The sequence below is a fragment of the Tenrec ecaudatus genome, chromosome 1 (genome assembly GCF_050624435.1).
Source record: "Tenrec ecaudatus isolate mTenEca1 chromosome 1, mTenEca1.hap1, whole genome shotgun sequence".
In the NCBI taxonomy this organism is placed as follows: Eukaryota; Metazoa; Chordata; class Mammalia; order Afrosoricida; family Tenrecidae; genus Tenrec; species Tenrec ecaudatus.
The window spans coordinates 184231814-184303492 of NC_134530.1; the positions used below are offsets into that span (position 1 = coordinate 184231814).

The 71679-nt window shown below is 43.6% G+C and overlaps 2 protein-coding genes and 1 non-coding gene across 4 annotated transcripts; 1 reads left to right on the forward strand and 2 right to left on the reverse strand.

Annotated features, from left to right (window-relative positions):
* Positions 1–12295: 12295 nt before the first annotated feature.
* VAMP4 (vesicle associated membrane protein 4) lies at positions 12296–36576 on the reverse strand. Of its 2 annotated transcripts, none has more exons than XM_075564984.1 (8): positions 36422–36576; positions 32908–33026; positions 26889–26935; positions 24862–24909; positions 18039–18139; positions 16949–17028; positions 14665–14716; positions 12296–13513 (listed from the first exon to the last, which is right to left on the reverse strand). In XM_075564984.1, exons 2-8 carry the CDS (start codon positions 32971–32973, stop codon positions 13485–13487), a joined length of 423 nt encoding a protein of 140 aa, XP_075421099.1. In that variant the 5' UTR covers positions 32974–33026; positions 36422–36576; the 3' UTR covers positions 12296–13484. The 2 variants fall into 2 exon arrangements, with proteins under 2 accessions (XP_075421099.1, XP_075421089.1); XM_075564974.1 differs by having other exon boundaries at positions 24862–24912.
* Positions 28820–28880, reverse strand: LOC142438314 (U7 small nuclear RNA). The gene has a single exon (XR_012782713.1). It is a non-coding gene; the product is annotated as a U7 small nuclear RNA (small nuclear RNA).
* A 17010-nt stretch (positions 36577–53586) lies between the features above and the next one.
* METTL13 (methyltransferase 13, eEF1A N-terminus and K55) lies at positions 53587–70260 on the forward strand. The gene is made up of 8 exons (XM_075564995.1): positions 53587–54011; positions 54710–55469; positions 57135–57334; positions 59189–59384; positions 61788–61955; positions 63324–63542; positions 68049–68180; positions 69893–70260. The coding sequence occupies exons 1-8, from the start codon at positions 53859–53861 to the stop codon at positions 70165–70167; spliced, it is 2103 nt and encodes a 700-aa protein (XP_075421110.1). The 5' UTR covers positions 53587–53858; the 3' UTR covers positions 70168–70260.
* Positions 70261–71679: the final 1419 nt, after the last annotated feature.

The window sequence follows — 71679 nt, forward strand, 5'->3', positions numbered from 1 at the left end:
GGGAAGACAGGATGGAGAAGCTCAATATCATCAACTAAAACCAGGCTAGGAGCCGACTGTGAAACAGACCATTAATTGCTCAAACATAAGTTCAGGTTGAAGCTGAAGAAATTAAAACAAGCCCATGAGGGTCAAAATACAACCTCTGAATCTATCCCACCTGAGTTTTGAGACAATCTCAAGAACAGGTTTGATGCATTAAACACTAATGACAGAAGACACGATGAGCTGTGGGATGACCTAAAAATATCATACACGAAGAAAGCAAATGGTCATTTAAAAGACAGGAAAGAAAGAAAAGATCAAAGTGGATGTCAGAAGAGACTCTGGAACTTGCTCTTAATGATAGAAGAGCTGAGCCAAATGGACGAAACGATGATGTTAAAGAGCCGAAGAGAAAATTTCAAAGGGCAGCTCAAGAAGACAAAGTAAATATTATAATGAAATATTCAACAATCTAGGGATAGAAAACCAAAAAGGAAGAACTTGTTCAGAATATCTTAAACTGAAAGAACTTAAGAATTTCATCTTGCTTGGATCCACAATCAATGCTCATCGAAGCAATAATCAAGAGATCAAATGAAGCGTGATTGGGTAAATCTGCAGTTTAAGACCTCTTTTAAAGTGTTGGGGAAAAAAAGAACTAAAAAAAGAAGTGTTGAAAAGCAAAGAGGTTATTTTGAGGACTAAGGTTTGCCTGACTTAAGCCATGGTATTTCAATTGCTTCACATGCGTGTGAAACATGGACACTCAATAAGGGAAACCGGAGAATCGATGCATTTGAATTGCAGTGCTGGTGAAGAAAATTGAAAGTACCATGGACTGCCAAAACCCCAAATCTGTCTCTGAAGAAGTCCAGCCAGAATGCTCCTTCAGAGGCAATGATGGTGAGGGCTGTGGTTTCACATACTTTGGACATGGTGTGAGGAGAGACCAGGCCCTGGAGAGGACATCATGTGTAGTAGAGGGGCAGCAAACCAGAGGAAAGCCTTCAACAAGATGGATTGATGCAGTGGCTGCTACAGTGGTCTGAGACATAAGAACAGCTGTGAGGAAGGCATGGGATTGCACAGGATGTGCGGGAGCCTGTTCAATGGCAGGTAACAACAAATCTTTACAGGAGTAGAAAGCCTATCTTTCTCCCACAGAGCAACCTAGTGGGTATGAACCACTGACCTTATGGTCAGCAGTCCAATGTGTAACTCACTGTGCCACGATGGTTCCTTTAGGACCTGTATTTTAAGGTAGCTGTTGAGAAGATGCAGATACTCGAAGGAGAACAGCTTCATCCTGGGTATGGAACAAGTGCAGTCCCCCATTCTCAGAAGGGCACCACACTTGGTTAAAGTGTGCTCTTACTGTCTTGAAATTCTTAATTGTATCTTTGAACTCGTGTTTTTCTAGTGAAGTTCAGTGGGACTTTGGAACATGCATCAGAGCAGAGTGCCGATGCCTTGCCATCCATTTGCAATATAACATCTCAAGCTTGCTACATGGCTTCCGTAATGTACCAACTTGTTCTTGCCTTGAAGCTCTCACAGTACCCTCACATTACGGGGTCTACCAGAATTCTGCTCACATTCCAGTTCAAGTCTACAATTGAGTCAGCAGGCTGACAGCCCCCCAAAGACGGCACTTTGAATTATAACCAGACTTTTGCTTTGAACACAGAAAATGAGAATAGCTTTCTAAGAAATAAGAACTAAGAATCCTATCAATCTTCTTATGCTAATTACTTTCCTCTATTGACCAGTTATAGATGCCAAATGATAACAGAGAAGGAAGAGTGAAAGAGGGTGACCCATAGGCTCTTTTCCTCCCCATCCTTCTTCACTCTAAGACAAAAGTAGAGAGTGTTGGAAAAATATACACCTATCAATAAGTCAAACAAAATTTGTGCCACATTTTGACTCTGCTGGTAACAATAAAATGCTTATCCATCTATGAGTTTCAAAGTGTGAATTGCATAATTTTGGTGAGTCCACATACAAATGAAAAGGTCTCAGATCCATTTAAACTGGCATTGCACTATATTCTGAGTTCATGGTGATTTTTGACACAGAGGCTGCGGCAATGGGCTTAGATCTAGGTACAATGGCAAAGATGGCGCAGGAAGGGCCATGCAGTGTTTCCTTCTGTTGTGCGTTGAGCCACTAGGGGTTGGAACCAACTCGGTGACACCTAACAACATGATGCTTCTTCAGGAGATACTGAACACCAGCTTCTCATCTCTACTGATCACAGAATCAGAGCCAACAGACTCCATATTATGTATTATTGTAAGTATTAGAGGCTAATTTATAAAGGGAAACTGCTTCAGCCCAAGGCAACAGCTTGGTGTGAAGGATCGGGTGATAACTTTTATAAAGCCCTGGAGTCTAGCTTTCACATATTGCCTGTGCAAACAGTAAATCTTTTGGAGGCTTGATTCCAGACTGCTCTGGGACTACAGGCAAGGCAGGGAGATGGGGGGTGGGGGTGGGGGTAGGGGCAGATGGACAAAGATCCCAAGATAGCAAGTATTGTCTTGCCAGACATTCATCTTATCTGAGGCTATACACAGGCAAATGGACATGAGGAGTAGAAGGGGGCTTTTGTCTTCCTACCAGAGGGAGTGGACCAGTTCTGCAGGCCCTGCGAGTTCAAGGGAGTTTGTAACCCAACCCTCCAGTTCCTACATATGCCTTCCCCACCAGGGCTTTGACTTTGGAAGAGGACAATTATTTAGGCTGAGAATGTATCCTTCTCTAGAGTTTCACAACTCTAGTTATGTTCTGGGTCTGGTCTTTAGGAAAGAAATCTCTTTAAATACTCACCCTTCTAGGGAGAGTTGAAATCTCATATTGTCCTTCATATTTGTGGTGGGAAGCTAACACTGAGGGAAATGTAATGAGGACTATATTCCCTAACTTATAACAGAGGGAAGCTGGAAAGCTAGAATTCCACGGTAGAAACGCCTCCACTTGGTAAGTTACAGGTAAAGCTCAAGTACGTTATCCAGTCTTAAATAGGATTCCCAGATTCCCCCTAACAGCGTTGCTGCCTTTAAGTGAGCACATGGCTGATTATATCTCCCTATAAAAGCAGAAATCCTAGCCCCCAATAAAATGGTAAAAAAAAATAGACATTCTTTTCTCTCTTCCTGCTGTGTCACCCAACCCCCCTCATTCCTTACTCCAATGCAGGTATTAGGTTTCCTCCATGTGAGCTCAGGGGCCTTAATGTATCTACCACCCACCTTGTGATGCATGTAACTACTCAATATACATGTCTTATGGCTACCTATAAACGCCTAAAGATAGAAAAAGTTCGCTCTCTGTCCCAGTTCCCCGTGGGACATCAAGAGGGGCTGGGGTGAGCATGCTACCAAAAAGTGTGTCTGGCTCCTTTATTTTATTCCCTCTCCTATCTTTCCTATCCTCCATGACTTTCCTGTAATCTTTATATATTATCGCGGTACAATCGCACCTACTGGCCCTTCGGTTGTTGGAGGCCGGTTTCCTCTAACAATTTGTGATCAATCACCTGGCACTCTCTTTTTTTTTCTCCCAAGCTGTGATGGCCGGTGTTCAGCGGAAGTCCACCTCATTCCCAAGTCCTTACTAAATCCTCTTCTCAAATGCCAGAGCTACTGCATGACCCCTTCCACATATATTCTGTCCCAATTCACTAGCAATTACACTGTTAGTGCATGTTATCAGCATGCCACTCACCACAGATGAGGTCTTCGTTATCCTAATTAGTGGGTGATCCAACTCTAGAATCCCATCCGTAGAGGCTTCTTAGGCCCACTCCCAGAGCCAACCGTCTGAGGTTGGAGTCTTTAGCAGCTGAGTCTGCTATGGGGGAGTTCAGGTGCATGGGATTCATTAAGGGTGTGCTCTTCAGGATAAAGTATCTAAGGGCCTAAGGGCACAGGACTAGGATGGGGGAAAGGCCAAGCAAGCATGTTGTCTCAGGTCAAGTCTATTTTTTGTCTGATCCGAAGGTACACACCCAGGTGTGTGTCCATCTGCTGAAGCATAAATCACTTCAGGGTTGACTACCTTGAGGCAAGGGGTCAGTCTTTTCTATCCTGGTTATCAATTAACCATGGAGTCTGGAGGTGCAGCATAATGTCTCACATAAATATTCCCACTGGATGAGGGCAATTCTCCAGAGAGATGCATGGTTGGGAACTGGGTACACCTGGACCGTTTTCAGAAGTGTGACTTGAATGGACTGTATCACTGGGCTCTCTTGCCCTCTGACTTCTAGTTGAGTCCAGACAAAGGACAGCCCGAGAGCCAGACCCGATGAAGACAAACAAGATGAGATAATGATTCCCTTGGCAGCCTCCAGGATCACGTTCGGCTGCCTCTGTCCCTGGGTCACAAATCAAGATAGCCTTCTCCACGTGACGGATTCCTTCCAAGTCTTGATAACTGCTTCCCTCCATCCTGTAAGTTGTACTATGCCTTGTAGTTTCTTTACACACGACCCATACTTTTGTTCCTAACTCCTTCATGAAACTGCCTTGAGTTATTCTGAGGGTGTTGGGTCCCATCAAGCCTCTAACACAGACCATCACAAAGGTATAAATCATGTGTCTATGGCCATCCGACAGTAACCGATGGGATCAGGTAAGGTAACAATTTGGTTTTTATTGTATTTGCAATAGGAATCCATAGAAAGGTTAAGTAAAAGGGTGAAATGATCTGATTTCTGAATTTTTTATTTCTTTTAGCTACCTTCACTGTATGTTTTCTAGTGTACTCTGTTGCTCCCCGACCCCCACCCAAAGTAAGGATGTTATGAAGGGGCTTAAAACTGTTTGTGGAAAATGGAATGAAAAGATAATGGAATTTTTTCCAGTAACTTTTTGAAGCGCTCTCAAGTTCTGAGCTCGCGTCTTTCTAAGAATAATGTGTGCACAGGTGAGTGGTTTTCACATGGAAGTGATAACAAGCTGGGTATAAAATTTTTGTGTCACTGTCTGAACTTCAAAAACTACAAGGATATTGTTCTAATGTTCTAGAACTTCGTGTCCCAGAAAAGACTGAAATAAGCCTCACTTTTTTTTAAGGGAAAATCCATTTTATATTAGAACGCAAAAGGCTAATCTGACCTTTTCTAGGCTTCGAGAGAGGCCTTTTTTTTTTTTTTGCAAGCCTCAATTTTGTTTCCTTGGTATATAACTCACTTTCCTGCCTCACTGCTTACAGGATTTTTCCATATGACTTTAATATGCCTGCCTGTACCTGCTAACTTTTTTTTTCAGAGGACTTTGTAAAGGTCTGTTGTAATAATTTTCTTTCTTTTTTTGATTACTACATGCTTCACTTTTTTTCTTTATTTCCAAGATTACTACATAATTTTTTTTTTATCCTTTGTCTTCTAGATCCACCATCACAGTCTGCATCTGTAGTCTGGTCTTTCCCTGTGTTCTGTTGCAGCTTTCTGAGTCCTTCCAGGTCACTAGTCTTCTGCAGTCAATTCTACTATTTCTGCTCCAGTGAAGAGAGTGCGTCTTAAATACTGTTGCAGCTTGTTTCCTGGAAAACCTTTTATCGGCTTGTTCTTCTTTTAGCTCATTTAATGATTCTGTTCTCTCGACAGCTTTTTAAATTCCAAAGCCGTACCTTGCATCTGGACTGCAGAATGCTGTGGTATTTTAAAAATCCATTTGGTTCCTATAGTACTTCAATTTCAAAGTTATAGGCTTCCTTTGTGTCTGCAGGGTCACATTCATGTATCCAATTACTGACTGAGCAGTCACAGTGATCTCCATGGTTGTTGTGAGGGCTTGGCACGTTATCAGAGAACAGGAGACACGAATCCCTTGTTTCATAAAGCTTACATTTTGGAATGGGGAGAAAGACAATAAATGGAAAGAAATCATGCAAGTAAGCAAATTAGAAATTGTAGCATGTTAGAAGGGTTGTGTTCTGGAAAAATAGAGGGGAGAAGGGAGTTGGATGTCATACTCAGGGGAGGCGTCACTGAGAAGGTGAATGAAATTTGTCTGTAGACTTGAGGAATGTGCCTGGATAGGCCATGCAACTACGGGGGGGGGGGGGGGGGGCTTCCCAGAGGTGGGGGTAGGGGGGGTGCACAGCAAGTGCAAAGGCCTTTGTGGAGACAGGAATGATGTGACTCAGCACCTGTGTGAGGGACAGCAGAGAGGCCACTGTATTTGCAGCACAAATACAGTGAGCGAGGGGGAATGCAGGCAAATGGCAGAAAGGCATCGGGGCTATAACAGGAGAGCTCTTGTAGGTCACTGAAAGGATTTTGGCTTCTACTTTAAGGAATGGGGAACCATTGGGGATTGGAAAGTTCTGACGAAGGCATGACATGATGTGATACCATTTTGAAAAAATCATTACAGAGAACAGACTGGGACAAGGAGGCAACTTGAATAGACCAACTAGACACAGAGTTAGAAAATATTCTAAGTGTTCTAGGCAGGGGTCCTCAAACTCTGGCCCACAGGCCACATGCGGCTCACTGAGGACATTTATCCGGCCCGCCGGGTGTTTTTCCCTTTTTTCACTTCAAAATAAGATATGTGCAGTGTGCATAGGAATTTGTTCATAGTTTTTGTTTAAAACTATAGTCCGGCCCACTAATGGGTCTGAGGGACAATGAACTGGCCTCCTGTTTAAAAAGTTTGAGGACCCCTGGTCCTAAGTGAGAAATGATGATAGCTAATGACTCTGTGGTTCCAGTTCCAGTGGAGGTAAAGAGAACTGGTCAGAGTCTAGCTACAGGGGGGAGGGAGGGGGGTGAGGCTGAAAAAAGTTCATATAAATGGAAAGAAAATGGGATATTTCTAGAAACCTTTTGAAGGCCCTTCATATTTTAAATGTAAAACCTGGAGGATTCTTTAATGAATTGGATGTGGGTTGTGAAGTAAATTAAAGTCAGTGATAATTCCAAGGCTTTAGGCCTAAGCAATTAGGATTTCAGCTGCTAGCAACTGAGATGGAATATGTGACATCGGCTTAGAAAAGGTGGTCAGAGTTCTGTGAAATTAATAATGAATATACCAGAGAGTATTGGCTGAGTCAGTACTCAAGTCATGTGAAAGATAGAAAGTTGGAGTTTGCCAGCATTTCAAGGTATAAGATTACCAAGGGAGTGTACAAAAGGCCACAGGCAGGCAGTAGATCAATAACCGGACCCTGGAGCATTTCCATGTTAAGAGCAGGGGAAAAGTAGAGAAGAAACCTGTAAGGTAAGTAGGAAACAAGCCTGAGAGGGATGCATTGAGGAGAGGGTAACCAACCGCATCAAAGGCTGCTGATGTGTAAAGATGAAGGCTGAAATGTGTGCTCTGGATTTAGTAACGCAGAGGTCATAGGCGACCTTCCCAAGAGCAGGTTTGGCAGAGTGGACGAAAAGCTTGACTGACATGTTGACAAGAGACTGAGTGAAGCAGCACCGGACACACAGTGTGAGCATCTTTTAAGGACTGCTGCAGAAAGACAGTGTGAAAGCGGGAAGGGAAGTGGGAAAAAGCAAGTTACGACAGAACACATTAGCAGCATGCTTGCCTGATACTGGGAATGATCTAGAAGGCCAGTCTTTTTCTTTGTTCCTAGTTATTCATGGGCCCCATCTTGTCTCTTTTTTGCTACACCGAGATCATGGCCAATCCCTGAATAAATGAGTGCCTTGCCTTGGGCCCTTCTGAGTTATACATTAGAGTGAGTCCAACCCCTTGCGCATGCTATATGGTCTGATTGTATTAAATACTGTCATCTATTCTCAGGTATTTTTCTCACTTCACTGTGTGGCCAGTAGATATCTCAGGGTACAGTGTGTCCAAATATCATCCCCCTCCCACACCTTGTCTGGGTATTAAAAAGACAAAAACCTACTTTGTGACTTGGAGAAAGTAAGTACTCTAGCTTCTTCTAAAAGCAGCACCGAGCAGTTGAGGACTGGGTGCTGAGACTTTGGTTAAGCCATAAGCATCTCAAGGCATGAGCCAAGGTATTGACTTCCTGTTTCCAGTGGGCAGCATGGAATTTAGTAAAACAAGAGTATTCCTATGGTTTTTTTAGATTTAGGAATCCCTCCAGTCAATAAAATCTGTCTATAAGTTATGAAGTGTTTTTGGTTTAAAAATTTTGTTTTCCTTCTCCATGTACTTCACTGAAGGAGTCCTGTTGGGTAAGCATTCGAATGACAATGACAAGGTCAGTGGTTCAAAGTTATCAGCTGTCTGTTCCTGTAAAGATTTAGTTTCAGGAACTATCTGGGGACACTATGAGTCAGAATCAACTTGCTATCTAAGTAGGTGTGGGATTTGGGGATTTTTTGGTAGTTCATTGATTAACAGGAATGAATTAAATTAGAGGTAATTAGCTAGATTTCAGTAAGCTATAAAGCTATATTCTGATAAAGCACTAGAAGCACTTATTCATCTATGCAAGGAAATCTGGAAGGCAGCCACTGGCCAACTGACTGGAAGAGATCTCCATTTCTACCCGTTCCAAAGAAAATGCTCCAATTACAGAACAGTACCATTGTTATCATACAAGCAAAATTTTGCTGAAGATAATCTAATAACTATTTATAGTAGTACATTGGCGGGTTCAGGTTGGATTCAGAAGAGGATGTGTAGCAAGGAATATCATTGTCGATGTCAGATGGATCTTGTCTCAAAACAGAGAACCCCAGAAGGATGTTTACTTCTGTTCTATTGACTGCGCCAAGACATTCCACTGTGTGGATCCTAACACACTATAGATAATCTTGGGGAGAATGGGAATTCCAGAACACTTCTTGGATCAAAGGCAATTGTGTGAAAAGAATGAGAGAGAACATTGTATGGTTGAAAATTAGGAAAGGTGTGTCAGATTTGTGTTCTCTCACCATACCTATTCAATGTGTATGCTGAGAAAATCATTACAGAAGCTGGATTATATGACGATGCAGGTGGCATCAGGATTAGAAGAAGGCTTATTAACAACCCATGATATGCAGAAGGCATAATGCTGCTTGCTGAAAGTGAGGACCCGAAGCACTTGCTGATGAGGATCAGACTGCAGCCTTCGGTATGGGTTACAACTCAATGTCAAGGAAAACAGACTCCTCGCAACTGGACCAATAGAAGTCATCGCGATAAACAGAAAAGATGGAAGTTGTCAAGGATGTCTTGCTGGGATCCATGATCACTGCTCATAAAAGCAGCAGTCAAAAGATCAAAAGATGAGTTGCCTTGGGCAAATCTGCATAAGATGCTTTTAGAGTATGGAAAGCAAAGATGTTACTTTGAGGACTGAGATGCGCCTGACCTATGCCATGGTGTTTTCAGTTGCCTCATCTGCATGTGAAAGCTGGACATTGAATAAGGAAGACCAAAGAAGAATTGATGCTTTTGAATTATGATGTTAAGAATATTCAAAGTACCATGAACTGCTGAAAAAACAGCAAATCTGTCTGGGAAGTACTGCCCAGAGTGCCCTTTGGAGGCAAGGATGGTGAGATTTCGTCTTACATAGCGTGGACATATTGTTAAGAGGGAGCAGTCCCCGAGAAGGACATCATGCGTGGTAAAGGAGGGGCAGTGAAAAAGAGGAAGGGCCTCAACAAGATGGACTGACATCGTGGCTGCAACAAGGGGCTCAAGCACAGGAACAATTGTGAGCACGGCGCAGACTGGGCAGTGCTTTGTTCTGTTGTGGGATGGCTCCTACCAGTGGAACTGACTGGATAGCAGCTAATGCATATATGCTTTGAAATTAAGGGAATAGGAAAATAAGCTGAAGTGTTTAATTTTTTTAAATGAAACAGTTTATTTTTCCATTCACTTCAGAGAGGCTACAAATAATATAATACGAAAACAAGGGGTGGAACTTGCAAATACTGGTAGAAATAGTCGAGAAGACTTGAGATGCTAGAGGGCACATGACCTTTATGTTAGTTCATCTTCCATCACACACATCCTCAAACATCAAAGGCACTTATCAAAATGCCTTAAACATTTTGAAAGTTAGACAAAGTATGTGGCATTATTTTAAATGACCAAAGGCAAAAAATTTTTAAGTGCTTGAATTTTCTTCTAATTTGACTTTTGACATTTTACTGACCCAAATCACTGCTCATTGATGCAATTATATTTTGTCTTAAAATATTTAATGGTTAAGTTTTTTACACATACTATGACTTCCTAGGCACAGTTTAAAAAAAATTTTAATAAAATTTTTATTGGGGGCTCTTACAGCTCTTATAACTATCTATACATTAATTGTATCAAGCACATTTTTACATTTGTTGCCATCATTTCCAAAACATTTTCTACTTGAATCTTAGCTTTTTTCCCCTCCTTCCTTCGTGACCTCTTGATAGTTTATAGTTATTTTTATTTTCATATTTTACATCATCCACCATCTCCCTTCACCCCCGTTTCTGGTGTTCATCCCACTAGGAGGGTGTTGGTGTTATACATCAATCACTGTGATTGGTTCCCCCTTCCTACCCCCACCATCCTTGCTACTCTCATTAGTCTTCAGGGCTGTATCTGTCCTGGATTCTGTGTGTTGAGAGCTCTTATCTGTACCAGTGTGCCTGTTCTGGTCTATCCGGATTTGTAAGGTAGAATTGGGGTCATGATTGTCGGGGGGGGGGGGGGCGGGGGGGAAGCATGAAAGAACCAGAGGAATGTTGTGTGTTTCTTTGGTGCTATCCTGTACCGTCTGGCTCATTCTTTCCTTGTGATTCTTCTGTGAGGGCATGTCCAATTGTCTACAGATGGGCTTTGGGTCTCCATTCCAACCACCCCTCCTCGTTTGCATCAAAATGGTTGTTTGTTTTGGGTCTTCTGTGCCTGATCCATTGACACTGTGTGATCACAAGTATTGCTGTGCTTCTTCCATGTGGGCTTTGTTGCTTCTCAGCTAGATGGCCGCTTGTTGACCTTCAAGCCTTAAGACCCCCAAATGCTACATCTTTTGGTAGCAGGGCACCATCAACTTTCTTCACATTTAATTATGCACTCATTTGTCTTAAGCAATTGTGTCGGGAAGGTGAGTATCACAGAATACCAGGTTATTAGAACAGTGTTCTTGCATTAAGGGAGGACTTGAGTACTAGTCCAATGTCTATCTGCTACCTTAAAACTTAACCTATAAATGTATGTATGTAAACCTATATCCCTATCATTATCTATTAATATATTTACATATATACACATGCCGATGTTTATACTTCTATGTCTTTTGCCGCCTAGTTCTTTCCTCTATTTCCTTTTACTTTCCTCATATCCCACTATCATGTTCGACCTTCATTCAGCTCTCTGTACTTCCTCTCAGCTACAATGCACTTGATTGAACCCACCAGGCATTCTATGCCCTCCTCACCATCGATTTTTTTCTTGTTCCTTTGTCCCTGGATTTGTTGGCTCCTCCCTCCCTTTCCCCGTCATCCTCTGCCCTGTCCCCCTGGAACCATAAGTCTCATTTGTTTTCTCTTCAGTAGTTTCACCTATCTTATATAGACATGAAAAAAAAAGGAAGAAAAAAAAATCAATTTCACCCCCCCACCCCCCGCAAATAGCCTGTTGTGAAAAGTTCGAGGTCTTTCTGCTGACCCTTATGAATGTATTCCATTTGGATCTGATGTAGTGCCAAGCCCTGGCCCCTGAGTCCAAAATCTATTTTCAGAATTCCTTGGGGACTTTGTTACTTTGCTCCCCTTGCTGCTGTGTTGCTCTCCCTTTGCGTTACACCCTGGTGTGCAGGGGTCATAATTCCTGCACTGCATCTTCAGTGCGGCCCCCATAGCACTGTGGGTCAGTAAGGGGGCATTGAGTCTCATGGTGAGGCTGACCCTCTGGTCCTTTATTCTTGCCTCTTCAATCTGCACATACAGAAAATTAACCACCATGATTCCAGTTCCTGCCCCCAGGAAAGGACACATATATGTACATGCACTAGAACTGCTTCTGCCCAAACCATTAAAACCTCCCTAACGTAAATGAAAGGGTCAGCTATAACTCAAACTGTTCATTTTCTTGGGTCTCCTCCTTTGTCTAAGGCTTTGGGAAGGCCCCGATGCTGTCACAGTAACTGACGGCTACACATTCCATCATAGGTAAGACCTCTGTCTCTTTTTTAATGCTTTCAACAAATATGTAGTTCTTCATAACTTGCAAGCGTCTTGAGTGATCTCTTAATCTGTCTTCCAATTTTCTTTGCATCCTAAACAGAACATTTTTCCTTCTTAGTATTAATCCTGCTGAGTTGAAAATACAATTAAACAACCGGACAGAGTCTAGGTTTCATACATGTTCAAGTACACACGTTTCTGAAGAATATTTAATTTTATTATAAAGCTTCCACTCCACATACATTAGTGGACTATATATTTTCACATCAACTTGCTTAAACAACATGAGGAGGTTGGCACATTTTAAAGTTAAATTAATAGCACATCTAATCATTATAAAAACAGGTTCAAGCATCCATCTGATTAGTGACTGATTACCCTGTACATAGATTACTTAGGCTCCTGGCTTTTTGTATCTCATCACTGTTGGCTGATTTGACACTTTACTGTACAGCATGCATCACCAAGAAATTGATCAAGGGAATGCAAGGGTATCAATTCAAAGCAGACAGTTTTGCTACTTTTAGCACTTCTGGTAAAAGGAGTTAAAGAGAAAAGCTATTAATGAAAATATGGAATAAATTACTTGTGGATTTCATTTCCTCACATTATCACTGGTGTCTCCTTATTAGAAGAAACTAACCGAAAACAGACTGGACCATGATTTGCAGTTATTTTCAGACAGCCCCAGTAACATTGCCCAGTCACTTTGTCCTCTCCAGTGCAATGGTGACAAACACTTTGTTCTCCACACTATTCATCTTTCCCGTCTCCAAAATCCAAATGCCAAAAACAAAATTAGACAATCCTTTATACAGTAAAAATCAGGTTTCCTGGAATGTTTTCAGTTATACCTGAAGGCAGCAACATTTACAACGTTTAGCTTTTGTTATGTCACAAATATGTGGAGATTGCTTGCAAAGCAATTGTAGTGTGAGAAGCGTGATTTTCTTGCAAATATTGACAGAACGATTAAGCATCTCTTTCAGCAAAATGATTTGGTACTCTACATAGGCTCCCTGACCCCGGCCTTGAGGCAATAAACTCAAGTCCTTATGCCTTTAAAATAACAATATGAAATAGCATCGGTTTAACTATACACACAAATAATGAGCTGGCAAGTATCCAGTTTCAAATTAGAACCTTGGAATATGGAAAAGTATAGGCTAGCTATTTATGCCTTAGAATTAATTAAAAGCACATTTTATTAGAAGAAAAGATAATTAGACATTCTCAATGCTCCAATTTGAAGTGATACTCGCCTCTTAGTTTCTTGAAAAAGAAGTTTTGAAAGTATATACATAGGTTTCCTTTAAATTATGCAGCAATCTTTTATTATTGTTGTCATCCCAGATCTCGTTTGATGAATGTCTCTGTCATCAAATCAAGTGCGATACTTCATAACTATAAGAACTGTAAGGGAACGACAGGAAAAAAGGGCATGTCAAGACCAGATTCACATGCTATATTACGAGCAAGTCCTAAAAGCAGCTGGGTCCACTTTTGTAAGTGGGTAATGAGGGCTGAATTTCTGACACAGCAGTAGATAACTTAAATGAGAAAGGTGAAGCAAAATTTCATAAAATCAATTCATGACCAGCACTGGCATTTTGATCAAGTAAATTCTTTTAGATTAACATATCATGCAACTAATATTATGTAAGTATTTAACAAAAGAAATTTATATTTATTCAAAAGTATAAATGTCATTTTATATTTTAGAAAAACATGCTTATATAAGGGGAATTCAAAATGTTTGTGTAAGAATTCCATTTTCCCACAAAATTTTTCAGGCCCCACACAGATCCATAAGAAGAGACTAGAAGGTATGCAACTGTTATCATAATAGTGTGTATGCCATATTTTTAAAATAAAACATATTTTCTAAATATCTATTTCATTTTTTCTGTTAAAAAAAAGAAGAGTTCTTCAAATAATTCCTTTGAGATATTTTCCAAATCATTACTAAATCCCATAAATATAGGTAAATAGGTTTTGGAGAAAGGGAAATATTAAAAATCATCTGACCTTAAAAAAAAAGATAAGAAAGAATGGGGATAGGAGAGCTATTATTTTAACAACTAAAATTAAACTCAGCTACAACCCCCGCCCCCCCGCCCAAAACATAAATACCATCTGGAGGATTTATCTTGTCCTTCAAACATAATGTTATGAGATGCAACTTGCCATACTTGAAAATGTATAGCAAATAGAAAAGGCTCTGACGGTAACAGTAGCCGTTTGGGAGCTTGAATAAGTCACTTAGCCGCCCCCTTTTATTTGGGGGGGGAGGGTGGAGTAGGGAGCTAGAGGGGAATTCCCATTGAGAATCTGAGAAAAGACAAAAATTCACTCCTCATCAATATGTCCACCAGCACACTGTCAATGAGAGCCTTTCTAGAGATGCACAGGTCCCGTGGTAAGAGTCCCTCACTCCGGTCAGAGGTCAGTACTCCATCCCAACATCAGTAATAGTAGGCCAAGTGAACACAAATGCAGAAAGGAATTAAAATGAACCCCCCGAGGCTGTTCCCAACAAGAAATAATCCCCAGCAAATACTTACTGATAATCACTAGCAAAAGGACACCAGCAACCAAAGCCATAATGGCTTTTATCTGTAACACAGGCAAAAACACAACAGAGCATGAAAGATGTTAATGTTTGAGTCTTAAAGTCTAAACCACTTGTTCTGTTACATACCACAACATACAAACTCATTGATAAACAGGCACCTTCCTTGAAAAGCTTTCACATCTCTACTCATTTAAGCTGGCTACTTTTTTAATTTGAATTTTTTAATAAATCATTTAACTGGGGGCTCGTACAACCCTTATCACAATCCATACATACATCGTGTCAAGCACATTTGTACATTTGTTGCCATCATCAATCTTAAAACATTTTCTTTCTACTTGGGCCCTTGGGCTTGCTACTTTTTCACATCTCCATATTTGAGTTTTCCTTGGTTGGATTTTACTGTTAGAGGCTGTTTTCTATAGCAAAGAGTAACAACCAAAGCCTTCATGGGCCTGGACCCTTTTGTATATGATTTCTCTCTCAGGTGTATTTCTATTAAGAGACAAGGAAACAAATATGGCATGTTAGTAACTCGCTTCAAGTGTCAGGACAGGATGAATAATACAGGCATCCCACTGCCAAATGGTGCCATGTGATCTCACTTACAGCTTCAAAGCCCTTTTTCTTCAAAGCAGATGAAGGGTTTGGTCAGTTTTGCCTGCGCTTAAGCTTCTTATTGGTGTTTGTATCACCATTTGAGAAACTCTAATCTTAGTCCTTGACCAGTTACTCAGTTTTGAAAGTTTACCTTCTCTCTTTATATATAAAAACTGCCCCTCGTAATTCAATCCTAAAATGCATAAATTATAAACAGACTTGATTTTCCTGATGAAGTCGAAGGAAAGCCTTTTCATTACACAAGATAACTAACTAAAGATGGTCACTCAGAAAAAAAGACACCTAGTTATTATAAACGAGTATAAACATTCTGATGGTTATTCCAAATAGCAACCAGAGCTACTGAGCTGTCACTGAAATACATTACTATGACATCTTAGTGGCATTATATTCCTGACAATGACAAGCTAATCCAGAGAAGAGATGGAAGTTTTGCCATTTGAATACCAGTGTCTATGAAAATGATGAAAACTGTATAAATAGACTCAAAACATCTTAATGACTTAGAAGCCATTATTTTTTAAAAAAATGTTTTATTAGAGGCTCATACAACTCTTATCACAATCCACACATACATCAATTGTGTAAAGCACATTTGTACATTTATTGCCCTCATCATTCTCAGAACACTTGCTCTCCACCTAAGTCCCTGGCATCAGCTCCTCATTTTTTCCCCTCCCTCTCTGCTCCCCACTCCCTCATGAACTCTTGATAATTAATAAATTATTTTGTCATGTCTTGCCCTGATGTCTCCCTTCACCCACTTTTCTTTTGTCCGTCCCCCAGGGAGAAGGTCACATGTAGATCCTTGTAATCGGTTCACCCTTTCCAACCCACCCTCCTTCTACCCTCCCAGTATCGCCACTCACACCACTGGTCCTGAAGGGATCATCTGCCCTGGATTCCCTGCATTTCCAGTTCCTATCTGCACCAGTGTACCTCCTCTGGTCTAGCCAGACTTGCAAGGGAGAATTCGGATCATGACAGTGGGGGGTGGCGGGGGGGGGTTTGAGATATTTATGAACTAGAGGAAAGCTGTATTCTTTAGAAGCCATTCTTAAGAGGTTAATTGGCTTCTAGAAAATGTTTTGCTGCAATATATTACGATAGAGTCCTTCGGCCCTTTCCCTCCCTTGTTACAAATGTCTGTGCTTCTCATGGGACACAGTCTGGAATCAGGAAGAATAGGATTTTTTAAAAATCCCATTTCTACAACAAATTCTGATTCATAAACTGTCTTTATTTTTACCCCCTCAGTGGGAAATTATAATTTTCTCTAGCTTCCATTTTATTTTTTTCAGAATCTCTAGATTTAATGTTCTCTGCCTCTAAAAAGTATTAGTAATTAAGAATATACATTTTAAAATATTTTAAATGATAAAAATCTGTTAATAGTAGGTCTAGAGCCAGTTATTATCAAAATGTAGATTATTTTCCATGAAGAAATCCACGAGCGCGCCTTTTTTAAGGCATTGCTAGATTCCCTTAGTTATTCCTGTCCCTGCCTGCCTGTCCCAGGTCCAGAGGTCACGACATCAACAAGACAGCTGGAGTCCTGTCTTCTTATAACTCTGGAGGCCCTGGTTCACTCACGTCTTTGGAAACCACTTGAGATGCTACCCAATGTAACTAGAATCTACAGATTCACTTACTTTGCATCCACGCCACCACATCTGCCTTCGAAGTTGTTTGGATCGGTTGCTAAAAGCAGTTGCATTATCCGATAAGCTTTCTATATCACACAGAGGATGGAGAGAAGATTAAACGACATAACAGGATGCCTTTATCTAGTCACACAGAGACAAGAAAATGTTAACATCTACTTCCACCAAGTCTGCCCATGTTAGGCTTCTACGCATGAAAACAACAGCCGCCCTTTCTTCCACCCACAGATTCTGACATTCACCGTGTCAGAAGATACACTCTGTCGGTCAGTGTATGTCATCCTTTGACGCTAGGAGCAGGGGACTTCCAAGGACATCAGTGCTTTGAAATAAATGTATTAGTTCTTGTAAAGAAATATCCCTTAAACATTCAAATACTTGGCACATCTGTAGAAAAATATCTACATGTGAAGAAGGTTAGATTCTTGATATCAAAAGTAGATTGATTTAAAAAAAATAGATTGATATTGAAGCAAAACAGTATGTACAGGGAACTTTAAAAAGTTTATGGAAAAGTGGAATTAAAAGATAATGGAATTTTCCCACAAGCTTTTTGTATTTTAAATGTGGTCAACAAGTTTTGGGGATAAAAATGCTTATCAAGGATCAATCATCCAGGTGTTCAGCTATTATCATTCGAACAATATTCCAGAAATGTTACATGGTGGCGATACAAAGACGGCCGTATCAGTAAGGAAAAGCTACGATGTTACCAGAGAAAACATACACATCAGATAAGCTCGAAATAACATAGATAAAGGTAATTAAACCTCTTAATCCTTGAGATCACAAGGACTTCAAAGTATCAATAATGATAATAATAACCTGTGTTTCTTTTACTATTCCAATTCTTCTACAATAAAAATTTTGATTCTCCATTCTCAATGAAACATTTAAAAAATAACAGAACAATAGATGACTCAAAGCCAAGGAGCTAACATTAAATAACTGAAATCATAAATTTAAGAACCAAATGTCAGTTTCCTAAGACATGATTCCTTAGGAAAATCACGGGAAGAAAAATAAGTCACTGCAAAATAGCTTAATAATATCAAATATATATATAAAGAATCTGTACCTGATTTGTCCTGCAGTTCATCGAGTCTCTCCCCTCTTTCAATTACCTTTGTAATATTTTCTTGCATGACATCAATAACTTCATCCACCTGATTCTGAACGCTATTAGAAAAAAATATATAGCATTCATTTCTTTTTTGAGGATACTTATAATTTTTGAAATTTTTATTAGCTTTGTTAGAGAATGCCCTGTTGGTGCAATGGGTTAAGCACTAAGCTGCTAACCAGAAGACCAGCAGTTTGAATCCACCAGTCGCTCTGCAGGGGACAGACGAGGCAATCTGATTTCATAAGATCTACAGCCTGGAGGCCCTATACAACGGCTGCACTCTCTCCTGAAGGGCTGCTATAACTTGGAATGGACTTCATGGCACTGGGTTTGGTTTTCATGTGAAGGAACAGCAAGTTCTTAGAGAACTATTCAGTTATAAAACTTTTAAAGTCTAAGGCTTTGTAGTGATGTTCTATTTGTAAGCATAAGTACTGTATAGACTCGTGTATTAGCCGAGTTTTTCAGCACATTTTCATGCAGTTTTTGTAGTAAATTAGGTGCCTTTGCTGATATTCGGGTTGGCTTATACTGGACTATATACAATACTTCAATAGTGATAGACAACAAATTTAACTGATTTATTTTTAGCTCTGTTTCTGACTGGCAACCCAGCAGCAAATTACATGTGGTATCAGAATGCCTTGGAGCAGCAGAATGTGGTCAGGCAGCTTAATGCAAACTTCATTTTCTTTCCAATGAAAAGAAATCCACATATCATAAGGACTTTCTGCTCCATATCACATCTATGTCAATGTTGACACGTGCTGTCATGTTGATTCCCATGCATAGTGACCCTACAGGGCAGAGCAAAGTCGTCCCACAGAGTTTCCAAGGCTGCAATCTTTACAGGAGCCAATCAGCACTTGTTTTCTCCTGCAGAGTGGCAGATGGATTCAATTCACTGACTTTCAATTAGCAGACAAGCAGTTAACCATTGTACCCACCAGGACTCCTCATATTCCATACGCTAAGGGTAATGAAGTTTGCCTTGGGATGTTAGAAGTTATCATACAAGGTGTGCTCCAGGAGATGCTGTTTCCATAAACTTGGAGTAAGTGGGTCTCATACAGGAGGTGAAAGGAGAAAGCTAAGTGATCAATGGGATGTAAGTAGGGGCGTAAAGGAGAGCAAAGGGTAGGGGGCTCCTAATTTATAATTAGGAAAAATGAGTGGTAGTAGATGATGGCAATTAAATAAAATAGAAAATTAAGAGCTCAGAGGAAAAGCATGTTTGTAAAGAAGGAATGCAGATTTATATTATGGCCAATTAAAAAAGGGTCACGTGGCAGAAGAAGGACAGGGAGAACAACATACCCAGGAACAGATAAAGACAAGAAGAGAAAAAGATATTTTCGATGTTGTTTTAAATCCTTTCTACAATCTGCCAGGTGCCCTTGGTGGCATAGTGACTAAGAACTCAGCTGCTACCTGAAAGTTCCTTAGTTTAAACCCGCCAACCGTGGGAGAATACCTAGCAGTCTGCTTCCATAAGGATGTACAGCCTAGGCAATCCTGGGGCAGTTCTACTGTGCCCTGCACTGTCACTGTGTCAGAATCAGCCAACAGGTTCGACAGCGCCCGGCAGCACTGGTGTTCCTGAAATCTATCTATCCAAAGGGAAGCTGCTAGGGAGAGAGAGTGCAGAGTAAGACCTCTGCACCCAGACAGCCCTGGGCATGTCACCCAGCTTTACCACTTACTGCGTTTGCGACTTTTGTAAGTCACTTGGGAAGACTCTGAGGCTCATAGTTGCTCACCTTGTAAATGAAGAGAATAATCTTATCCATGTGTGAGCATTAGAGGTGATAACATTTTTCAAGCACTTAGCACATCATCTGACACTTATCACATGCTTGACAAACGCCAATGTTGCTCCACACAATACCACCATTTCCCCTATTTCATTACATATATATGAAAATGAGCGGAGGTTTGGACTTACTGATCCATTCATTTCCATACTTGACATGCTCATTTCATAGCCGTTTAAGGTACTGTTAACGTTATGACTCTGCAATGTTGCACCATCTATGTTGTTAGGAGTCACTGAGTCATTTCCCACTCTAGCGACCCTATCGACAGCACAATTTACACGGCACAATCCTGTGCCATCCTCACAACTGTTGTCTGATGTCATTGTTGCAGCCATTGTGTCTATCCATCTTGTTGAAGGTTGAGGCCCCTCCACTTTGCCAAGCATGATGTCCTTCTCCAGGGACTGGTCTCTCCTGACAACATGTCTGAAATATGTGAGATGAAGTCGCACCATCCTTGCTTCTAAGGAGCGTCTGGCTGTCCTTCTTCCAAGAGAAATCTTTTTGTTCTTTTTCAGTCGGTGTACATTAATATTCAACCCCTGAGTTTAATTACATTGATTTTTTTCTTGAGTCTTCTTTATTCCATGTCCAACTTTCACATGAATACGAGGCAACTGAAAACACCATGGCGAGGGTCAAGCGCACTATCTATACGCAAGTGTCAGTACTGCTGTTAAGTCATGGAACATTCCTAGACGGCCTTGTGAAGCTAAGCTGGACCCAAGTACAGTTAGGAAGCTCCCTATTCTGAGCAGAGAATGGCTACATTTTACCAGAGTGGCATTTATAATTCAGTCATTTAATTTACAAGCAAATAAAATACTTTAAGGAGAATCATATACTATATACAGGCATGTGAATATTTTAAATATTCTCCCTAAAAATCTCAGCCCCAAACTGGTACTGGCACATCTGCAGCATCCCATGTGGGTTAAGCCTCTGGTGAATCTCTGACCATTGCCCAGAGATGTGAATAGTTTTGGCCACAGAGCGTATGGGAAAATGGATTAATGCAGATGTAGTTAAGTTAAAATTTAACACCTCATCATGTGTGTTTTACCTAATAAAATTTAACCGAGTTTTTATTACTTTCTCCTTTTGTTTGGATTGAGCTTTATCTGTGTTTGATTTTTTTGGTTGTTATTACTATTATTTTTTGTATGAATTATATGAAGACCAGGATAGGTAAATCTATAGATAGTAACTAGATTTATAGTTTCTTAGGCTTGTGGCAGAGGAGGTTAGGAAAAAGGCGGAGCTAATGATAATGAGTGCCGGAATGAAGAAAATACTCTTTAATGGAGTAAATCCATTGAACTGTAAATTATATCTCAATTAAACTGTTAAAATTATTAAAAATAAAATATACTAAAGTTGTACTTCTTTTTGGTGAGATTAATCTGTAACCAAAATGTATTATTAGTGCACCAACTACATCAACCAGAATAGAAGCATTAAGAATGTTCACATACTGTGAAGAATGTAAGCAATGGGAACCTAAACTGCTGGTAAACCATCCCTGAAAACCCAATAAAGTACCATTTGAATAAATGCTAACTCATCAAATCTAAACAAAGCAATAATGCTGCTGTGTCATTTACACAGTCCAACAACAACGAACAATTTTTTCTTAGAGTCTCGAGTTTTATGTGTTTCTGGGGTTATTGGGGGCTTTGGTTTAGAAAATTGCATTGGATGGAGTGTCAGTTCTGCTTTTTTTTTCAGTTCTGCTTTTTTAGATATGGTGTTCTACTATCATTTCAGTTGTTAAGTTATACTAACTTATTATTTTAGTTTTAAATATGAGCAGAATTCAGACTCACAAATTACAGAATAAGACAAAAAAGGTAAGAACTGTCTAAAAAGAACTAGGCATGAAGGGACTTCCGTGGAAGCTGCAGATGGACCCAGGGTGGCTGGATGGTTGGGCACTGAGCTGCAGCCTTTGAAAGATTTAGACCTGGACACCCAAAGGCGGCAGTCCTTCGTCACACAGGGTCACTATGCTTCAGAACTGATTACAGGGCGGTGGGCTTTCTGTGTGGCGTGGAGACTGTGCAACATATACAGAGACTACAAGTTGGCTACTGCAGAGGCAGAACATATCCTGACAAGAGTGGAAAATAAAATAGAAAATTGAAAAGGCACACATATGGAAGGAGGGAGGGCAACTTAGTGTTGAAAATGTGAAGCTTCATAGCAATTTTTGTATGTTGAAGAGCTTTTCCTTCTTCTAGAAGAAAACAAGTTAGAACACATTTTAAACAATTTAGAACACATTTTAATATGCAAAAGTTAACGGAAAACTCATGTTAAATGTTTTAGGGATGAGGTTAACTCCAAGTTTCTTTATAAGAAAAACTCCTTTCATTGAAAAGTTTCTGGGTACAAGCGGAGAAATTATGCTACCTTGTAACAAACTGGAATACTTTAATTTTAATCAAGGAGTATGAACTCTGATAGACAGATTTTGGGGTTCAGAACAGTTGAATCTCTATTTACTGTACCAAATTCACTACTAGTCAGTGGATTATGACTCATACGAGCCTGTAAGACCGAGTGGAACTTCTGTGGGTTTCTGAGGCTGTCACTCTCTATGGAAGCAGGAAGTCTCATCTTTCTCTTGTGATGGGCAAACACGTAACCTACTATGCCATCAGCCTTACTTAACGTACAGGAACTTTTTATTTCTGGCTCCTTTTTAAGATAACAAATTGGGACTGCCTGCTATTCAGTTCTTAATAAAGGTGAGTAAATAAAATCAGCAAGCATGCACTGTCTCTCTCTCAGGCTAGTTAAGACTACATAAAAGTGACCTGATTGTTTGATGGGTGTGAAGGGGGTATGTGGCACATGTTCTGTAGCTCAAAAGCGAGAGCCAGTAGGGGAAAACGGGTGCCATGTTTTGAATCAACAGGTCAAATATACCCAGACACAAGTCTAACATTCGAGGCACCAAAATGTGTTGGCCAGTGTTATCTGTCCACGCAGGCAAGAAGTAGATGCACCGAAATGCTCTAACTGAAGAGACTCACCAGCGCTTACTCGTGCCAGAGACCTGTCTGTGGCTGAGTTGTGTGGTGTTCCACCATCGTGGGCACAATGGTAAGCTGTCCTTTGGTTTGGTGAGCACTCATGAAGCTCTTCCAACAAGGTTCAATTTGTGTATTCTGATGTTTGTTTGTTGTTGTTTTTTTCCCCACCAAATCTAGTACGTCTTCAGCTTAGAGTAAGAATCTTTCTTACTAGTCACCAAAGTCACTGTGGTAATATACACATACGGGTGTGTGTGTGTGTGTGTGTGTGTGTGTGTACAAGCTTAGTTATATAGTCTTCAATACCCACTCTGTACAACTGGCAACTAGAAAATTATACTCAGAAGACCCCAGAGAACACAGCCAGTACTAGACTTATTGTTGCTACGAGACAGGAAACAAAGCGCATGGACAAGACCACACAAGCATGTCATCAGTGGAGTCCTCTAGAGGCACCTTAGGCACTGGATGGTTGCAGAAGTCCCGTCATCATGGCTCATGCACAGAACAGCTGTCATGGCACGCTGACACTCTCCAGACCCACAAGGACAGTGCAATTAAATATATACAGATACATATATATACATACACACATATGTGAGTATGTATGTGTCTGTGTGCATATAGTTTTTAAGATGCTAAATTCATGTCATTCGTTATGCAGCAATTAAAAACCCAATACCATCACCTCTAATACTTTAATCTGTTGATACCTTGGCTCTGTTGGCTGGGACCTAGGAATACCTTAGTTAGGATGATGTTAAAAATGGCCATATTTCTTCTTACCAACATTATCTAACAGCCCACCTACCTAAAAACCCAAGTGTATGATCAATAACTGGTACCGACTACTTTCAGGATTAGACCAGTGCTTCTTATCCCTGTTAAGGTCTTGAAGTTGGATCTTTCTTTCAGTTTGCCTACCACATGTGCTCTTTATAGCTTGGTCAGCCTGATGCGTGATCCACTGCTTGTCCATTCTTTCTCCCTTCCTGACAGGACCTAGAGCCTTCAAACACTACATACATTCACTATATTAGCTATCATCTAACCTCAATAATGGCATAGTGAGTTACACATTGAGCTGCTAATCTCATGGTCAGCAGTTCAAACCCACCAGTTACTCCTCTGGAGAAAGATGAGGCTATCTGCTCCTATAAATATTTAAAGTCTGAGAGAGTCAATGTCAGTGGGATTTTGGTTTAGCATCAAGAATACAGTGAAGCCTGTGAGAGTCAGAATTTGCTAAGACTATCTTGTTTTTCTGGGTCTTGCCTTTGACAAGGAGCGGTCTGGCCAATATTCAATCTTATACGAATTCTGGCTTTCACAGGTTTTATCACATACACAACAAAAGCTTTGAATGGAAACTTCATCATAAAAATTAGTCATTAAAATCCATAAAAATCATGGATTAAAATAAATAATGGATATAAAACAGTCTGGAAATAGGTAAAAAATTATATACTTCAAAATATTATATACTTTTATTATAGCTCTAAAAATGTGAATCAAGTGGTAGATTTAAAACCAAAACAGATTATGAAATGTGTCTGACATAAGGTCATCAGCTTTTTAAAAGCAACAAAACTATCAACTAGAAATTGCATTTCCTTAGTAGCTTAGAACTGGGTCTCTGAAATCCAGCAATCATAGCACATGTCAACAAAGTTTTTCAGAAAGGACTAGATTGCAGATATTTTGAGTTCTATATTCATAAGGACCCTGCCACAACTATTCAATCCTGCCACTGTAGCTCTAAAGCAACCACAGGTAATATGTGAACACATGGGTGGGGCTGTGTTCCAATAAAACTTTATTTATAAAAGCAGGTGGCAGTCAGGCTTGGCTCATGGGCTAATAGTTGATTACACAGAAATATGATTATCATTGAAACAAATGGGTATCCCAGGAACTTACTGCTTAATTTTATCATTTCTAGGTCCAAATCTTGGTCCAGATGGTCCCCTTCTAAAACAAAATACCAAGTATTAGTACGATAATATTAAAAACAAAAGCAGAACACAAGCAAGCAAACTGAATTCTAAATATGATCAGTCGTTTCTTATAAGGAACCACATTTTATCAGTAAATGCTGGGATTGAATGCTGTGTAATGATCCTTGACTTCATCAGGATTTACTGTTGGCTGAGAGTAACCTAATTCTTCTGTATAACTTAATTTCGGGAGCTAGGTTTGCTGACCTACAGAACTACAGTTGAGTACTTTCAGGTTGAGGCTAATGGTGGAGTGGCGTGCCCTTTGAGCATCTCTGGCAGTTTTGTCACATTGCTTTTTAACAGGAACAGGGCAGGGGCCAATGAACTGCGTGGCTAAGGGGCCAAAGGATAGAGAAAGGCACGTATGTGGGCCTGGCTGAGAAGGGATGTCTTTTCTGAATAACGGTATCCTGAACACGTGTTAACTCGTTAACTTCCTTAATAAGCTCCCTAATTGTGTTGTCTGTGAGTCCTGGATGGCCGCTGCAATGCATTATCAAACCCAGCTGAAAAGGAAAGCTCTTTGGGGAGAAGCAGCTGGTGTCAGAATACGTAGGAAGGGCACATGGTGGGGCATGTCTGGCTCAGCCTCATAGAAACTGACCTGGGTGACACTGATGTGGAGGTTGATTTTCCTTCCCCCTTGGGCAGATGGAGGAGGTCCATGTTATACTCTTGCTTTTTTTTTTAAGTCAATTTCTTGGGGGCTCGTACAACTCTTATCACAATCCATCCATCCATCCATCCATTGTGTCAAGCACACATGTACATTTGGTGCCCTCATCATTCTCAAAACATTTGCCTTCCACTTGAGCCCTTGATATCAGCTGCTTGTTTCACCCCCCTCCCCACTGCCATCATTCATAAATCGTTACTGTTTTGTCATATATTACACTGTCTGACGTCTCCCCCTGCCCTCTTCTCTGCTGTCCATCCCCCAGGGAGGAGGCTATATGTATATTCTTGTAATCAGTTATACTCTTGCTTTTTAAAAATAAATCAGAAAAAATACTTATGTTCATAGGAAGAAAGAAAGAAAAAGACCAAAAGCTAATTATTTGAAAAGTAAGAAATGCTAAACTTATAGCCAGAATGATCGGGGGAAAAAAAAAGAGAAAACATAAATTACTAATAGGATTGCTACAGGAGAAATCACCACAATGGTAAAGGGCAAATGAAAAATCTTTGTCATCTATATGTCTTTTCCCTAAGTCTAAAATTTTAAGTTAAAGTTTAAGGATATTACAATATGACAAAGTAGGGGTTATCTTAAGAATGTGACATAGGTTTAAAATTTCATAATCAATCAACATGTCAGCACTTTAACAGATTAAAAGAAAAAACATGGTTCTCTAAATTATAAGAAACACTGACAAAATCCAACATCAATGAGGAATACAGAGAACTTCCAAGGGCAACTAAAAAAAAAAACCCTACAGTTAATATCAAACTTAATAGTGAAAGACTTTTGCAAGGGAGGGATGATTCCATCCAGCCTGCTTTCAGTATTTAAAAATTCATCATTGTCTTCGAATAATGAGATGGTTAATAAGTAAAGAGTAGGTGTTTATGGGACCCAAGTTTAGAGATCCTCAAAGACTAGATTTGACATGTTGAACATTAATGACTAAAGGCCAGAAGAGTGTGGGAGGGCATTATACAGAAAGTAAGCATCATTAAAAAGAAGAGAAAGAATGGAATCCTATCAACAATCAACAGTTGAGTGATACAGCAACAAACACAGTAAGAATGCAAACAAGTGCTTGCTTGGAGAATGGAAGACAGGTTACCAGGGGTTAGATAAAGTCTGGGGTGATCATTGTCTTGATGTTGGTGATAATTCCAAGGGTGTAGCCATCTGTCACACTTCATATTGTAGACCTTAAGTATATTCTATTGTATGTCAATTTCACATCAGTAAGGCTACATATACATTTTTAAACTTACAGAAAAAAATCCTCTTCTTCATCCGAATCATCTTCCAAAAGATTTCTCTGTTAAAAGAGAAAAAATACATAATTTTTCTGATTCAGAGGCTTTACAAACTGTCAGGGAAGAATAATGAACAAATTCTACTTGGTGAAATTTCTTAACTCCAAGCTTCCGTATCGATATGCTAATTTAAGTTTCCCTGGAAGGTAAAGGATGTGGAACTATCTGTACAGACTTCCCAAAGAAAATGGTTATGATTTCATAATCCTGTAACTGACTCAAAGGTAGTAAGGTCATGGAAGCTAGCCACAGGAGTAAGAAACGGCAGGGACTCAGGAAGAACCAGTCCATCTCCTCCCTCCTGTATTCCATTCTCTCTCCACTCACGGATTCCACTAGGGACAAGGAGAGGAGCCCATGGCCGAGCCCCACGCCACAACAGCGAGAACGATGCAGAAAAGCAGGCTAAGAGGTCAGAGACCGGAGTTTAGGAAATGCCACAGGCCAGCTTTTAACACTGCAGCCCACAAACAGTTCTCTATACACTATAATGTCAAACAAAGCAACTTCCATGAAATGGAACCACTCTTTAAAATGAAGGTATTTGACTCCTCAAAAGGGCTGGGGTGTGGGGATATAAAGTACCCAAAGGAGTCTAAATGAGTCTGTTTACTGTGCCAACCTGGCCGATAAACATATGTGGGGTGAATTGAAGGGCGGAGGGATAAATTGCTCGGTGAGTCTCGCCTTTCATAATGTTTTGGTTTTAAATCTACCACTTGATTCACATTTTTAGAGCTGTAATAAGAGTATTTAATGTTTTGAAATATATAATATCTCGGGTCTCTAGCTTTCTGATGGTTGGACCAGGGTGCAGCTGCCTTAGCCAGTTTCCTGCTTCAGCTGGCAAGGCTCACTTCCTGCGAGACATCCCTGAGGAGAAGCCACATGGACCTACCCCGATGCAGCCCTGGGTGCTGGAGCACCCATGTGGAGACCCCTGCCAGTGCTGAGATGCTTACACACTCACTGACTCGGCTTTCCTCCTGCGGTAGGCATCACTGCGTCTGTTTTGTGAGATGGAGGATTTGTGGATTGGTGTTGGATATATGGGTTAATGTTTGACTTGTGGGCTTGGGCAGCGCTGGGTTGGGATGTTTTCTTGATGCGCACGTAACCTTTACATAAAACTTTTTAAAAAATCATTTTATTGTGGGCTTGTACAATTCTTATCACAATCCATACATACATCCATTATGTCAAGCACATTTGTACATTTGTTGCCATCATCATTCTCAAAACATTTACTTTCTACTTGAGCCCTTGGTATCAGCTCATTTCCCCTTTCCTTCCCAATTACCCCCTCCCTCATGGACCCTTCCAAATTCATAAATTATTATTATTTTGTCAAAAACCTTTCTTATACATGAGTTTCAGTGAATTTGTTTCTCTAAAGTACCCAGGCTAGCACACTAAATAAGAGTGAAAAACCCGGATCATTTCAGAAACAACTCATATACCATTGTAGGCAGAAAAACAACCCCCAAGAGCTGTCTGCACCCTAACTCTGGAATCTGGGACTGTGTTAGCATGCAGGGAGAAAGGGATTATGCAGCTACCGTAAGAATCTCCATGTGGGAAGACCACTGTACAGGATCCAGGTGGGTCAAATATAATCACAAAGGCCCCTCTCTAGGAGGGGGACAGGAAGATACTGTACTGTACGTTTTGAAAATGGAGGAAAGAAAATGAACCCCAGAATACAGGCGGCCTCGAGCAGCTGGAATAGCCAGAGTAACAGGTTGTCCCCCAGAGTTCTAAAGACCCTAGCCCACTAAGACCCATTTTGGACTTTGTGATAGAATAATACATTTGTGTTACTTTAAATCACCAAGCTTCTGGCAATTTCTTTTCTTTTTTGTTAAATAGCTGTTTTACTGGTGTGTGGGGGTTTTCCAGGAAAACCAGAAAACCTGCAAGACAAATTCTAAAAGAGCTGTTACACTCCGGCAATTTCTTTTAGCAGCAATTGGAAATGAACACCCCATACATGTACCTTTTCTGAGAAAACCATTCAAGGCATTATATCAGTCAGAAAGAAAATCAAATCCAAGGGGAAAATAAAAAAAGGCAGATTCATACTATCAGTGAATCTAATAAAATGTGTGGTCAAATCTAAATGGGTGATGCTAATGAGATTGTGAACTGTAACTTAAAGCTGATGGAAGTAACGAGATCAAAGCATAAGAAAAAGCCAAAACAACAACAACAAATCCAGAACTCTGCTCACAAAGCCCAGGAGCTGGGGCTGGGGAGGGAAATGAGGAAATACCCACACCAACACACCTACCTTGGTGAGGAGGACAGAGGGAAGAGGAAGGGCTAAAATGAAGAAGCACAACAATGGAAGAAGCCTACTTTGAACATGCAATAGAGAGCAGAGATGTAAATGTTCCTGTCAACTATAAAGTTGCTAATGACAAGGAGAGAGTGAGTAAAATTTCTGAATCGCTCAGTGGTGAGTAAGCAGAGCACAGAGGAAAACTAATCCAGCAAACAAAAGGGAGAAGAAAAATGAAATACAATAAAGATCACTGTATCTCTGTGCAACAATCAGCACATGACACACAGTACGGGGAAAATAAAGGGAAGTACTTAATGTTTCTTTTAATATATTTTTGAGCATCGTTTATGTATTAGACAGTGGCCTAAGTACAAAGTACACACAGTTTTGGACAAAGAGATGAAGTCTCAGATCCAAGCATTTATATTTGTCAGATATAAATGTCATACAGAGAATTTAAAACAGCAATGTGGCAGAAGGGACAGAGTGGCGATGTGAGATTAAGCTGTCATGGAAAATGACTCTGCAGAGGTGAAACTTAAAGCCGAGATCCAAATGATAGTAAGGCATTCAATGACAGCAAAGAGACCAGGTGGTGCAGAAAAATTCCACATGCATTTGATTAGCACCTTAAATGTGAGTGATTTTAATGTTACTGTTTAAAAACAAATACTCTGATTACAGCATTTTAAAATCCAGCCATATCTATTTATAAGTTCACCTAATTTCCACTTCATTATGATCTAAGAATGTGGATTTAAAACAAATGTCAGGCAAAGGAACAAAGAAGAAGTGAATAAGATACATCATCAATTTTGAACAAAAAGTATGTTAAGTGTCAGCAACACAAACATAATCAAGAATTTTAAGGCAAAACCACCAATTGATATTTTTCAAGGATATAATGAACAATTAACCAGCTAGCAATGAACATTCTATACTTAACAATAAAATGCAAACTATATGAAGCCCAAAGTCCTCAAGTTACAAGGAGATATTAATTAGTTCATTATCACAGGGAAGATTTTAATGTATTTACCCACCATAGACGACTGAACCAAAAAGAGAAATTCATAAAATTTTATTTTCAAGTATCCCCAAAAATATGAAAAACCCATAAGCGAATTTTAATAAATTTTCCCCAAATAGAAATGACATAGGCCACATTCCCAGATCATAATACAGTAGAAATTAAAATAAATACCATAACCAAAAGAAAATTTAAACCACTCTTTCAATGAGCTCCTTGCTAAAATGTACATGGAAGTTGAATGGACTACTTAAAAACGAATAAGCTGGAATACTACAGTTCAAAATCTATAGGGTCTGGCCCCCACACACCTTTTCTCACTCATCAGCTATCGCATTGTAAGATACTTGGCATTACAACACTAGTAGAATATCTGACTATCCTGTGCCTAAGGGTGTACTTCTGACAGTAACCAATGCCAAGGGCAAGGCAAGAGAAATGCAGGCTACCATGGTGAAGATTACATGTCGACTGAAGTGGGCCTGGCTTCTTAAGATTGACATAATAATGGCGACATAATTTCATGAAAAGACTTAAAACCAATAATTGCACAGTTTAAGTGGGGGAATTGTATGGCTTGTGAATTATCTTTCAGTGGAGTTGTTAGAAAAGTATACTGGAAGAGAGGAACACCTTTTTGAGATTTAAAGCAATTTATAAATTAATAGAGGCAATTAGTTATCAAGCTTCATAATTTGATAAGTATCCAAAATGGAGATCATTGTCTAAATAATCATATTTTTTAGTGCTCCTACACAACATCCTAGTTCTACAAATAAATTCTGAAAGTTCAACTCAGAATGTAAATATAAAGTGTTATAGTTACAGTCATAGAAGTAGAACTGATTTATTGCTATACATGTTACATTTCAAAGTATATCCATAAAGTTTTATTTTTAAAGGCTTAGTAGGATTTAATCTATTAGTAGATTCTAACCACAATCTAAACCCTAAGATTATTGAAAGTTCTAGGAAAAGGGAAGACAGATATTTACCATATTGTAATCAAATATACTTCTGATCATAATGATTATGGACAGAATGGATACTACGAGGCTCTGAGGTTGTACAAAAGGAACATGTAAAATGGAGAGAAGTACACCATAAACTATCTAAGGGTAGATACTGTGCCTTCCAGTTCTTAGCGGATTTCCCAGCACATGGAAGCTGGACAATAAATATTTGTTAGACAAGTAAGAAAATGAATGAATGGTAAAAATAAATTAACTGAGGGAAAGTTTAGGCTCCTGGGTGTAAAGAATATCAATTCTTTCACTTGACAAATTATTTATTGACTCTTATTCTAAAAATAACCTATCTATAACATTCATACCAATGTCTTTTTTCAAAATGATACATGAATTATAGATTTATACATACTTTAAAAAAGTTTCTAGCATAAACTAGAAATTAAAATATTGTGCAAAGATACTCCGTACTCTGAGGAAATTACAGGCCCAGAATCCCTTATCTGAAATTTCAAAACCTAAAAAGTTCTAAAAACCCAAAAGGTTTGGTATATTTGGTACCAAAATTCTTTTGGAGTGAAACCTGTCCTGAATTGATGATAGATAATTTATGTATACACTTAAACTATAATTACACATACCACTGAGAAATGTTAATACATTTGATTTTAAGGTCTGACCCAAGTCCCAGAGCCTTGGTGGCTCAGTAATCAAAACTTTTTTTTCTCCAGTAATTAAAACTGTTGACTGCTAATCAAAAGGTCAGCAGTTCAAACCAACCAGCTGCTCCTCAGGAAAAAGAAGTGGCACTCTGCTTCGGTAAAGATTCTCAGCAGTGGAAATCCTGTGGAGCAGTTCTTCTCTGTCTTAGAGGGCTGCCATGTGAGCTCCAAGGTCAGTAGTCGAAACTATCAGCTGCTCCTCAGGAGACAGACAGGGTTGTCTGTTCCCACGAAGAGTCAGTCTCAGGGCTCACAGGGGCAGTTCTGTTCTGCCGTCCCATACCCTCACTGTGAGTTGCCATCAGCTCCATGGCAGTGAGTGAGATGACCAGGAACTGACTCTGCAGCATTGGGTTTGGGCTTTGGCTACCCAAGCCTTTAGAAGCTAATGATAAAATATACCTAACAATCTTTCTAAAATCTGAAAGATGCAGAATAACATAGTGTATTTGTATGAACTTTCTTTGAAAGACTGAAAGCAGTGGAGAGCATGATTTGGTAAAAGAACAGACGTAGAATTCAATGGGTCAGCCGACCTATCTGCCGAGGCCCCCAATTTTACCACAAAAACTGCATTAGAAATGTGCTGAAAAAAAAAAAAAAAGAAATGTGCTGAAAAACCTCGGCTTCAACTCAAGTATATATGGTACATACTTTGTAGTATGTTTACTACCTAGAAAACAAACATAATTTGCATAGAGCCATACATTTTAGATTTTCTTGAAATGAAGCATTTATAAAAGGAATGAAACATATTGAGTCTGTCTTTTTCGTTTTTCTACTGATGCCAATGTATTGTGTGTTGGCAGCAACAGGGCAACATTAAAGCAGAACTGTGCCCGCTCACAAGAGGGCAGTGAGTATGTAGCCATTCTCTGGGATATGGTGGGTACTTAATTATCACATTTTTGTAATTTGCTTATCTTCTTGTGCCGCTTAATTTTTTTTAAGTAGAAAATTCTGAACTTACCCTTTCACTCTTCACAGAACCGGTGACATCGTCATCGTTTAAGTGGCGTTTGAACTTGGGAGGCATTGTTTCTGAAACTATGGATTCCCTTTTTACTTCCCAGGATAAGAACTCACCACCTGAAAGAGAAAAGAAATGTGCTCAAATCTGAGGCTTGTGGCCATATGCCAAAGGGCCTCTAACAGCCTCTGAAGCTCAACGTCACGCTCTGCCTTTGCTTTTTCCCGTTCTTGTTGGGCTCCAGTGACTCAGGATCCGTGCGTGGCCTCCCCAAGCAGGAGAGGAAGCAAAGCACCGAGAAAGGCTGCAACCTTAAATGCACACACATGGGATGGAAGTGACTCCAGGTTTTGATAACATGAATGAGCAGATAATCCTGGAGCAGGGGCAAAAGGAGGCGATTCTCTGCAAATGACACAGTGACTCAAGATTTTAACAGAGTTGGAAACCGAGGAACACGTAAACTCAATTGCTTAACCAGTGGTTCCACTTCCACATCTGTAAAGTGGTGATTCTCAGGCTTCTACTTGGAATTGAAAAGGTCAACTCAGATAATCCATGCAAAACATGCTGCAAAGGAGAGCAGTGAGTTCCAAAGCAGAGCACTAGACTCTCGTGAAGAGGACTAAATTTGATCAATTACTAAGTTAAATCGAGCCAGTTACCTTTGCTACAGAACTTCTCACAGCCTTTTATATGCTAATATGCATTGTAATGGTCCAGAAAAATGCTTCAGTTGCGCAACAAATCAATCTTTTACTTGAGAAAAAAACTGTCTGAGGCAAATGCGAAGCTTCAGGATTTCGGAGAGCGCTGGTGGGGTAGTGGTTACACTTTGGGCTGCTAACTATAGCAGTTCTAAGCCACCAGCAGCTCCGATGGAGAAAGATGAGGCTTTTCAGTAAGAATTACAGTGTGGGAATCAACCAGGCTGGGGGACGCTGTCCTCTTGGGTGCCTGTGAGTAAGAATTGGCTGCACGACCCTGAGAAAGAGCACTGAATGCTTTCTTCTGGGCCCAGCACTATGCTCAGTGATTTAAACATACTTTCTTTAAATCTGTAAAACACTCCTTTGATGAAAACAATGGAAAGTGAAAGACAATGAAATCTTAGTAAAAACAAGTCCAGTTGTTAGTTGCTTAACTCATTTAAAAAGCAGAAGCTAGGGTCAAAGACAACCAATGGGTGTGCATTAGCGATTTTATTATTTAGGCCATCAGTTGCCCGCCAGGCTATAAAATTCTTTTAGAATGGCATCCGTTCTTATAAAAATCTGGTGGGCCTAAAAGTGTTTCCAAATGGAGAAATACCTTTAAGATCTTTAAATGTTCCTGGGGTTCAGTTTCAGGAGTCAAATGAAAGTGGTATTTTAAATTAACTTCCTGTCAAAACAGACAATTTGGGGGGTGGTGGTGGTAAGAAATGCTTATCAAAACCAGAAACAGCACTTGAAACAAATAACAAACTCTGGCTAGAGTTTTTCATTTCACAGTATTTCCATCAGTACATATGGCCATCTTAGTCATCACACTGTGATCTGAGAATCATTTATTCATGCATACATGTTACGGAATGCCTGGAAAAACAGATGACAGAAAGAACTGACGGATTTGCGTAGCTTCATCTATTCAAACAACAACAACTAAAAAACAAACAACACTAATGAAAGTTACTGACATGGAGTCAATTTTAAGTTACAGGGACCTTACAGGGCAAAGCCAACTCCAAGGCTGAATGTCCTTGAGAGCAGTGCCTCACCTTTCTCTGGTTCAAACTACTGCCTTTGTGGGTAGCTGCCCAATGAGCAGCATACTACATATATAACAGATATACATTACCTGTACCGTTTACATTTTAATCCCTTTGTAGACTTTGTGGACTGCCTGAACATCTCCAAGCACACAGGCAGACTTATATAACACTTTTATGAAACATAAAGATACCAGCGAAATGGAGCAAAACCCCATTTTCAGGTCCAATAATCTAAATATCAATGCTTATTTTCAAGGCAAGAACAAATAGAAGTGACCGGCCAGGCAAGAAACAGATTAGCTACAATGATATTGTATGACAACTGATATGTGTACCAAATCACAAGTAGAAATGAACTATACTCAGAAATCAGATTTGCACACATTTTGCCTATGAGGTAACCTGCAAAAACAGGTGTTTTTGTCAATTAGGTGTTTGCGTCTTGGCATAGCTATAAGAGCGAGCCCTGGTGATACAGTGGTTAAAGCAACTATTTATTAACAGAAAGGTAGGGAGAATTCACCAGCAGATTATGTGGGAGAAATATGTAGCAATCTTGTTTTGGAGCGATTTACAGCCTTGCGAACCCTGTGGGCAGATTTACTACTCTGTCCTATATGGTTGCTACAGTCCAGAATCTCCATAGCAGTAAGTTGTGGGTTTGTACATGTACATAAGGACTCTTCCTTATCTATTCCAACATTCAGACAATCACTATTAGGTTCACTAAAGAGTGAGTTGCATCACCAGATGCTTTATTTTGGTCTGAAATACACGTTTTATTTCTTCTGAGGGCAGCGTTATACAATGAAATTTCTTTTAAAAAAAAAACCCAAAATTTCTTTTTTAAAAGTTTTACTGGCAAATAATTCACACAGCATACAAATGTTTCTTATGCCATCAACATGCCTTTAAATTTTAATGTTTTCTGAGTAAGTAACACTATCTCTATTCAAAGATTTCTCTATTCAATGACTTTACATGTAATCAACTTCTAACCTGTTGTTTAGTAAATGTTGGCCTCTTTTGCTTTTCGCACCCCCCCTGTGCATTTCATTTCGCAAAAAGGTTGAATTCGGGAAGAAGCCTTCCTTTTCTCTGCCTGCACTCCCTCTCTGCTTCCTCTTCCTTTCCTCAGCAGCAATCTCGGTGGGTGCAGTTCCATGAACTAAAGTGGCGAAGTGGATGGACACAGCCTGGAGATGGTAGTCACAAAAGCCGTTCAAGTGTAATGATTCACGCCACCTTCCAGTCACTAAGGCAGGAGGGTTGGCGCCCTTTCTCCCAGGCTCTTCAATAATAAGACAGACTCACCCCCTGAAGCCGGCAGATCCATTCACCCCGACACCCATCTGTCGCACCAGGCCACGTCCCCCGACATCAGCCCCTACTCATGCCCCTCCTGTCCCAGGGCATCCACTCGCATCCCCGGCTGCCAGGTCTTCCCCATGCCAGGCTTTGCTCTCTGCCTGGTTCCCCAGAGCATCCCTCAGTTCCGATTCTCCTCCTTCAACCACCCCGTCCACAGCTTTGTCCTTGCCCATCTTCCTCACAGCACCACCCCCCGCCGCCCCCACCCCTCAACGCCACCCCCTTGGCCGGGACTCGGTGGTCGCAGCCGGGGCTCCCTGACCGCCCCGCAGACCCAGGCCACTCGGCCGACCCGACCGCTCGGTGGGGGGAGGCGGGGCAGGGGCGTCGTCTCCGTTCCCTCGCTCCTAACACTAGCCCTTCCCGTCGGGATAGGGCCGGCACCAGTACCTGCGGCTCCCGGGGAGCTCGGAGCGGCTCCTGGGCGGGCGGTGCTGGGTGGGCGGGGGAAGGAGCGGTGGGCTGCGGGGAAGGCGGGAGGGAGACCACAGAGGGCGCAGACCCGACGTTTGCCGATCCGCCGCAGCTGCGCCCCCGGCTCATCGAGCCGATCGGCGCTCCGTGGCCTGGCGCCGGCGGATGGGGCGGGACCAGCCCAGGGAGAGCGTCGAGGGAGTCGATTCGCCGCCTGCGCAACCTGTGACCCACGCACAGCGTAGACTGGCTCCCTGGGACTGTCCTGTGCTTAGAGGAAGGAGGAACAACGACGGTTCTCGAGGTCCCGGCCCGGATCGGGCGTACCAGGAAGACGCTCAGGGGAGGCGGGGAAGCTCTGTGAAAGTGGGGTGTCGAGGGGATGCTTGTGTAGGATAGTGCGCCACGCGCGGTCCCTTCTCCCCCGCTCCCCTGCGGTAAAGGAAGCCTAGTAAGAAGAGGAGGTGGCTTGCGGTCCCAGGCTCGGATAGCATCGGAAAGGAAATCCCTTTAATTCCGTCTATAGAATCCGAATTAGTCCCGGAAAGCGGTGTTGAAGATTACTAGTCTGGCCTCCTCATTTTGGAAAGATGGAATCCCTGATTCCCGAAAGGAGACTTGGTCACAGCTAGTTTGGATAGCGTTCTTTTTCCTACCTTGCTTAGCTGTAACCTAAAATAACTAGAGCCAGACACTGGAACCTTTTGCCTGGCCATTCTATTCTATTTACCCCCACCCGATTTTGTGCCACAGGGAAACACCAGATCTAGTTCCGCTAGGATTAAAAAAGTTTTTTGAAGAGATTAAAACATCTTCCAAAAGGAGGGACATACCAGCATTCAGGTATAGCAGTTTGCTCTTAATTGCGCCCACTCAGCCATCGTGGCGATGCCGAGTTTCCTACAGTGCAGCTCTTTGCAGGAGCATAAAGCCCCAACGGTTGTGGGTTTCCAACTGCGGGTCTTGTTAGCAGCCCGAAGCGAAGCGCGAGGACTAAGCCATCATCCTGGTTCTAATGCAGACCAGTTTTTCAGCAGGCTAAAGGCGCACGCTGCGGGGGCGGTGGTAGGGAGCATAGCAAAAGTTGCAAAAGGTTTGTTAACCGACAAGAAATTGAGCGAAACATTTCGGTGATTGAGAAATAAGATCTAATTTGGGGGAGTCCAAAAATTAGGCCTGAGGTTTGATTGGTGTTTGTTTCCCTGCGGGTGAAGAGCCTTGGAGGCATAGTGGGTTACACTTTGGCGACTAGCCTCTAGGTCGGAGACCACCAGCCTTCCCGCAGTATTCCGTGAAGATTTGGTCTCGGAAATCCTCTGGGACAGTTCCATCTTGTCCTGTAGGGTCACGATGGGTGGGAATTGACCTAGTGACAGTGAGTTTTGGTCTTTTTGTTTTCACTCTGGTTACAAAGTTAAGAGGTAGTTAACAGCCTCTATTTAGCATTTTCAATTCAGCTATTTATTCTAAGTCACGGGGAGCGTGTATTTATTTGAGTAGGGCATTGTCGTTGGACCAAACTGAGTAAACCTTCTAAACAACCACTTTGAACAATTCATTTCACCTAAGCCAGAAATTCTGATGTTTGACCTCTTCGGTTTACCAACAGTTAATCTTTCACAATGATTGAGTTGCCTTTTCAGCAAAATCAAAAGTTTCTAGGTCAAACTGCAGTTTGATTCAGACAAATTTTTAAGTTTAAGCTTGGAGTCACCCTGTTTCAGTTCTGCTAGTAAACTCAGTTTTTAAAAGGTCACAAAAACAGGTATGTATTTAAACCTCCACGTTTGCAGTAGCTGAACATACAACTAATTTTGTTTCGGCTCATTCTTACTTGCTTTACTTACCCTGTCCACCCACATATGCCCAACTGGGTTGTTTGGCTATTTTTTTCCTGTCACTTGTTCCCTTCATATACATCATTTTTCACTTAGTCTCCATGAGTCCTTTGTTGACGCAGTGTTTAACTCTGAAGTGCTGGTCTGAGCACTTTATAAAGACAAATTTAGGACAAAAAGACAAATATATAAGACAAATCTTAGCCATTGAGTGGCTAAGAGGGAAGCCGCTCAGTGGGAGGTGCTCAATGGGAGGAAAACACTGGAACAATAAGGAAATGAAAAGAGCAGCTGCTCTTTTTGCGTTAGATTTGGGTTGACATAGACATGCATGAACTAATTGAAAGGTGCATTGGCTAGAGCAGTGATTTACCCTTGGGTGAATCACCTGAGGAACTTTAAAAACTAATGAGGCCCAGGCACTACTTTGAGATTTAATTGGTGATTGTAGAACAGTGAGCTATGGGATTGTCAGTGGAAGCTTCTGGAAACCTGAAGTTAAGTCTCACACTTTATTTGTGAATCTGGTGCTTGGGAACTGACTGGGACTGGAAGGAAGCTGCTTATAGTTTCTCTGCCCAGGCAGGATAGTGGAACTACTCCAGCTTCCGTAGATGACATGGTTTCTTTTTATTAGACCAGTTGATTATCTGTATACCCACTTGGCTGTGGGGGCTTCCTTGCTTTAGTGCCTCAGTGTTTAATGTTTTTATGCATATAAAGATACATTATATACTATGGCAAACAATTGACTAACTGCTACTCCCTATGAAGTTTACAAAACTGTTCAGATTTGTGAACAAATTTGATTTAAAACAGACTTAGGATTAGCCTTTATCGTTAAAGAGACTTAAGACATGTCCTGTATCAATCACTACCATAACAAAATCCAATCCCAGGTGGAATTATAACCACAGGAATAGTAAGATTTACCACACATGTTTTGGGAAGACACAATTTACTCCCAGAATTGTTTTGAAGAGCCACTTGGCAGATGCACATTGCTTTAAATTTTTCTCTCTGCCACCCTATGTACGGTCTCCAAGACAACCTCATCTTTCTCCCTAGGATTAGTTAATGGGTTTGAACAAACGAATGTGAGGTTAGCAGCCCAACACCTAATCCAAAGTGCACCAGAGCTCTGTTCTTTGTTTTAGAACCTGCTTTTATGGCAACCCGGTGTTGATAACAGTATATAATATCTCAAAGAGAAATTTGAGTTTACAGTTTTCAAGTTTTCTTTGTGTGTTGTGTATGTGCCCAAACCTTTGGCATCTGCCTTTGATCTTGAGACTGCTCTGACAACAGCTCAAAACGGAGATGCCTGCGCCATACCCTGAGCTGGTGTCAGAATTCTGTGCACACAGACTTTGCTCAGTCCACTGCTTTGCCACGGACTCCCGACTTCCCAGATTATTTATTTATTTATTTGGGTTCCAGAATTTCCATTTATAAAAAAGTAGTTCCCTGGTGAAATTCTCCCCCTTTTCATCCACTGTGCCCACATTTTCTGCTTCTTTTTGAACGCTGACATTGAAGTCCTTGTCTGCTAATTCTCATAACTGAATTACCCATGGGCTACCTTCTGTTTTTTCTTGAATTTGGGGGAAAGTACGAGCGCTTTAATGAAGATGATACTCAAAGAGATAGAGTGGATTCAGTCCAACAAAGAGCTGTCTCCCTGAACAGAGAAAGGACGGTATTTTGTATATTCAGAAAGAAGGTGGATCTGGAAAGGGAGCAGCATTGACCTTACAACTACATTCCAGGGTTTTAGTTAGTAAACATGTCTTTCGTATGCTGCTTTCTGCCCTGGTGGTCAGTAGTCATCATAAGTTAGGTGGTGATGGCACAATGGAACAGTTTATCTTGATGTCTCCCTGCGACTCAATAAGTTCCAGCCTAGAGTTACTCTTTAGCAAGCATTCCTGTTCTTCTGGTTTAAAATAAGAAATTATTTGTGTCCACTTTTTCTACTAAAGAAATTATGACAAATTATACTTAAATTATAAAAATCTTAATCTTGGCCCTCTCTTCTCTTATTTTACTGGGCCTTTGTTTCATTCTCTTTTACTCAAATAATTTCAATAAAAGTTACCTTGATTTTGAACTCCCAGAAGGGTTTGTTTTAAGCCAATCTCTTTTGGGAAGTAAAGGGAATTAAATCAGAGAAGCAGAGATAGGGGAGACAGATACTAAGCTATCTGAATGCCCAGGAACCAAACAAAACCCACTGCCATAGAGTGGATTCTGACTCATAGTGGCTCTGGAGCAGAAGCTCAAAAAAGACAAGGGTTTTTCCTTGGCACCAACAGAGAAAGTCTTCCCCTAGAGCCAGCCCCTTGAATTCAGACTTCTAGCCTTCTCAACTGTGAGAAAATAAACTTGTTTGTTAAAGCTACTTATAAATACCATTGTGTGGTATTTCAATGATAGGAGCACTAGATGATTAAGGCTGTGTTAATCATAACCTTTTACCTACATGATGTATATATTAGTCACGGCAACTCAAACCTAAAAGCCAAACTCACTGCCAACTAGCTGATCCAACCCAGAACAACCCTTAAAAGACGGTAAAACTGCCCCCGTGGGTTTTAATTTTAATTCATGAGTGGAACTGAACTCACCCTATTGGTTTAACTTCAGCCCATTGATAGACTGTCCTAGAAGGTGAACAATAACATTTTAGAACAATACATCCAAGAAGTACCTACTTTGAACAGTCAACCATACTTGCCCCAAAGGGCAGCATTTGTTCAGAGAAGGCACTTAGAAGGCAAAAATAGAGGGGGAAGAAAGAGGAAAGGAAATGGGAATCACAGGGAAGAAGTGGGAAAGGTGTTGTTATTACCACAAAGCCAAGTGTGTGAATTGTTGACTTGGAAGCCAAGTCAACTCTGTTAACTTTTATCTAAATTGCCAAGAAAAGAGGAACATGTGTGATCCAGTAAGATACATATCTTTTACTGATACATTATATAATACAATGTAGTTGCAGGCCTAACCCCTACCATGATTGTGAATCAGTACTGAGCATACATTATGTATTTCAAGACAGTTAAAATTGTATTGTGATAGGAACATCTTAGTGATTTCACATGGGTAGCAAAATCACAGTATAGCCAATACTAAGGAATTTGTTTCATTTTAACTTGTTACTTGCTTTGTTTGTTTGCTTTTCTTCTACATTTTTAGATGAAAGAAATGCTTATTTCTGTTAGAAGTTAGTGAAATTAAAGATACTTTTTTTCTCCCTGAACTTCACAGTCCATTCCTCCCCACCTCCCACCCCCACCCCCATCCCTAACTTTTATCCACAGGCTACCAGGGTATCCAAATTTAGCCCTCTTGCTTTAAATTACCTCATCCTCTCCCACAAGGTAAGATGGTCCAGCGTGGGTGGGGAGTCGGGGGATGATGAGGACTATATTAGAAAATTACGAAAAAGAGTTAACAATCACATCTGAATCTATCCCAGATATGAAAGAATCTACTGGTAGCAAGATTATACTTGACTAGCACACCGGCACTTTGCTTACTAAAAGACGCATGTCTTGCTTAGTACCCTCCCACCATTGCTGAGAATGTTGGGGTTCCACGGAGCACAAGTCACAACACCTAACGACAGCAGTTCCCAGAGGCAGATATTTATTTACATAGATTCATCTGTTATTTAGGAAAAAGTAAACACTGTGACTTGTATATCCATTACCAAGTAGGCATGGGGTCTGAAGTCCAAGCACAGCCCCTGTTCTCACAGAATTATATGTCCTAGCAGGAAAGACAAAGAATATACTTGTAAACTGCACTGTGTTTTGAAGGGAATGAACGTGGCTGAGCCCAAGGCTCAATCGGATCCTCAGGAGAGGCAGAAGCATGAAAGCTGAAACTATAAATGTGAGCAAGAACCAACCGGGCAAAAATCAAAAGAAAGGGAATTCCAGGCAGGGTGAAAAATGAGGCCCAAAACTGGTAGCCTGAAACCTACCTGGCATTCTGGGCAAAACGTCCTTGTCCCTCTCAGCTGCTTTTGTGATCTAGTCCAACCCCCACCCCACCCCTGCTTTTTTTGCTTGCCTGCTTATGTGCCAATCCTGTATTGAAAGGACCTCATTAACATCACATCCATAGCTCAGAATTTACAACATACAGTTTTTGTAGACACAATTCAATCCATTACAATAGCCAAAAAGTGGAAGCAACCCAAATATGCCTAAAAATGTAATATACCCATATCATAATATTTGGCCATAAAAATAAATGAAAGTACTGATAGATACCACAGCATTGATGAACATGGTGGCGGGGGGGGGGGGGGCATTAAGCTAAGTGAAAGAAGCCAGACCAAAGACCACATAGTTTACAATCCCATTTTTCTTGCATGCCCCCAATAGGCAAATCCACAGTGGTTGCCAGGGCATGGGAGGAGGGAGGATTGAAACTAGTGCTAATGGGGCAGGGGTTTCTTTTTGCAGTGATAGAAATCTGTAATTCAATAGTGATGCGTAAAAACAGAGTGAATACACTAAAAAGCACTTTACATGTGAATCCTAGTTGTCAAGTTTTTCTCAATTTCAAGAAATGATATTATAAGAACAGAGCCACCCAAAGGTCACGGTGGCTGCTTGTGAATGGACTGCGGTGGCAAGAAAAGAAGTAAAGGAGGCCATTAGACACAGGGCCCGAGAGCAAGAAATCTGACCAAATTGGCCCACCGAGAAAATGGTAGATCTTTCTGGTCCCAAGTTCCAAGCTCTTAATCTCGGGTACATTACTGCTGCTGCCGTCATCCAGTTGCCCCAGATGCGCACACAGTGGAAAAGTGCTGTCCAGTCCTGCTCCATCCTCGTGATCAGTTTCAGACCAGACTATTATGATTAATAGGGTTTCCATTGGCTACTTGCCCTATTTTCACTCTGCAAGCTCCACTTCTGAAACCTGTTCCACACCATAGTAATACACAAGCTCCCTCTGACAGAGTGGCCAGAATTCAAACTGAGGTCGCCTGTGTGGATGACAAGTATTCTGCCCCTAAACTACCAACTCCTCCTTTGATACATAGTCTCCTACTCACTGACAGGAATTTAGCTCCAGAAACACCAGTGCTCTCAGATGCATGTCTCTGTTGGGCCCTTCATTTACTGGACTGGTGTCTGGATGGGATTTCCATACGTTAGGAAAGGCCTTTTCTACAGAGCAGTGAGAATCTGTCAGTTCTAATGGGCGGCAGGCCTACATGTGCCCTGGCACTTGAAGGGGTGGTCACGACAATGAGCATTTTATATCAATCATTGCCATTTCCATTGCCAGCTGTGTGAGGTCATTCAGCAAGCTCAAATTAATACTTGCCTATTTAAAAGTCTCTGTGGGTCACGGCAAGCCCTGGTGGAACTGTGGGTTATAAGGGTCAGCAGTTCACTTACCAGCCCTCCAGGGAAGAACCATGAGATTGTCTCTGTATTAGGCAGGGTTCTCAAGAGAAATGAAACCAAGACACTTATGATTTTTTTTAAAACAATTTATTAGGGGCTCATACAACTCTTATCACAGTCCATACATATACATACATCAATTGTATAAAGCACATCTGTACAGTCTTTGCCCTAATCAGTTTCTTTTTTTTCTCCTCTTTTCTTTTTTTACATTTTATTAGGGACTCATATAACTCTTATCACCATCCATACATATACATACATCAATTGTATAAAGCACATCCATACATTCCCTGCCCCAATCATTCTCAAAGCATTTGCTCTCCACTTAAGCCCTTTCCATCAGGTCCTCTTTTTTTTCCCCCCTCCTTCTCCGCTCCCCCCTCCCCCATGTACCCTTGGTAATTTATACCTCGTTATTTTGTCATATCTTGCCCTATCCGGAGTCTCCCTTCCCCAACTTCTCTGCCGTCCCTCTCCCAGGGAGGAGGTCACATGTGGATCCCTGTAATCAGTTCCCCCTTTCCAACCCACTCACCCTCCACTCTCCCAGCATCGCCCCTCACACCCTTGGTCCTGAAGGTATCGTCCACCCTGGATTCCCTTATGATTTTATATGTATATAGTCATATAGATAGGTTTATATAGCGAGAAGGACTATAATAGCTAATTAGTTCACACAGCAGTACAGAAGGTTCAGTTCAACTCACTTCTATGGAACAGTTAATACACTGGAAGTCCTTCAACTCATGAGGAATGCCGGGTCCAAGATCAAGGAAGCGGACAGCAGAGTCTTCCCTGGAGCAAGGCAAGCAGAGTCTGCCCACAGGCAGCAAACAGCAGGGTGGGTCATAAGCAATGCAAGGCTCAAGCTCAAATGATGAATGCATTAGCAGGGTGGGGAAACAGGTCTAGAAGAAGCCTCAGGCTCTAGTGACAGGATCTACTGGTTGGCCTGGCCCACAGGTAGTGTAGCTCACAGGTTGAGGCAGATAACTAAAGCAGCAGCATGCTCCAGCAAGCTCAGATCACCAGAAAGCAAGAGAGAAGGGGGTGGGCCTTATAGAACCATTTATCTCTTTTCCCTCCAATCAAACTGTGACCTGATTAATCCTACATGTTCCTATTGGCCAGGTTAGCACAATAAACATACCTATCACAGTCTGCTTCCATAAACTTTTTGAGTCTCAGAAAGCCTATGCAGGGGTCCTCAAACAGGGGCCGAGTTAAAAAACAAATGGGACAAAAACACCTGGTGGGCCACATGTGGCCTGCGGGCTGTAGTTTGAGGATGCCTGGCCTATAGGGTTGCTATGAATTAGAATTGACTGGATGACAGTAGGGTTAGCATGTGTGTTGATTTTTTAATGGCGCAAGGTAAACTGTGTGGTCTTGCTCTGCTGGGTATAGAAAGAGAAGAAATTGAAGGGGAAAAAATGAAAACTTTGAGCATATCCTAGACCAATTTTCATCAGTGAAAGCAAGGAAGACAGTGTAAGTTTCAAGTAACACCGTAATGTGTTATGTAAAAGATTAATGAACTGGACTTTTATTTTTGCACTGACATCACGGGAAAGTAATCAGAAAGATGGGTGTCCGACATTTGGACAGAGGCACAGTTTTTTAGTGTTGGGTGAGTCACACAGTTCCAAAGTAAGATACATTAGAGGTGATAAAAGTTTTTAGCATTATAATTTGAGAACCATCTTAGAAAAAGAACATTCTTGTCCTCTTCTGACAAGTAAACTATTTTTACTTTCGAGAAAGATTACTAATAACTATAAATTCTTTGTCGGACTTGGGGGACTTTGTCTTCCTAGTTTCTTTGAGTGTTCTGGATCCAAGTGTTAAAAAAGACCCTAAGTGGAACACTTGAATAAATGGACTTTATGTGTTAAATGTTTCATATTCCTTCTCTGGGTGGTAGAAAAATATTTTGTTATGTACCGAGTACAGAGATCATTCAATAAAATAGGATATGTGAGATGCTCAAGGTCAAGAGTGCCAAGGGCTACAATTTATGAGAAAAACAAGTTGTTTTTCAAGGTTGGTGTTTTTCTTCCCTACAAAAGGCCTGAGGTTTTGAATACAACTATGGAGAAAACATTGTAATACTTGACCGTTGTAATCTTTCCCAAGATCCAGGGTGGGGGAGTTTCAGCGTCTCCAGGAGCATTTTGTGTCTTCATTTAGGGTCCAATGCCCTGGGCACCATTCCTTCATCTCCTGTAGCTTCCCCACTTTCACAGTTACTGTCCACTCGTCCCACAGGCAAATAACTTACTGTGTATGTACCAGGACGCTTGGAGACGTTTGTGGTAACATAGAACTAAAAGCTAATGTAATTTTTCCATGAACTTTTTGAAGCCCTCTTGAATGGCTGTCGTCCATACTTATCAAGAAATCAATGCTCTATGGATACCCACAGTGACAGAGCAGGACTAGTGGAGGGACAGAAGGGGTCGGGGTCTGGAATCCTGGGAATCAAATAGGCAGAGATAAAAGCCCCCAAATCCACTGCCATTGAATTAATTCCAACTCATAGCAACTCAGTAGGTCAGGTTTCCAAGACTTTAAATCTTTACAAGAAAAGACAGCCTCATATTTCTCCCGTGGAATAGCTGGTGGATTCCAACTGTTCACCTTGTGGCTGTCAGTCCGAAGCATAACCCAGGGGCCATCAGAGATAAGCCTGGCTCAGTTAGTCAGTCAGTCATATCTAAAGTTTCAGTTTATTTTCAATTAGTTGGAGTTTTGCCTCTCTCTATAGAGAAACTTGCATGTAATCATCTCTTACAGAGATAATTTTCTAATCTTGTACAAGGCTGATATGTTCTCCCGAAGGGGGTAAAATCTGGCAATGTAAAAATTAACCTTGTAGCTCTGAATGTCATTCTTGTGAATTCAGCATCATATATGAGAACAATTCTTAACACATTCCCAAGTGCTATCGGAAGAAAAAGAAACATGTGATTATCTCCACGTTAGGACTGACTGCCGCGTTAACGGTAGCTCATTTCTCAGGTCAGCAATGTCTCAAGAAAATGTTGATTCTCAGCTAATACAATGGTCACAAGATTATTCTCGGATGCTGTCCGCGCCTGCCTGCTACTATTCCAAGATCAACAGGAGACCATTCAGTTCTGACTTCCCAAATGGAGGAAACAAACACATTTGCAAAGCTGACCTCTCGAATGAAATAGTTTCCAGCATTATATGAGTCACTCCCTGTGCACCACGGAGACATTCCATTTAACCACTTTTATGTTCTACTGCCCATGAACTGTTTTCATGTCTCGGATGACCGACGCCAACTGAATACCAATGACAGAAAGAGAGAAAGCCAAGAGCCTGGCATTGGCACATGGGTGGGCGACTGGCTTTGGGCTCTGGCTTTTATTAGTGTGAGGATCTCAAAATTCCTTGCAAGCAACAGTTTTGCAAAGGATGCCCCTTTCACTGTCCCTGCTGCGTTCTAGAGACTGCCCCTCCAGTCATGCAGAGGCCGATGGGAAAGCCATTTTGACCTTCGCTCTGATTTCTTGTTGTTGAGCCGTCGTGGAGGACTTCATTTTCTTCTGCGATCCTCTCTCAGATCTGCTCTTTCCAAATGTCACACTCCCCATCCTGGTACTGCCCTTCCACGGCCAGCTCTCCACCCCAGCCATCTATGTTCTCTCTCCTTTGTGTTTATGCTGTTAAGCTCTCACAATTAGAGATGGAGGGGCAGGAAGGTCCATTGCTACTGCTATAGCAAATTACTACAAATTTGTGACTTAAATAATACACATTTATTTTCTTAAAGTTCTGGAGGCTAGAAATCCAAAATGGGTTTTGCCGAGCTAAAATCAAGGTGTTTCCAGGGCTGTGTTCCTTTCTGGGGACTCTCAGGTAGACTTTGTTTCCTTACCTTTTCCACTCCTTGAAGCCGCCTGCTTTCCTCGGCTCAGGACCCTTTTCTTCCTGAGTCCTTGATGGCAACAGCAGGTGAAATTCTTCTTACCCTTCTGACTGGCTCCCCCACTTCAATTTTTGAGGACCTAGGTGATTACATTAGGCCCACCTAGATAATCCAGGCTAATCTCCCTTGAAGATCAGCTCAATGGTAAACAAGGAGCCTTCATGGCACTGCCAGAAAGCACTGGGCTGCTCACCCAAGGTTGGTGACTCAAGCTCACTAGCGGTTCCTCTGGAGAAAGATGAGGCTGTCTGCTCCCATGAAGATTTAATGCACACTCACACTTGGAAACCCTATGGAGAGTTGCTATGATTCCATGGCAGTGGGTTTGTTCTTTTTTGGTAAATAGTAACCTTAATTCTAAGCGCAACTTCAATTCTTAGTCATGTCACCTAATACACAGGTAGGTGAAGGGCCTCAGTGCACTGGCATCTTTGGGGACTCATCTTTTGGCCATCATATGCATGCTCCCATCCATCCTTTGCCCCAAACTTTAAGAAATACTTTTAATGATCTATTCCATACCTTGCAACTATTTTTTAGCAACAATTATGTAATTGGATATTGTTGCTGAAAGCTCCTGGAATATATTTCAGTTAAGAAAACGTACCTGCAAGTTCTATATCCAGAATTCTGGATTTATATTTTCAAGAAAAAAATACTTGTACATTATTGAATGGTTTTATTTAAACTCAGTTTGAATTTTACATGATGCTGGCAACCATTCTGAGTCTAACAGAACGATGCATTTAATCTTTCTTTTTTTCTTCATTTAATCTTTCATTGTGCAATCTCCTTTTAATTAACTAATGCTAATACCCACTGCCATATTTCAGTTAAACTTAGAAATGACAAATATACATATATATTTTTAAAAGACTAGTGCCAAATTCTAATATTAGGATATATCTGAAATATCTGATTTACGATTTCTTAGAATTTTAGAAAACTTTTGGCATGTTTTAGCTTTAAAGTGCTCTCTGGTTGTTAGTTTTTTCTTCGGCTCTCAGACGAAAGGGAGGGAGGCGCACGTGGGGGCAGATCCGTTACCCGCTTGGTCTGAGACACAATACAATTTCTTTGGAGGCAGCAAGGAAGGAGCTGGCTGTGATGGATGTGCTTCTCTTGCCGTTTCGGATATCACGCCCTTAGTAGAGTACAATGGAGAGAGAAAGGAGGCCAAAGTTCAGATGTTGCAGATGATCGAATCGTTATGAAAGTGACTTTGCTCAGGGAAGCCTCTGGCCGCCCTCCGCATCAGGATTTGTCTCTTAAGGATCTGCTGTCATGTTATCTTGAACTTCTGTGCCACACTCATCCCAACTCACATTGTAAAATTATTTTCTTAATTGTTTAATGTGTGGCTTCTATGGGTTCGCCTTCTTTACCATGGTACCCCGAGCTACTAGCATGGACACGGGTCCTGTTGCTTGCATTGGATAAAGCTGTTTCTCTGCTTCTTTCATATTGTGTAGCACTTGAAGTGCTTACTGAAAGTACCCACATCTCACCCATCAGGACCCCCGGCATGACTTGTAAGCCATCTCAGAGGCTCCTTCTAGCGCTCTTTAATTTTGGGTTAAGAAGAAACAATGTGAATTTGGAGATACATGAATTATAGTTTATTATTTTTTAAACTTGTAGAGAACTCTTGGATTAATCTTTCAAAATTGTGGAGTCAAGAATTATACGTTAAAGTAGTGGTTTCCAAAGTGTGATCACTCAACTAACAGCATCGCCATTATCTGGGAACTTGTCAGGCATGCAGCCCCTGAGACCTGCTGATCAGAAATTCTGGGGTGAGGGCTAAGTTTTTGTTTTTTTACATTTCATTAGGGGCTCATAGAACTCTTATCACAATCCATACATATACATACATCAATTGTATACAGCACATCTGTACATTCTTTGCATTATTCATTTTCAAAGCATTTGCTCTCCACTTAAACCCTTTGCATCAGGTCCTTTTTTTCCCCCCTCCCTCCGTGCTCTCCCCTCCCTCATGAGCCCTTGATAATTTATGGATTGTTATTTTGTCATATCTTGCCCTGTCCGGTGTCTCCCCTCCCCCACTTCTCTGCCATCCATCTCCCAGGGAGGAGGTCACATGCGGATCCTTGTAATCAGTTCCCCCTTTCCAACCCACTCACCCACCACTCTCCCAGCATTTTTTTTTTTTGCATGATGCCTTATACCTGGTCCCTTTGGCACTGCGAGATCGCACAGGCTGGTGTGCTTCTTCCATGTGGGCTTTATTGCTTCTGAGCTAGATGGCCGCTTCAAGCCTTTAAGACCCCAGACACTATCTCTTTTGATAGCCGGGCACCATCAGCTTTCTTCGCCACATTTGCTTATGCACCCATTTGTCCTCAGCAATCATATCATGGAGGTGAGCACCCAATGATATGATTTTTTGTTCTTTGATGCCTGATAACTGATCCCTTTGGGACCACGCGATCACACAGGCTGGTGTGTTCTTCCATGTGGGCTTTGTTGCTTCTGAGCTAGATGGCAGCTTGTTTATCTTCAAGGAGGGCTAAGTTTTAACTTAGCAAGTCCTAAAGGCAATTTTATGGAGCCCTGGTGGGATACTGGTTATGATTGGGCTGCTAACCTAAAGGTCATCAGTTCAACAGTACCAGTCGCTGTTGGGAGAGACAAGATGTTTTAATGCCATAAAGTTAAGAGTTACAGTTTTGGAAACCAGCGCAGTTCTACCCTTTTCTATAGGATCTCTGTGAGTTGGAATCAATGAGTTTGGCTTGCTTGTTTTTACAGGCAAATTTGAAGTATTCCAAAGGGTAAGAACTACTTTTAAAAATCAATGCTTCATTGAGGCGAGGGGGCTTCCAAATTTGAATGGATCTCCAGGAGCGACTTTACGACTGTGGAAAATATTACAGGCAGACAGACAATGGGGGACAGGAGCTCCTCATCCCATGTCAGGACTGAGAGGATGTATTTTCCAGTGGGTATGTGTAATGGGGCTTACAGATCTTTCATAAGGCATGCACGGCTTAGAGCTAACATACTTAATAGGTAATATCATGTGCGGGTAAGATAATACACAATGAGGTAAGTCAGTGTCTTGACCTAGTGCTAGTTGACCTCGAACCCTAGACCCTCCCCAGGGATTTGCTACATTTCATGGTGGTTTGACTCTAGAACCTGATTGCTCTAATCTACAATCTCCAGGCACAGGGAATAACCTGATTCATCTTCTATGGTAGCTCCTTTAGGACAGTTCCTTATGGGGGTATTATTGGAGGGACTGTGTTCAGTCATGAAAATGTGCATTAAGATTTATTTATATCTCATAACGGTGACGGTCTTTTCCCACCAGAGCCAGCTTTCCAGACCTGTAATTATGAGCATAGAGGATTTACCGGCATTATATTCTCATCCAGTTCCTCAGTTCACCAGACTGTTTGTTTACTTTAACCTATTTTAGTAAGTCTATCAGGCAATCGCCATATTAATCGATCTAATTTATATGCTAGTGAGGTCTAGTATAGCCTAGACTGAAGCTGTTCAATTCCACTTCTCTATCCCCCTCAATATGTGTACTCCTACCGGCATTTAACATGCTCACTGGAGCCTGGTGGCATAATGTCTTACGAATTAGGCTGACCATTAAGGTCAGACATTCAAAACCACCAGGTGCTCCTGGTAGATAGAAGAGGCTTTCTACTCCCATATAGATTTACAGTCTTGGAAACCCACAGTTCTACTCTATTTTATAGGGCTGCTATTATGTTCAGAAAGGCCCAATAGAGGTATATATATTAACATCAACACATCTGCCTGTTACATGGAAAAGCAGCCATAGGAAGGCCAAAGTGAGCAATTAGCAGTTGATATTGAGTAAACTCTGCCTCAGGGTGACCCCTTATGTGTCAGAGTAGAACTGAGAGCTGTGCTCTTCTTGGGGTAAAAGAATTTCCAGTGGCGGTGCCAGAGTGCTCTGGCCCCTGGGAATTGGAAATACTTCCTCCCGGTGTCCCTGCCCCCTCATCAGTAGAAGCGGCTGCTTCCTGTTTCCAATACTTGGGGGCCTCCTTGGCCCATTTGGTTTCTTAAATGTTCTAGAATCACTTCTCTGCACAAAATCCCCTGCAATGACTAATAAATGAAGTGATTTCTGTTTTTTTCCTTTAAAAAAATCATTTTATTAGGGACTCATACAACTCTTATCCCAATCCATACATACATCATTGTGTAAAGCACATTTGTACATTCATTGCCCTCATCATTCTCAAAATATTTGCTCTCCACTTAAGCCCCTGGCATCAGCTCCTATTTTCCCCTTCCTCCCAACTCCCCCCTCCCTCATGAACTGTTGATAAATTATAAATTATTATTTTGTCATGTCTTGCCCTGTGTGATTACTGTTTTGTTGACGCAACCACTGATGTCTAACAGGACTTTCTGAGACCATGGAAATCTGCATCTTCTCTGTCCACGCTGATAGTCACTCGCCACACACGGCTACTGACTAATATGGCCAATGAAACTTGGAAACTGCATATTAAATTGTATTTAGTTTTAACTAGTGCACATATTTTAAAAAGAGTGTCCTTACAGAAATCTCCCTGGAGGTGGTGGTGGGGGCGGTGAGGATTAGAACTGGGAAGACAGTACATTAAACACAAACGTTGCATTTATAGATAACATCAGGCTGACAGTGTAAGGTGGTGCATTTAGTACCAAAAGGAAAATGCTGGATTTTTACACACTGTGCTTTGAAGGAAGAAGGGAAAGAAGGGTGTAGGCAATGCATACAACAGGTCAACACTGAGACTCTGAACCGGAGATAGGATTGAGACAAAGAACGTGAGGTTAAGAGCGGCTTTATTAGGGCAGGGAAAGAGCTCCCAGGAGGGAAGGGAGAGCAGAGAAAAGGGACAGGAGCATCTTGAGCTCCTGGGTGGGTCCTCAGACACAGCGAGTTGGGTCAGGGAAATCACAGCTTGTCAGTGAGGTGGTGGGAGATACATAGGGTCCTAGCTAGGGAGGTAGACATTGACAACAAGAAGGGAGATGTTTTGCTTGCAGCTGCAGGACCCTGAGTCAGGATGCCATCGTGGGAAATCCCTTTGTTGTTTGCCAACCTACTCCCTGGAGAGCTGGGACAGGAGCTGTACAACCTTGGCCTGGAGCGATAAGCTCCTTGGAATGTTGGGGCAGAAGATTCATAGTTCACTAGGTCATTTATCTTCCCGAGAGGCTGGAAATGGGAGCCTTGAAGTTCTATCTTCCCGAGGAGCCTGGAGAGGAGATGGGGGCTACCTAGTCCAGACCAGGCCCAAACAACCGGGCTTTTCACTTGCTCACACTGTTGACGGAGAACCCTGTATTTTGGTTCAGAAAATGTACAGCCAAGTGCCATTTTCCTCCAAATTAAACCTGAATTCTGCAAGCACAGCTGCTAACGTGAAAAGAGCTGGAGAAGATGGTGCAGGGGAGACCGAGGTCTGGCTGCTCATCCCCTGCACCACTTTCTTCTCATCTGTGTACTTTTCTTGTCGGTCCCCCCTCCATTACGCTCCCCACAGGCCCAAATCAGGGAACCCAGAACCGGGACAAGGCTGACCCCGAACAAAAGGGAATCAGAGCCGAGAGGCTCGCGTGTTCTCCGCAGTAGCTGGAGACTCAGGGGCCAGGAAGACTGTCAGAACCTTAGGACCGGACTGCGGACCCACTTCGGGGCTGGCCTGTGAACCCACTTCCGGCCCGGCTGGGGGGACAGCACCCGCTCGCTCTCCGCCAATGAAAAGCTCCGAGCCGGCGTCCAAGCGAGGGCGGGAGCCCAGCGAATTTCAACCAATGAGGCACCAGAAACGACGGTCCGTGAGTGATGATTCGCTAGAATGCTCTGGGCGGCCGACCAATCGGGAGTCCTGGGGCCCGGAAGTGGTTGCGGGAGTCTGAGCTCGCCCTCTGGGCTAGCGTGCCGGGGGTGTTCACCTCGAGGGCCGGGGCTGGTGTCCGCGGAGCGATGGTGGAGAGGGTTTGCGTTTAGTGCGGAGGGCGCGGGCGCGTGGCCGGTGAGGCCATAATCCTGGAGGCTTGAGTAGAGCTCAGTGCGGTTCTTGGCCTCTGCAGTGTCCCGGAACCAGCGTGTGGATGAGCCCCTCAGCACTCGGAGCGAGCTGGGGAGTTGACGCAGCGCCGCCTTTGGGAACATGAATCTCTTACCTAAAAGCTCCAAGGAGTTTGGCTCCGTGGACTACTGGGAGAAATTCTTCCAGGTGCGAGGAAAAAAGGCTTTCGAGTGGTATGGGACCTACCTGGAACTGTGCGGGCTGCTGCACAAATACATCAAGCCCAGGGAGAAGGTAAGCAGCGCGGCCGCGAAGGGGGAGTGAATCGTAAAACCAAACCCGTTGCCTTCGAGTTGCTTTCCAGCCACCGTGACCCACGGGACGGAGCAGAACTGCCCTGAAGGATTTCTGAGACTACATCGTTATGGATGCAAACTGCCCCATCTTTCTTCCAGGGGGCCGGTGCCGCTCGGTTAGAACCTGCGATCTGTAGGATGGTACCAAGCGGGCTCCTAGGTGGCAATGGAGATTTCCTTTGATTTGGTAGACAGTGATAGAGGGAGGTTTTATGTATGTGTGCGTATATCTTCACGATTTCAATGCACAGTTCTGTCACAAAGACAATGTAAACACCATTTAGAGGCGTTTCATGTGTTCACATAATGGAAGACCCCTGTTCCACCGCAGCTCTTCTTTGAGTTAATGATCTCACTGGAGGAATGGCTTCCCTGGTTCTCCATCCTGGAGCTCACAAGCAGAAAGTGTAGCTTCCCTGCGAAAGGGTTGGTTAACCTCCAAAGGGGTCGCGACCCACAGGTTGAGAACCAGTGCTCAGTCCGGAGCCTAGAATCCACTCTGAAGTGTTCTCTCCGGACAACAGCATCCCCACCTCCTGAAAACAGGTAGCATCCAAGGTAAGACTTGATTCCCTCAAGGGTCCTGCTGCACATACCATTGTTCCTGCTCACCTTCTTGTCTGTGTCCCCTCACAGGTGCTAGTGATTGGGTGCGGCAACTCAGAACTGAGCGAGCAGCTGTATGATGTGGGCTATCAGGATATAGTGAACATCGACATCAGCGAGGTCGTCATCAAACAGATGAAGGAGCACAATGCCAGTCGCCGGCCCCAGATGCGCTTCCTCAAGATGGACATGATGCAGATGGAGTTTCCTGATGCCTCCTTCCAGGTGGTGCTGGACAAGGGCACCCTGGATGCTGTCCTGACAGATGAGGAGGAAAAGACCTTACAACAGGTGGACAGGATGCTGGCCGAGGTTGGCCGTGTCCTGCAGGTGGGCGGTCGCTACCTCTGCATCTCCCTGGCCCAGGCTCACGTCCTGAAGAAAGCAGTGGGTCACTTCTCCCGGGAGGGGTGGATGGTGAGGGTGCACCAGGTGGCCAGCTGCCAGGACCAGGTGATGGAAGCAGAACATCGGTTCTCCCTTCCTGTCTTTGCCTTCATCATGACCAAGTTCAGACCGGTCGCTGGCTCTGCCCTGCAGATCTTTGAGCTGTGTACTCAGGAACAGGGCAAGCCCAGGCGGCTGGACAGTGCTGAGCGGCTGGCTGAGGCGGTGCTGGAACGGCAGCAGTACGCCTGGCTATGCTGTCAGCTCCGCCGCAAGGCTGGGCAGGGCAGTGTGTCCCTGGACTTGTGCGATGGGGACACGGGGGAGCCCCGCTACACCCTCCACGTGGTGGACAGCCCCACCGTGAAACCATCGAGGGACAATCATTTTGCCATTTTCATCAGTGAGTTGGGATTGTTCCCTGTCTTCTGGGAGGGACTGGGAACTGGACACGGGCTCTGGTGGAGGGCTAGGTCTTGGTATTGGTGCCTGGCAGGACCAAGCCATCTGAACAGGAAGTAGCGCTACAAATATAGCTTTGACTGAGACTGAGTCCCTCTGTCTTCCTCTCAGAGGAAGTGTGGTGATGGCACTAGTACAAAGGAGATAAAAATGGTGTGAATTTAGGCTCATCATACCCTGCAACGATATGTTGCGTTGCAGCATAGGGAATTGGAAGCAACACTGGACTTGATGGCTTACGGCCTGGGTTCTAATCCCAGCTCTGCAGCCTATGAGTGACAGGAACTGGGGTCATTGCTGTGCTTCTCTCCTGAAATTAAAGAGTGACAACTGATAAAGTGAGCTCTGGAAGCAGACTCTGGGTTCAAGACCTGGTACAGTCACTTCCCGGCGATGTGACATTGGACAAGTAACTTTTTCTTGGTGCTTCTACCTCAGTCGTCCTCAAACTACGCCCCATGGGCCACATGTGGCCCACTGAGGACATTTATCCAGACTGCCGGGTGTTTTTGCCCTGTTTGTCTTTTTACTTCAAAATAAGATATGTGCAGTGTGCATAGGAATTTGTTCAGTTTTTTTTTTTTAAACTATAGTCCGGCCCTCCCAACGGGTCTGAGGGACAGTGAACCGGCCCCCTGTTTAAAAAGTTTGAGGACCCCTGCTCTACCTCCTTGTCAATAAAATAGGAATAATGAGAGTCACTGTCTTGTGTGGTTGTGAGAAATGGAAGAACACTTAGAACAGCATCTGGCACATGATGTGTGCTTTTTAAGTGTTAGCCATTATTACCAAAAGGGGCAAAAGAGACCAGATTTACCTGAAGGTTGTAAAGAGCCAGTACAAGGAAATGCTCTCAAAAGTAGAAAGTAAAGAAGCTAAGTGAAAAAAATATATATAGGAGGAAGCTTTAGACAAAATCAAAGTGCTAACATGGTTGTGCTGGTCATGTGTTTGCTGATAGCCAAGCTGGATGTTTGTGTGTGTGTGTGTGTGTGTGAGAGAGACAGAGAGAGAGAGAGAGAGAGAGAGAGAGAGAGAGAGAGAGAGAGAGAGAAAGAGTGTGCCCAGTTGCAGCTCATCTGTGGGAACTGCGGTGGACGTGAGCCTGGACTGTATTCAAGTCAGCTTCGCCCTTTTGCCAGCACGGTGAACTTGGGCAAGTCCTGTAACTTCTGGGTCTCCATTTTTCATTGGTCAAATGGGAACAGTCATAACGCCTGCTATTGGGTGCTGTGAGGATTTGCTTCACCGTGTTTGTAAACTACTTGCAGTAGTGCCTGGCTTACAATAACTGCTGATATACATACTGTTTTCCTGGCGCTGCATGTCTCCCCTTCCCCTTATATACAAGGGGACATGAAAGAGTTGATGGAGAAACAGAATTAAAGTATGCATGCTCACATTTCTGATCCAACCCTTGGTCCCGCCTAGTGTCTGATAGGCCATCTTGCTCTGGGTGCCCTGCACCAGGGAACCGCAGCCTCAGTGGGTTGCAGTGGAGCAGGCGTTGATCCAGGACGGGATGGCTGCCTGTTATGTAGGGCACATTGGTTGTGGGTTTGAGGCCTCTTCCCAGGACTCCCTGTCACCAGATCCCTTTTCCCAGTTCCCCAGGGCCGGGAGACCGAGTGGCTCTTCGGCATGGAGGAGGGCCGGAAGCAGCTGGCGGCCAGCGCAGGCTTCAGGAGGCTGGTCACCGTGGCCCTGCACCGAGGGCAGCAGTACGCAGGCATGGATAGCATCCAGGCCGAGCTGTCAGCCAGAGTCATGGAGCTGGCCCCACTGGGGCTGACTGCCCAGCAGCAGGTAACAAAGCTCGAGCAAGAGCGTTCTGACATTCCTGGAGAAGTCGTATTTCCAGCTAGGAGGTTAGAGGAGACCTTGGTAGAAGAAGCAAGGTCTGTGACCCCAGTCTGTTTGGGAGGGCGTGTAAGCAGCTCAGGGCTAAATTAAAAAACAAAAACAGCCAGACTCAGTGCCATCGAGTCCATAGCAACCCGATAGGACTGGGTAGAACTGCCCTTGTGAGTGTCGGACACCGTAACCCCTGACCGGAGTGAAAAGCCCCGTCTTTCTCCCGGGAAGTGACTGGTGGTTGCAAACCGCTATCCTTGCAGTTAGCAGCCCAACAAGTAACCCCTACGCCACCAGGACTTAGTGGGCAGAACCCTGTTCCCTGGTCGCAGGCAGTGAGAGCTTAGTCTGCGGCTGTGGCGGTCACTGTCACCTCCTGGTCTCAGCGGAGGCTGTGAACAAACTGTGTGGTGCGATGGCTCAGGCCACAGCTGGTCACAATTCTTCTTTTCCCCAGAGCCCACATTTCTGCTTTCTCTCTTGGGAGCAATACTTCCTTGGCCATTTTGTGTGATAGAACCATCGTTATCTGGGTAGAAAGGCCCCGAACAGCTCAGCGCAGTTTTCACTGATTAGCCTGGCTGGTCTGGGAAGGAAACCCGGTTTTTGCCCAGATGGTGATAGGCTGTTATCAGGAGACTCCTGTCTGTGGTATGCCGTCCTAGGCATGACAGGCCCCTGAGAGCCGACCTTTATGGTAAGGAGGGTACCCTTCCTGAGCTGGGAATCTTAGGTACCTGGAGTCCTGGAGCTGTTGTAACATCTGAAAAGAGGACCCAGCCCCGCCCCAGGGTCGGCCTCAGTCTGCGTCCTGTCTCTTCCTGGGCGGGCCTTAGCGGTGAGGCCCTCAGGTGGGGATGTTTCTCAGAGGCCCTGTCCCCGGTTGGTTCATTTGGGATTAAAGGAACCCTGTCCCTGGAAAATTTGGCAGCACTGGGGCAGGTGAAATACTTTTTAAAGAAAGACGTAAAGACTCGAGGGAGAGTGAGTAAATTTAGGGACAAAGTATGTTCTTGGCTTGCCTCCTAAAATGGGCGTGGAGGGGGGCCGGGAGACAGACTGAGGGAGAGAATGTTTGGATTCTCACCATTCTTGCCCTTGCTCAGCTTCCTCCTCTAGCAACTACAGCCCCTTCCCGGGTTTCCTCTGGCTCTCATTGTTCACTGCTGAGACACTTCACTTTTCTCTGGGAGAACCAGCCGCATTTCACTAACGCTTATGAGTGTAGTTGATTTTCAAAAGGTTATTTAAACCATTTAAGGTCTATTCCAGCTCCCCAGACGAGTGACCCGGTAGAATAGGAAATAGCTGGAGTTGCTGCTGCCCAGGGTCTTGAAATGAGGCTCTGTACCCTGACGCACAGGGAGCCTGAGAACAGTGCTCTGCTGATAACCCAGAGGTTGGCATTTCAAACCCCTCCAGAGCCTCCACGGGAGAAAGACCAGGTGATCTTCTCCCATAAAGGGCCTATTGCCATCGAGTCGATTCCAACTCAGCATGACTCTTTATAGGGTTTCTGGAGGCTGTAGGTCTTTAAGGAAGCAGACAGCCTCATCTTTCTCATGCAGAGCAGCTGGTGGGATTGAACCACTAACGTAGGCTAAATGCAGCCAGGATGCGCCCATAAAGATAACAGCCTAGACAAACCTCCGGGCCTGTTCTGCACTGTCAGTGGGTCGTCTTAAGTCGGAATCTCCGCCATGGCACCTAACAGGGATCCTCACATACAGACAGGTGGAAGGGCTTGCAGTTGCTTTCTTGATTAAGCTGGTGTTTGACCCCACCCATCTCCATACTTACCTTCAGGTGCCTTTTCTGTCTGTGGGTGGCGACATTGGCATCCGGACCATTCAGCACCAAGACTGCAGCCCCTTGAGTGGTGACTATGTCATCGAGGACGTGCAGGGTGATGACAGGCACTTCTTTCGGCGGCTGATCTTCCTCAACAACAGGAACGTGGTGCAGTCAGAGGCCAGGCTCCTGAGGGACATGTCGCACAGAGGTGAGCGAGATGGTGGCACACAGTGGGTGTGGTGTGGGCACTCAATTTGGAGTGTGAGCTTGGCTGAGATGCCGGACAGGCTGGGTACCAGAGGCACGGCACGTGACGTGGGGTTGCCCTGTTTTCGCCGCTGGGCTTGTAGGGCATGCAAGGTGAGGAGCAGAGAAGAGGCCCATGTTCTGTTTCTGAGCAGCACGTGGCCCTGAAGCAATGAGCAGGGTGCAGGTTTCGCACAACATTGTAATCCCTTTGGTGTCTTCAGGGTCCAGTGCTCAGGTTGGATCGTTTCAGTGGACCCTCGTGAGGGGCGCCAGAAATGTGGAGTGCGCTGGCGAGCTGTGCTCCACAGCGCAGCTCACTGTCACCCATTTCCCAGGGCTTTAGAGTCCGCAGGCACCTCAGAGGTCTGGGAAGACCACTTGTTGTCAAGTTGACTGGGGTACCAGGTATGTCAGAGTAGGTGTAGAGCTGCTCCTACCGATTTTCTGTGGCTGATCTTTCAGTAGATTGCCAGACCTTTCTTCCAAGGGACTTCTGGGTAGACGCCAACCTTTTAGTTGGCAGCTGAACTTGCTAGCTGTTTGCCTTGCCTGGGCACTCCAGAGATTATTTAGTTCTACTCAGTACCTGCACTGCCCAATATGGTAACCACTGGCCACGTGTAGCTACTGAGCACTTGAAGCGCGGCTGGTGGAACTGAGAACTGGTGTTTCATTTCAGTGTAATGGATTTGAGTGGCCTCTGGTAGCTAGTGGCTGCCGCCATGCACAGACTCCCTTGAGAGTGGTCTGCGTGTGCTCAGGAAGGCCCTGATGGCAGTTTATTTGACTTTTCTTTGGTTGCGTGTGTGTTTGTATTACAAAGGCAACACTCGTCCATCACAGTCTTCAAATCAAATTCTTTTTTAAAAATCATATTATTGTAGGCTCATACAACTCTCATCACAATCCATACATCCATCCATTGTGTCAAGCACATTTGTATGTTTGTTGCCCTCATCATTTCAAAACATTTTCTTTCTACTTGAGCCCTTGGTATCAGTTCCTCATTTTTTCCTTCCCTCCCCTACCACTCCTCCCTCACGAACCTTTGATAATCTATAAATTATTATTATATTGTCATGTCTCACACTGTCCAAGGTCTCCCGCCACCCAATTTTCTGTTGTCCATCCCCCAGGGAGGGGGTTATATGGAGATCCTTGTGATTGGTTCGTGAAGTAAAAAAAATGTGAGCGCCTCTTCGCCCTTTTTCCAAGGCCGATTCCCTTTTGAGACCCAGGGGTGCAGTGGTGGAATCTGAAATGGGTTGGGTCTTGGATTCCTTATCACCCCTTCTGGGCTGTCTTCACAGGTGGTCCGGTCTTGGAGGGGCTGGAGAAAACCTGAGCCCTCGACCAGGACCTCTCTCAGCAGGATGCTTTGTCTTCAGCAGCCAGTTGAGCTCTTGCCTGATTATTTGGCCACTCTTACTGTGGGCCAGTTCCCATTCATCTCCTCTTGGACCTCGAAGAAAATGCTTCAAAGAACATCCCCCCTCCAGTTTGGGTGTCTGGGTTTTCCACCATTGCCAGGTTTCTCTCGTTCGTTGTGTCACTTGCTCCTCAGGAATGTGAGTGAATATGTGTGTGTTGCAAGTGACTTAGCTTCTCTGGAAAGTACCCCATTGCACACCTCCATCAAGATGCTGCTGTGCAGTGCAGGGGACTTTACAAACACAACCACCTGTCAAGTTCCTTGAGAAACGGAGGGCAAGTGGAGGGAGGGGCCTCTTCAGGAGAAGTCCTCCCTGCCTGTGAGCTTTGGGATGTCTTTGCTGAGCAGGAGTGTGTGACTGTCTTTGTGGTTCAGTAGGAAGAAGGCAGTAGGTAAAATGGAGACAGGCAGACCTGGGTTCTAAGCTGGGTACACTACGTACTGGGTCTGGGCTCATTAACTTTTCAGAGATCCCCAGTGTTTCCATCTGTCAGAATCTGAGTGGTAGGATTGTTATAGGGTAATCTTCAGAGGTAGAAGAACAAACGTTCTAGAACAGTAATTGCACAGAGAGGGAAATTAGCAGATTCTGAAAGGAATTTTGGGCATGCTTTCTCAGGCTTGTGCCTTTTCTGACACCCCAGTGTCCATTGCTGCGCTGTGTAGTGTTGAACTACAATGTCTTTAGGGGAAGTGGCAGGGAACCTGGATTGTGGTGCTTGCTGATTTCTGTGGTCTAAGTGCTGCCACCAGGGCTGAGTTCAAGGGACCAGCCATCGTCAGCCAGCTTGCAAACTCCTCCTGTGTGTTTAACAACTGGCTCTCTCGCATCTGTGCAAGCCGCTCTAGAAGCCTGCTACTGGCATCCTTTGCTTTCTGGGGACTCATGGGCTGAGCACAGGTCTTCGTTTGTCTGTCTTTCCCACTTAGCCCAGAAGAAGCGCAAGAAGGATCGGAAGAAGCAGCGGCCAGCTGACACTCCAGAGGCTCCCTCTGCAGCCCCGGGGAAGTCCATTGACAGGGGCTACCTGTGCTGTGAGCACCACAAAGCCATGATTGCTGGCCTTGCCCTGCTGAGAAACCCGGAGCTGCTCCTAGGTGAGGAAGACCACCGCTGCACTACACTTCAGGGGGGAGTGGAGGCTGAGGAAGAAAACGGTCTTTGCACGCTGAGAATTGTGATTGTGGACTGGCGGACAAACGTACCCTTTCTTCCCGCCATCTGAGTTGTGTGTCCTGGAAATGGCTGCCTCCTCTGCGCTCTCTCTCTCTTGTTTTCTCCTCTCCTATTCATTTTGTGAACGTTGAGTTGTAAAATGCATCTACTGAGGTTTGTGGAGTCCACACATCTTAAATTCAGCCTATGCAGCCTCCTTTCCCGAATTGCGTCTCCCCCATCAACATAAACTCACTGCCCCTCCTGCAGCATCCCATCTAGATAGTGTGCTGGCAAAGCATCAGGCTCAAGCAGACATTCTGCACTAATTACAGCCAGATGAACCTCTGCGGTGCACATACCTTTCAGGCTCCAACAGACCAGCACTTTGAGGATGGGCAGGACTAGGCAGTGTTTCCTTCTGTTGTACATCGAGTCACTGTGAGCATCGACTGGACGGCCCCTTACAACACGTACCTCATGCAATGAGATGGCACATTTTAAAAACTCATGTCTCCAAATGCCTTTGCACTTTTAAAACAACGTCCAGCTTTTCACAATAATGTATGACTTAAGTATCAAAAGAAACTTGAATTGCTACTTAAAAGGGAGAAAAAAATCCATCTTAAAGTTGGTGCACCCGTAGCCTTCTCCGTAATAAAGGTTGGAACCCATCATAAGCAGAAGTGCACACACTTCTGTCTGCACCCATAACTCTCCTTACCCTGAGTCCCTGCGTCTGCCTTGGTTGACACCCTGTGCTTTGACCACTCTTCCTCCTGATGTCCCTGCTCTTAGGCTTAACCCTTTAGGTCTACCTCATTTCTTGTTTGGTGCCTTCCTTCAAGACAAGTTGCTGTGGTTTCTCTGTTTAAGGAAGGCTCTTGGGCCTTTGTTTCTCTGGAATGTGTGGAACGTGAATGATTGCCCTGGGGAAGGTGGGCTGTCTGAGAGGGAGGTTGAGGCCTTTGAATTGGGGTCAGTGAAACTACCTTGCCTTGTGATTGTGAGCAAAATTTCTGGGCCACTGCTTCTCCCTGTTCCTAGAGGGTAGCAGGGACTCCTTGGTGGCAGGGACTCCTGAAAGGATGTCAACTGAGTGCTTTGGGTCTCTAAAGGGACCATAGTAATAATAAACTGGTTCATCTACTGGCCTTGGCCTTTGTGAAGTCAGGGGTCTGCTCTCTGAGATTAGGAAGCTGATAGTCTCCTCTCCCCCGAGCAGAACCACCTGTCTGATTCCCTCTCTCGCCCTCCCTGAGATTGGCACTTCCCAGATGGCACAGTGATGCGCTGTTCTTTCATCACAGAGACCCCACTGGCGGTGCTGGTGGTCGGCCTGGGTGGGGGCAGCCTCCCCCTCTTTGTCCACGATCATTTCCCGAAGTCCTGCGTCCATGCTGTGGAGATTGACCCCTCCATGTTGGAAGTGGCCACCCAGTGGTTCGGCTTCGCCCAGAGTGACCGGATGAAGGTCCACATTGCAGATGGCTTGGACTATGTCACCGCACTGGCACAAGGAGGAGAAGGTACTGAAATTGGAGGGTGCTGTGAGAAGGTGGATTCAAGATCAGGCATGAAAGGGCGCTACAATTCATCCCTCAGAGGGCGGCATCAGCACCATCTCAGTCATTCACCTGTTGGTTCATTGGCTGATACACTTGCTCAGTACATGCACCCTGTCATCCATGTGCTCAGCATGTGCGAAGACTTGGGTTATGAACCCAGACCCAACCCAACCCACTGCTGTCTAGTAGATTCTGACTCATGGAGATCTTACAGCACAGAGTAGAACTGTCTGCCCCGTCGGATTGCCAAGACTGCAGTCTTAGTGGAAGCAGACTGCCGCCTCTTTCTCGTGTGGAGTGGCGGGTGGGTTTGAGCTGCTGACCTTTTGGTTGGCAGCTGAGCATTTAACCACTGCGCTACCAGGGCTCCTGTGGGGAGATTAGGGCTGTTTTTACACTGAATGGTAAGGGACTCTTCAGTGTGTACCTCATCCTCCCAAGTGGAGTTTTGATTGTCCTTTGGAAGGAGCCTTGGGACTCAATGTTAACCACTGAGCTGCTGCTTGAAGGTTGTCAGTTTGAGTCCGCTTGGCAACTTTTTAAGAGGAAGGTGTGACAATCTGCTTCTGTGAAAATTACAGCCCAAGACCAATTATAACCTTTTTTTTTTTTTTTAAGTTTTATTATTTTTTTTATTTTAACAATTTATTGGGGCTGATACAATTCTTTTCACAGTTCATACATATACATACATCAATTGTATAAAGCACATCTGTACAGTCTTTGCCCTAATCATTTTTTTCTCTTTTCTTCTTTTACATTTTATTAGGGACTCAAACAACTCTTACCACAATCCATACATATACATACATCAATTGTATAAAGCACATCCATACATTCCCTGCCCCAATCATTCTCAAGGCATTTGCTCTCCACTTAAGCCCCTTGCATCAGGTCCTCTTTTTTTTCCCCCCCTTCCTCCCCTTTCCCCCCCCCCCCAATTATAACCTTTAAGGGCCAATTCCAACTATGGGCTAGCTGTGAATCAGAATTGACTCAACAGCAACAACTAACTGCTGAAAGCCAGGTTCTAGTCTGCTCTAATAATTTATACCCTGGAGTTAGGACAATAGCTATAGTAACATTCTGTAGTACTAGAGAAGTGGATTCCTAGGGTATTTTCTGCGTGTCTGTGTGTGTGTGCATATGTAAATATGTATGTGTATATGAGGGGGTTACCCCCCAAAATGTATTTTTTTTCAAAGCTATATATTTAAATTTTTTTACAAAACAACCTTACCACTCTCAAAGTACTCTCCATTACACTTAATACATTTTCCAAAGTTCGATTCCAATCTTGAAAATATTTTCAAACTCATCTGTTTGGATGGCTGACAGCACCTCCCTCGTTTTTTCTTCACGTCTTCTATGTCATCAAATCGCTCTTCTTTTATGTGTCTTCATTTGCAGAAATACGTCACTAGATTAGGTGGTCAGGAGTGTGGGGCAGGAAAGGCATGGGTCACTGAGGTGGCTGCGAGGGCAGGTGCATTGTTGTGGTCACAAAACCAGTCCCTCCCCCACCCCCCACCCCCGTCTGCCATAAATTAGGCCTGTTTTGCAATCTTTTCGGAACCTCTAAGTCAGTGGTTCTCAACCTTGCTAATGCTGTGACCCTTTAATACAGTTCCTCATGTTGTGGTGACCACCCCCAACCATGAAATTATTTTTGTTGCTACTTCATAACTGTAATTTTGCTACTGTTATGAAACAGACAACCCCTGTGAAAGGGTTGTTCGACCCCCAGGTTGAGAACCGCTGCTCTAAATAGAAAGTTTGACTTAACAGTCTGACCTGGTGGAATGAACTCCACTTGCATTATAATTCTCACATCAAACAAACAAACAGATCATCGTCTTTGATCTTTGATTTCACTTGATGAGCTTTTTTGGGGTGAGGTGACAATGGTGTCTTCCATTGGCTTGATTGACATTTGTTTTCGGGGTCGTGAGAATAGCACCATGTCTTGTCACCAGTAATGACCTTGGAAAAAAGTCTGGGTGGCTTCAGAGCTGTTCTTTCAAAGCATGGCATGTTTCTACTCGATGTTCTTTTTCCTGGTCAGTCAGAGCCCAAGGCACAAATTTCCCGGTGACCATTCTCATTCCCAACTCTTCTGTTAAAATATATTGAACTGAGCTCCAAGATAGTGCACAAGTGCACGGATTTTATTGACATTTTTGTCTGTTCAGGAAGTTGACAGATGACCAGAAGGAGGTTTGCCATCTGCGACATTTCACCTTTTTTTTTCCTTTTATTTTTTCACATTTTATTAGGGGCTCATACAACTCTTGTCTCAAACCACACATATACATACATCAATTGTATAAAGCACATCCGTACATTCTTTGCCCTAATCACTCTCAAAGCATTTGCTCTCCACTTAAGCCCTCTGCATCAGGTCCTCTTTTTTTTTTTCCCTCCCTCCCCGCTCCCCCCTCCCTCATGAGCCCTTGATAATCCACAGATTGTTATTTTGTCATATCTTGCCCTATCCGGAGTCTCCCTTCCCCCCTCTTCTCTGCTGTCCATCTCCCAGGGAGGAGGTCACATGTGGATCCTTTTAATCAGTTCCCCCTTTCAAACCACTCACCCTCCACTCTCCCAGCCTCGCCCCTCACACCCCTGGTCCTGAAGTTATTATCCACCCTGGATTCCCTGCATTTCACCTTTTTTGAAACGAGAAATATTCTTGTACACTTGAGTTTTTCTGATAGCGTTCTCCTCATAGGCTGTGTTCAATATCACAACAGTTTTCTGTGGCATTTTTCCTGAGCAGGAAACAAAATTTCACAGTTTCACACGTATTCTTAAATCAGCCATCATAATAAACGAGGTTCTAGTGAAACTGCTTTTATGAAAAATTCACTGTGACCAGAGAGAACCTTCCCAGGAGATGCCACTTGCTACATTAACTCAGAGTGAGTTGCTGGATGCTTACCTAATGGGAAAAATGCATTACCCATTTTTTTGGGGCGGGGGGTACCCCTTCATGAATCTATATAGAGTGTTCAGGTCACCACGTTGCTTTTTAAAACGCGAGTACTTGTTTCCTAACAGATAGTCTGGTTCTCAGCTGAGTAGCACAGCCTGCAGTGTTGGTGTGGCAAACCTAGGGTGGGGGTGTTGCTGCTGGGATGGATGGGCAGCTACTGCTTAACGTTAATTGTACACACAGCCTTAACCATATCAGAGTTTCCCAGGGCTCTTTTCTGAGATTCGAGCCACTTTGGGAACCCATGGCTTTCCCTGCTAGCTCTACCCTTTGTGAAAACTGTTCAATATTATAGCAGAGAGCAAATCTAGTTCATCAGCAGTTCTTGCTCATCTCTTTCACAAAACCCTTCCTTTCATGAGCCGGCTATTGTTGGAATAGCTAGAAAAGTGATTTCAGCACATTCTCTCCTATGAGGCGGTATCTGCTGAGTTTACCCACATGGTAAGTTACCGTTCACCGTTGCTGGGGCAGCTGTGGAGGCACAGGCAGCTGCTTTGCGTAGGGAGTGGCTCTCAACCCCGACTCGATCGAGAATTTCCTGCGAGCTTAAGGAAAATGCCAGAGGCTTCCCATCTTTCCTCCCTTCTGCCCGTCACTCCTGAGTTTTCAACTCCGGTGGTCAAGCATGGGGCCCAGGGTCTGGGAAGATTTCGTTGCCCCCAAAGCCCGAGGTAGTACAGTGGATAAAAGCACTGGGTGAGTTAACCACAAGTCAGCAGTTCAAACCCAGGAGCTGCTCTGCAGGAGAAAGGTGGTGCTGTTTACTCCCATAGAGATTTGCAGTCTGGAGCCCTGTGAGCAGTTCTGTTCTGTCTGTAGGGTCACCGTGAGTCAGAATCCACTCTGTGGCTGTGGGTAAGGTGGTTCTTGTGTTTTGCCAAGTGTGTTAGGCTGGGTTGTAAAAGAAACCAACCAGTGATATTCATCTAGGTACAAGAAACAACTTTACATCAAGAAGTGCCCCAATCCAGTGTAACACAAGTTCATGGGTCCAGCGGTTGCCAGGTTCCTCTTCAGACTCACATCGCTGCAGACTGCAAAGACGAAGCAGGAAGCAGGGAGAACACAGCTAGTGGTGCAGTCTTGTGGATCTGGGATCGCTGAAACTGGGCAGGGCACCTATGACTCTAAGGGTCAGGTGGTCCACGTGGGCCCGCCCCTTTCCTACACATTCACCTTGACATCCAATCTAACTCCCCCTTCAAATTTGAAAACCACTGATAGGAACGGACACTTAAGCAATATTCCCACTAGAGGGGATCTGATTAATCCATGTACCTTTGGAAGGCTCTTTTCCACGTGGAGGTAGAAGATGAGGTGCAAGGCCGCCTTTTCTGTGGGGGGTGTAAACAGCTATGATGCCAGCCCCCTCTGACTGAGTCTCCAGTGCCCACTAGTCACCCAGGGGATGGAAACAGTATGGTTTTATCCAGCAAAGACTGCATAATGCATTTGCTTCTCTTTCCCAGCACGGCCTCCCTACGACGTTGTCATGTTTGATGTGGACAGTAAGGATCCAACCCTGGGAATGAGCTGTCCACCCCCAGCCTTTGTCGAGCCCGCTTTTCTGCAGAATGTCAGGAGCATCTTGACTCCTGGAGGTATGGGGGATGAAAGGTTACAGAGGGAGGGGGGAAGACTAGTAGAATGCTGATCTTTTTCATGGAAAATACACATCTTTTGTGCGTGTACTGAAAATGAATTTCCCCAAATTGAATACATATGTTTACCAGTACCGAACATAGAGTATTTCCAGTGTCCCAGAAGCCCCTGTTCAGTCAGGGTTGACTAGAGAAACAAATTCATAGACACCCATGTGTGTATAAGAAAGAGATTTATATAAAAGAGCAATTGGATATTGGGAAAATATCCCAGTTCAGTCCAGATCAAGTGCTTAAGTCCGATATCCCATGTGTACGGTACCCATCTATAAATTCCTCTTCAGATATGAAATACATGCAATGATGCTGAATGTAGGAATATTACAGGCCAATGGGTGGAAAGTCTTGTGGATCCAGTGTTGGTGGAAGCATCTTAATTCTGGTGTGGGTCTCCACGTGGCTTCTTCAGCTCCAGGGCTATAGCGTAGCTCCATGCCTTGTCAGCAGGAAGACAAAGCAAAGTCGCTGTATTTGGCCTCCAGTCAGCTATTTATCGCCGTGGTGCCTCCAAATGAGTTCATCAAGCTGTGACCTGATTGACAGGGTAGACGACACCCCTTTGCAAGTTGACACCAGATTATATAACTGCCACCGTCCCCTCACCCCTCTCCCCTCTCCCCTCTCCCCTCTCCCCTCTCCAGGAGCATCCTTCTCCGAAAGGGTAGCCATCAACCCAGCTCTCTGCAAAGTTTGTTTTGCCTGGTTTTGTTTATGTCACAAACAGAGACCCCCAGATTGTACATTTTAAGTGGTTTTTGCTACTAAACACGTTTATGATGCGACATTCATTCAGAATGTTGCTTTACGTCGTTACTTCTCTTTGCTGTGTGGCGTTATCCACCGCTGTCCCACTGTTGGGCGGTATTCGGGTTGTTTCCTGGGTTGGACAGCTCTGAATAGTGCCGCCGTTGTCATTCTCCTACAGTCATACTACGTGCTTTGGTGAAATGGGGTTGCGGAGCAGGTCTCTTGGGTATACATACACCGAGGGTGTCCAGCTTCCATAGATGCTGCCCCAAGAGGTTGCCTGAAGTGCCTGTCGCAGTTCACACTCCCACCAGCGTGCTGATGACACCTATTACTTGACCGCTTCCCACATGCACTGAAGCACCTGGCAGGATGTCGTTGCAGCTTTATAACAGACACGATTTCAGTTGAGGAGACTGAGTCAGAGACTTGCCACAGTAACCTGAGGTTACATAGCTGGCTCCCGCTCAGCCCTGTCACGTGAAGATGGGTTGTAAGTCCCATGTCCATGGCGTTTTGACTGGGTGCAAGGTCACCCGGGTTTCTCATTCATTAATACTCCATGATGTGCAGGTCACGAATTTACACTCCCGGTGGCATCGGTTAATTCACTCTTGTCGTAATTCTTGCTCAGAGCAGTAATTTCTGAAACTGAGGCGTGGAGAATGGGTCAGTCTTCTCTGTTGGCAGAGAAGAGCAAGGTGGCTTCTTCACACATTCCCCAGGGTTTTCTCTTTCTGCCGTTGTGCACATCATGTCCTCTGCACACTCCCTCTGTCAGAGCATTCTTTGTTCACCAGCCTTCCTGGCCACGGCAGGAATCGACGCTTTCCTCAGCGGCCAGTCTCCGCTGCTGCGGGGCTCCCTGGGCAGCAGTCATTCTGACTCCCTTTCTCTCCCACCAGGTGTCTTTATCCTCAACCTCGTGTGCCGAGACTTGGGGCTAAAGGACTCGGTTCTTGCTGGGCTCAAGGCGGTATTCCCCCTCCTGTACATCCGGCGAATCGAGGGCGAAGTCAACGAGATCCTCTTCTGTCAGCTGTGCCCCGAGCAGAAGCTTGCCACACCGGAGCTCCTGGCAATGGCCCAGGCCTTGGAGCGGATGCTGAGGAGGCCTGGACAGGGTTGGGATGACACCTATGTGCTCTCAGAAATGCTCAAGACTGTGAAGATTGTGTGATGGCTGCGGAGGCCACGAGTCCTCTCAGCTTCCTGCCAGACCTTGTGCTCCCTGTATGCCAGAAAGCAGAAATATACTGCCCGGTGCCTACTACACCTTGCATTTTTACTGGTTTTGTACTGAGCTGCAGGTAACCTCCTGCTTTTTGAGGTGCCTGAAGATCTGGGGAAATAGAGGCTTTCCCATGCAGACCCTCTTCAGTACCCGCTTCCCTTCGGGTGTACCTTTCTGTTTCCTGCATCATTTCCTGGGTAGGATTCCTTCCTTGGAGGGCCTGACAGACACTCTGTGCCTAGAGTAGGTGCTAAGCTCCTTGGTACTAAAGACAACACAGTTGATTGTGTGTATACCTCACTGGTTTGCTTTTGTTTTATCCCTCTGTGGGGTCTCGGGAATTATCTCAAGTGAGCTAGCAATGCTGCCTTTGCCATAAGGCTAAACAGCGGTAAGCTGTCTTAATGTTCTCTGTTTTCCCTCCCCACTTTCTCCTATCCATTGCAATAGCTACACGGAACTCACAGACAAAATGCATGATTAAATGGTTGACGGAATTTAAGTTGTAATGCCAGGGAGAAATGCTCAGAGTTGAGTTGTTTATGGGGACTTGTTAAAACAAAGTTCTGTAAAGTCTACTAACAAATGCCCCAAGGGCTTAGCACTCTGCTCTACGTCTCAGCCTGAAGACTTTCAGTTTAAGCTCTTTGAGTCACCAAACCCAACTCCCTGAATCAAGTGCCCAAAGGCCATCACTCCAGTAAACCTTAGTCCAAAGAAACTCAGCTCCGCTCTCGTGGGTCAGCAAGTCCAAATTCCCCAGTTAAGTGCCCAGAGGCAATCCTACCTCCAGCACAGAAGCATTCAGCCTTACCTGCTCCGTGGGTTGGGAACTCCATCACTGGCACCTGGCTCTACTGCTGCTGCTCCTCATCTGTCGTGTGGATCCATGAGTTTCAGAGCACAGGGATCTTGGGTCCAGAAGATGCACTTTACTCTTGGCTCTTGCTGTTAATGAAATCCCTGCTTCTTAGGGCTCATTTTATACCCAGCAGAATGGCACTCGTGGGAAGACTATGATCAGTACCTTCCCCACCTTACCAGCCCCATTGAGGGAAAGGTTGGTACAAGTTAGTGGCTTTGCCGAGAAAAGCCACCATCAATAACTGCCTTTGCAAGTGGCATCTCCATAGATGTGAAAAAGATTTGAGGTCGCATCCGTGCTGTTTGCACTCAGAATTTGTCATTAAAGTGATCCCCCAAATTTTTAGGAATTCGCTCACCTATCCCACTAGTTGGCAGTCTTCCTGGACTACTCGGACATTGTAATGTAAGCTACTTGCTTGTTCTCTCTTTGGTGGAGAGAGTATGTGAGGCTGGCCCCGTGGTTGTGCATGTCAGAGACCTGGCCCGCTAGACGCAGCCGTGGGTGGGAGCTCCACGCCAGTCCCAGCATAGGGAGCTGGGATGGAAGGAACGATGTTTTAGAATAGCTAGAAACAGATTCGGAATAGAAAG

Bases quoted from the DNA above. Each gene is read 5' to 3' on its own strand.
- VAMP4 (XM_075564974.1), bottom strand. From the start codon at position 32,973: ATGCCTCCCAAGTTCAAACGCCACTTAAACGATGACGATGTCACCGGT. The intron at 18,140-24,861 runs GTAAGTTCCTGG...TTTTTCTAATAG, and splicing joins AGAAATGATAAAATTAAGCA to CGTTCAGAATCAGGTGGATG. The intron at 14,717-16,948 runs GTAAGTGAATCT...CCTGTGTTACAG, and splicing joins TGTGGTGGCGTGGATGCAAA to ATAAAAGCCATTATGGCTTT.
- METTL13 (XM_075564995.1), top strand. From the start codon at position 53,859: ATGAATCTCTTACCTAAAAGCTCCAAGGAGTTTGGCTCCGTGGACTAC. The intron at 54,012-54,709 runs GTAAGCAGCGCG...GTCCCCTCACAG, and splicing joins ACATCAAGCCCAGGGAGAAG to GTGCTAGTGATTGGGTGCGG. The intron at 63,543-68,048 runs GTACTGAAATTG...TCTCTTTCCCAG, and splicing joins ACTGGCACAAGGAGGAGAAG to CACGGCCTCCCTACGACGTT.